Below are 65,240 nucleotides of genomic sequence, written 5' to 3' on the forward strand. Positions count from 1 at the left end.
TATGTCACCATTTTCTGATACTGTTCTATTTGTGGCCTTTATGTGACACACTGATCAGTGCATATGTGACTGTAAAAGATAAATGCTCCCATCTGTGGAAACACTGAGTGATACAATAAAAGGCATTCAAAATATCATGAGGAGGCCTCTCAGACCCTTTGTATCTGTCAAATGTTTAAAATTTAATAGCCAGTGAATCAACCTGATCATGTTTTTGGACGGTCCAGGTGTGTGTGTGGAAAACACACTGCTGCGTAAAACCAACACTGAAATCTAACAGGAACTTTATATGTAAATCATTCATTAATTCTCACTTGCAAAGCCACATATACCAGCATGCCATCAACACACACACACACACACACACACACACACACACATTCACACACACACACATAGTCAGAGATGCCACAATTACACTTAAGGCTTCATTACTGTGATGGAGACTTCATTAACAAAATGGAGGGGATTTATCCAGGAGGAGAGGAGGTGCATTGAAGATTAAAATTCAACAAATCCTTGGAATTTTTTGGAACTGCAGGAACTACATGTTACACATGCAGCAGGAGAAAAACAGGCAGAAAAAGATTAATAAAATGCAGACTGGTGCTACACAGGGAACGTCTGGTGAGAACGCTGAGAAGTGGGCCAAGGTCAATCAACATATTAATCATCAGTGTGACAGATATTTACTGCTTTAGTACAAAAAAGATTTTCAAATACAGAAAATTCACTAATGGAACAGATATTTTTTATGAAGCCATGTCCTGGCAGCATGTAGCTTTAAATGAAGATTTTAGATACAGCCCAAAAAATCTCTGCAATTTATAACACTGAGCAAACTATGCTGCATCAGTTCAATGACATTTTCTTGTATTTTCACATATGGCTTAGAAGCTGTTTGATTCTACTGAGAGTAGAGCTAGTGTAAAACTGTTACACAGTCAGGGCAGGGATGGACTTCAGCTCTGAACACTGCAGCAGCATTGTTAGCTTCATACAGTGAAAAGGTTTTAACTTCAGCAACAGTATCTCCCCATCTCATACTGGTACCCAGTTTTATCATAACTATAGCTCAAGACAGCACAAGTGAATAAGAATGGAGAAGCTTTATCTAATAAAAGTATTTGATGTGGTTTATTTAAAAGGACAGAGCACAGTCAAGGTTATATTATATATTATAATCTGTACCATTTCCTCATTCAAATGTCTAAAACAACTAGACCTATGTTGTATATGTTGTTGAGTTGTGTTCTTACATTTTCCCAAATGTTTCCATCAATTCTCAAACCAGAGAAATCTGTGATTTTAATCATGGTAACGCTCCGTTTCATTGGTCACCTGTCAATGACATCATATCCTCTATGATCATGTGTCAGTGTGTTTGTCTGACTGAAGCTCAACACTGACTTTTATCTAGTTTTAAGCCACATACACTTTTTCCACCTTGGTGGTTTTCAGCTCTATATTTGAAGCAGATGAAGGATTTTAGTCGTCGGACGTCTGGATCTGAAGTTATCAGAGAAACAAGCTGAGGAAATGTTAGACAGCTCAGCTCCCAGCTGCTGGAGACGTCCTGTCCTGTGTCACTGAAGAGAGGAGGACACCTCTGTGGATCATTCAGCTGCTGGTAAAAACCTGCTGAACGTCTGCTTCATAAGTTATCAGAGAAACAATCAGAACAAAGGTTAGCATCAATCTCAGCTCCAGCTCTTCCCTGAGTCTCTGTCCTCCGTACAGCGTCGCTCAAACACTGACTTTAAATGTCAAACTGCTTCATTCAGTGTTTTTAATGGTTAGAATCACCAGGTCTGTTTGATTTCCTGAACCACGACACTGAAGGAATCCACCAGGAGGAGCTTACGGTAGTGTTGTTGAAGACAACAATTCCCATGATCCCATGCTATTTCATGACACCACCCAACGCTGTCTTTTCTTATTGTTTTTATTGAGAGACCCCTAGAGACAGAAGTTACATATACTGTGTGTTTAAGGAAAGCTAAGCAAAAAAATGGCAAATGCGAAAATCCATATGCAGGCTTGGTTTGGCAACAGGTGAGCAGGGACAGTGGCAAACAGATCAAGGGACGCAGCAAAACACAAAATCCAAAAAAACATCTGGATGTGGACTGACAGGAGAGTGACTAAAGAGGGAAATCAGGCAAATCCCAGTGAAGGCCTTGGATAATAACTGAGAGGCGCACCTCCAGATAATTACAACATCACGACGTTGTCATGTTCAAAATTATAATAGAGGATTCTTAATTCTTAATTACTGATTCTTGTGTATTCAATGCTAGGACTTCCACCTAACTTCACTGAAAATGCATCAATACTGAATACTGAATATTTCCCAGTGCCTAGTATATTTTACTGCTCCGAGTCACAGAGCTCTATTGTGGTCCACAAACTATCAAACACATCAATGAGCCACTGATGACATGTTCCTTCTCACCATGAACACACACACTGTTGTTTATTTTGACTGAATATATTTTGACTTTATTTTGACAGCAACTGTTACTGAGCTAGTTTTATAAATGAAAGTATATATTTATGAGGTGTTTTAACAATGTACAACTCCAGTAGGAACCAATCAACTTGGAGCTGAGAACTCAGACAGTATGGAGAGACAGACTAACACATTGTTTGGTTCTACACATGGAATTTATTGATAGTAATAAAAGTATAGAACAACACCAGCCTTTTTCTTTTTGTTGAAAGGTGTTGTACATATAAGCTGCCTGACCTAACTTTGCACCAGTTGGCCACCATACCATCTAGATTACAAAATAAATCCAAAGAAAATTAAATAAAAAAATACAAAACAAAAAATAAATAAATAAACAACTTGAACTCTTAAAGAATAAAAACAAAAACATGTCATCGAACAGGTTTTGATACAAAATGAGCATCATTTTGACAGTTGAAGTGGCAGTTAATGTGTCCATTTTGAGTTGCAGCTGAAGAGGAGCTCTGATAAGAGGCTTTACTGATGTGAGAGCCATGTGAAGAGAGGGCAGTCACCCAATAGGTACTGGTACTCACAGGCTCCCTTGGCAGCATTAGAGGCTTTGTCTGCTCACTGGTTGTATGGAGGCTAAACAATAAACAACTGTAGAGAGCATGGAGCAGTCCAATACCACTGTTGTGCTGACTGTGGCTAACCTTAACTGGCTAAAGAGAGGGAGGGAGGTCCAGTAAGAGGCTTTCACTGAATACAAGACCTCAGTACAATAGACATCTAGATGCAGAGAGGTGATGAAGACGTCCAGCCCACCCTGGATACTTAAAAGACTGACCCCCAACAAAAGGTTGCGCCAGGGCCTGAGCTGATCAAGTGTCTCAATAAAGCCCCCTCACACAGGACCACTATAACCTGAGGACCTTGTGTGATTGGTGATAATTACTGGGGTTGTGCCTGGTCTCAACACCCCTGGGAGGAAAATGTAGCAAGGTTGGCTCACACAAACTACAAAAACACACATTTTTCTATTCATCCAATTGGTTTTGGTTTCATTTGTCAAGGTTGGAGATATTTATTTTGAGATTTCTCTTGTGGAAAATGTTTTAACTTTTAATAAGTGCACATTGTATGGCCATCTGGGGTCTAAGAACAGAAACAGACTGACCAGGATCACAAACACAATCTGTGAACTTATAGTTATACAGACTGCAGGTGAAACAGAAAGCTCCACAAACTGTGTCTGATCCTGTTCATCACCTTTTTAAAGAATTGACTAAACTGCCCTCAGGAAGAGCAACAGCAACCAAGAACATTTACAGAAAGTCCTTTATACCAAATGATATTACTTTGTTGAATTCATTGCGTCATTCACACTGGAATCATATCTGTTATTGTTTTTGCATGTTGTGCTAATTTATTATTGTATTTATTGTTTGGGAATCATAATGATGAGTTTTAACCAGCAGAAAGCAAATTTCCACATTTGTGGGCAATAAAGATTATTATTATTATTTCTGCCTCCACTGCAGTACTATGGGGATGTATGGAGTTTAGTTTGTCCTGCTGAACTTAACTGAAAAATTACATTTACAGCCGATGAAAGTATTATTAGCAGCAAAATGTACTTTAAAGTAAATCAAAGTAAATGTAATAATTATGCAGACAGAGATGCTCCTTTCACAGAGGTATATTATATTTTAAATTATTGGATTTTTTTAATCCATTCAAACATTTAAATGTAATAGCTGGTTGAGGTGTAACTGATTTTAATTATTTTTTTGATCTCTGACCCTTGTTTTTTTCATAAAATAATTATATGTTTTGTAAAATATTAATCTGTAAAGTATCCACAAGCTGCAGCCGTCAACTTTACTTTATTCTTATTGTTTATTTTTGCAGTGACAGCGGACAATTAAAAGTACTTGCACCAGAGGTAGCATATAGCTAATTTGCTAATCTGTTGTCCCTGGATAGGTCAACAATAAAATGACCACACAATAGAAAATACATAAAGCAGCACATACATACAAGTCCATCAGTGTCATTGTTGCTGTCAGTTTGGCTGCAGCATGTTCTTTAAATCTTGCATAATATATAGAGATCATAATATATATAGTAAATAAAATCTAAATCTGTTTGATGGGACCCTATTTATTTACCCCTTGTTTCCCGACATAAAGGCTTACACAGTATTGATATGTCTTTTTCTAGAAAAAAAAACGTGTGTCAATAGTTACATAAATCAAAGAGCTTCACCACACATCTGTGTACTTTCATCTTATAACCAGATGACTGTTCTGTATCATTGTGAAACTGACCTCAGATCAGTTCTGTTGTCTCATCAAATCACTTTAAATTTTACAGAACTTTTAGAAATTGGCTTCTCAAGGGAAACACTGATAACTAATGGGCAGGACTGGCAAGAATCCAGCTGCTGAAATCTGTAAGGTACACACACACACACACACACACACACAGAGTCTCTCAGACAGTGTTTGTCATCATTTAGCTGGCAAGTACAGTTGTTTTCCTGTGGGCCCCTGGGGACCAAACTGACACACAAAGCGAACCCAAGACACTGTTTGAGCCTGCCAAACACACACACACACACACACACACACACACACACACACACACACACCGAAACACACTGGAAAACAAATCTGTGTATATGTGTGTATATTCCCCTGGGGGAGTAGAAATGGTTCCTGACAGACACACCCACCCTTGGGTTTCTATAGCAACGGGCATGTCATAACAGTTCCCTCCGGTGGTGTCACCAAGCTACACACACACACACACACACACACACAAACACGATCACCATTATCATTATCTTGTCAATGGTAATAGCCTGACTATATCTTACTGAAGAGGCAAAAAAAAGATCTTGAGTTTTTTTCACAAGGACATTTGCAGCACACATACACATGCACTCACACACACACATACACACACAGTTCACTAAGATTCCCTTCTCTTCAGTTCTTCTTCTTTTAAAGAGAGTTGACCTGTGGCCTGATTTCCCTCTGATTGTTCTTCAGATATTTTAAAAAGCTTGAAGCAGTTTCTTCAGGTTCAGACACTTTTCACTTCACTGAGGAACGAGTGGAAAACGGCTCATACATGACCTGATAGTCAATGAATCATCAATAAGTAGATCCTGAATAACGAATGAATCAAGGACTACAAAGGCAATAATATCAATCAATCAATCAATCAATCAATCAATCAATCCACACATTAATCAATTAGTCAATCAGTCACTCAATCAGACTTTTTTGTACAGAACGTTTCGTACAAAGTAAAACAAAGTATTTTATAGAATACATGCAATAAGACACTGTCTATTAATGAATCAACAAACTGACCACTTTCTTCATTATTAGTTCCTTATTAACTGAATCAGCCACTGAGTAAAGACTTATTATTATTAATGATTTATACATTACTTGCTCTTATTGTGCCGTGCCGTCACACAAAACTAAAAGAAGCTACTGAGTTTTTACTGAGGAATGAATTCCTCAAAAGCAAACCAGAGAGACGAGGATTCACTGTTACACTAGAAGCTAAGCTTGCTCATCAGAATAAGGTGCTCCTTGTCACTGATTCTTCAAGTCTGACTCTACTGGAGGATGATCTCCACTCTTCAGTTGACATGTGGTGACTGTGAAGTCATAGCAGATGTTATGCTAATGCCATTAGCATTAGCTCATCTGATGATGCAGGTGAAATGAGTTCTCCATGCTCACTCACCTCTAACCTGAGGTGAGCTCTGAGCAGGGGTGGACAGTAACAAAATCCATCTAATTGAGTGCTGAACTTCAGTACATTTTCAGTATCTTTACTCTACCTGAGTGTTATATTTTTTGTAAACTTCTGACTTTTACTCCACTACACTTAAAGGTGTCATGTGTAAGATCGTGCTACTTGCTCCACCTCCAAAGGGGGCAGCATTTCACCTCTTCGCCCCTGTCCAGTTAATCATGTTGTTTTTTTCCCCATGTTCCTTATAATTTATTATTCATATGTGCATTTATTGTTGATAGCTAAAATTGTAGAGAGCACTGAAACAAATTATGAAAACTTGTTATAAAAACAGTATGTTTTTATTTACCTATAAAAATATGAAGGCAAGGGGATACTGCATGACACATGGGTGTCAGGCTACAGCAGCATGAGGAAGGGATGATGACATCATCACAAAGGCAGAATCAGAAATAACAATAAGAAGGTAAAATACTGCAACAGTCAAAATATAAATATACATAGATACACATATTCAAAAAATGAAACAATGAAAAAAACTATGTACAAAAGTGTTGACAAAACTCCTGCTGAGCAGGACGTGCAAAAGATGACAGTACAGACAATATGTGTTCTGTGCAGGGATAATACTCTGAGGTGTTACTGTAATGTGGTTGTTGATGGTTGATGAGGCCAGATGCAGAAGAAAAGGCAGGTGCTGGTCCATCGCTGAGGAGGACTGCACTGGAATTCTGGTCCTGATACAGACAAACATGTGAGAGGACAATTAGTTCAGATCATACAAGGTCTTTATATTCAAACATGTTAGGTCTGTTGTGTGTGGATAATTAATAGTGAGGATAGATATGAATATGATAAAATAAATACAGTATTAGGCAGTAGATCCTGAACCAGCTGGTTCTGGATCACAGTCTCTTTGTCTTACTTGAAAAAATAGTTACTGACGCCTCTATCTGGACAACAGCCGCAGGAACAGGCTAAATTCTACTACATCGCTAAAACGTCTGTCGACATCATCAATCATACATTTAAGCCACTTGTTTTGTCAGGTGTTTGTCAGTGCGGTTTGTCATTTGAGCTAATGATACTCTTTGCTACAGGCCAACATTAGATGTTACTCACCAGTCTAAAAGAAAAGTTGCAGCTCAGCATCAGGCCGCAACTCTTTACCCAGAGTCTGATTAAGGACTACATAGATCTACATATCCGCACTTTGATCTGAACAAAATTTAATTTCCTAATTTGCCTACGGTTATGACATTTGTCAGTTTTTACATATACATATATTCATACATTTTTTATTCTTAATATATTTTGTTTCATTCTTATTTCACATCTTATCTGTGTATGTCATAAATAAACCTTTCAATCCTCGAATCCCAAATATTTCATAATTATAATGTAATATGGACCCCAGGAAGAGTAGTTATTGACTTCAAACTTATTCCTTTTTCATGCAGTGTCAATATTATTTTGTGTTGCATTGTCTATTTGAACTCCCAAATAGACANAGACAATATGTGTTCTGTGCAGGGATAATACTCTGAGGTGTTACTGTAATGTGGTTGTTGATGGTTGATGAGGCCAGATGCAGAAGAAAAGGCAGGTGCTGGTCCATCACTGGGAGGACTGCACTGGAATTCTGGTCCTGATACAGACAAACATGTGAGAGGACAATTAGTTCAGATCATACAAGGTCTTTATATTCAAACATGTTAGGTCTGTTGTGTGTGGATAATTAATAGTGAGGATAGATATGAATATGATAAAATAAATACAGTATTAGGCAGTAGATCCTGAACCCGCTGGTTCTGGATCACAGTCTCTTTGTCTTACTTGAAAAAATAGTTACTGACGCCTCTATCTGGACAACAGCCGCAGGAACAGGCTAAATTCTACTACATCGCTAAAACGTCTGTCGACATCATCAATCATACATTTAAGCCACTTGTTTTGTCAGGTGTTTGTCAGTGCGGTTTGTCATTTGAGCTAATGATACTCTTTGCTACAGGCCAACATTAGATGTTACTCACCAGTCTAAAAGAAAAGTTGCAGCTCAGCATCAGGCCGCAACTCTTTACCCAGAGTCTGATTAAGGACTACATAGATCTACATATCCGCACTTTGATCTGAACAAAATTTAATTTCCTAATTTGCCTACGGTTATGACATTTGTCAGTTTTTACATATACATATATTCATACATTTTTTATTCTTAATATATTTTGTTTCATTCTTATTTCACATCTTATCTGTGTATGTCATAAATAAACCTTTCAATCCTCGAATCCCAAATATTTCATAATTATAATGTAATATGGACCCCAGGAAGAGTAGTTATTGACTTCAAACTTATTCCTTTTTCATGCAGTGTCAATATTATTTTGTGTTGCATTGTCTATTTGAACTCCCAAATAGACATTGGCCCAAAGGTTTCCTTGTTCTCTACAATAGACTCACTCGTCTGGTTCTTCTCATTATGTGTGTAGTGGTTTACACAGAGACAGTGCAAACATGTGAAGAGCACAGTGTGCCGTCAACAAAGCCACAGTCTTCACTGACTTCAGTTTGTGTAGTGAATCAGTGTAGACACACACACACACACACACACACACACACACACACACCATAAGGAAGTGTTAAGTGATTATGCTGAGCCACTGAGCAGAGTTAGGAAATAAAGGCAGTGTAAACAGTCAGCACAATAGAGCCACAGCTGAGAGTCTGGTTGTCATTGTACTTTGTAATTTATCCAACAAACGAATACAAGAGACAGAGACATGAGTAGAGGAACTGAAGCAGGGGGAGAAATTACACAATCGTCAGGTATTTAGAAAATTCACACATTTACGCAAACTGTTACCAGACTGAGGCAGAATTAGTTTAATCCATTTTCTCTGCTTCTGTCCCCTCTGAGAAGACACACACAATCACTGGAACAAGTGTTTGAAACTAGAATGGCTCTCAGAGTGCCAAGCTCTGCCAAGGCCAAACAATCCTACGTCTGTCAAATCCAGATTATGATCTCGGGCAAACTGAACAATTCCTGAATGAATTTCTGGATCTGCTCCTATAACCAGATTCATCCCTCTCTGGTCCAGGCCCCTCCCTGCACCAAACTAAGTGCAAATCGGTTCAGTAGTTTTTGCGTAATCCTGCTGACAAACAAATAAACAAACAAACATACCTGGGTGAAAACAAGACCTCCTCAGAGACCCTCTGGGTTATTACATCCCCATCCTCAGAGCTGTCACCTCATCATCAGCACGATGATCCATGGAAAGACATCTTGAGAACTGGTGTCAGATTTGTATGATGATGAAGCTCCTCAGTGCTTAAATTGGAATAAAATAGAACCTGGGTCCTACACCAGCAGCTTGCATAGCATGCAGCATTTGGGAGCAGGAATCCTGTGCAAGAATTATTAAAATTAAGACTAACAATCTTGTATTTGTAATACAAAACCCTAATCACAATACATGCCTGAATTATCTAGTAATTTTCCTTGCTGCCTCCTGGAATAAAACTGTGATAGAACTGACAAAATTATTTAAAGTTTTTGTTTAATGGTCGAGATATATATAAAAAAAACGATATAAAACATTTAATTTCATTGTATTTCACATCATTATTACCCTACTGTATGAGTATAAAGATAAAGATGAACAGTGATGAGGATTAAGAGGTGTCTCCTCTGACAAATGTTTCACTGCTCTTATCATTTGGTCTCTGGTCCTGTAGAGATGGAGCAGCAGCAGCTGACAGGTCTGCTGCCCTCTTGTGCTTCAGCACATGTAGAGGAGCAGCTAATGACAGGATGCCTGCTCTCTGTCATCAGGTCACGTCTGAAGAGCTGCGCCTGTCAAAGCTTTTCTATTGTCTGTATGTCAGAGGAGAATTCTCTCTGCCCTGACTGAAGTCAGGCCTCCAGCTGTCCACACAGCTGCTCCACATGTGATGATGGTCTCATGTCCTTCATCCTGTCTCTGTCCCCATCCTCTTTTAACACTGCACAGCCTTCAGCAGAGACATGTACCGTACATATTGTATAGAAGGACGCCACCGGTGTTTTATTCAGTTTCAGATGTGGACTCTGTAACATGATTTCAGTTAAAGGCTTTTTACCTTTTAACATTGGGCTCAAGTCTGTCAGAGAACACGTGTGACCACACCCAGCTCTGATGTCACAGTGTACTGACACACCTTGCTGTACACTTCAACATCACTGCAACAAATAAAGTCATTAAAAACAAGCAGAATTCAAAATCTGGTTCCTACTGAAGATGTCAACAGAAACAAATAGTTTCACTTTTTAAAATGGTTGCTTTCTGTATTTTATTTTTTTTTATTTTTTTTTTAAACATTTTATTTATAGTGGTTTTGGTTTTGCATTGTTAAGACAGACAGATAAACTCAAATAATATAGACAAATTCTGAAAGCATAATAAGCAAGGAAATAAATACATCTTGGATATGATAATAACAAAACCCCTTGCACCCCCTAAACCCCCCCAAAAAAATTGTTTTGTTTCTTTTCAGGAGTTTCGGACAAGTCCAGAAGTGGTGAGCTAGCGTGCACGCTTTCCTTGTTTTATTTTAGAATTGGACCTATCAGATGTGTTTGAGAAAAGGTTAGGTTTACAAGGAGTCATATGTGGTGTCATATGTCAGAGTCACAGTTCTGTTGTTGTTGTTGGATAATTAGATGCATCCTGCTAACATGTTAAATGTGGCAGAAACAGCCACTGTTTATATGCAGTGCAGACTTGATAGAAGATTAAATGTTAACTCTAAAATAAAAGACGGGGGAAAAATAATTAGTCGATCAATTGTAACAATTATTTCTACAGATGTAGGGGGTCAAAGACCAGATCTGTGCCCAGACCTGATGTGAAGCTTCACACTTGCTATTCATACTATAAACTGATAAATCAGTGAGACCGATAGTTTGACTGTGGTTCTTTGAGTTAAAATGACCTTACATGAAGAACAGAACAGAACATCTTAACAACTTGTGCAGAAGAAAGAATCATTAATTACAGTTATGCTCTACAGACAATGCAGAGTATTGTTGTGAACTAAAGATCAGTACTTTGTTGAGAATTATCGGTTCATTTCTCTAGAAATAAGAATGAAAGTTCTCTGAGCGTGGTGTGTAGCTACTGTGGCTGTCACTGAAAACACACAGACAATAGTGTGGTGGGAGGTGAGGGTAGAGTGGCGGGCAGGGCAGGAGGGCAGGGGGGCAGGTAGTTAGGGGCAGATTAAGCAGAGAGAACAGGGCAGGGAGTGGGGGTCCAGGGCCTATTGGGGGCCTGTGAGCCAACAAAGATTACTCACGCTTAACCTGGACTGAAGCGGCTTAGCACCGGCCAGGACACACTGCTCTCTATTCTATTCTATTCTGCTCTGTTCAGTGCTATATTCAACCCCAGCCCCCCACCCGCACCCCCACCCAACACACACACACACATACACACACACAGACACACACACACACACCCCTCGGGCATTTTCACTATTTTTATTTTCAACTTTAGAAACAAGAGCCAGGGTTGCTGTGTGTGTGTGTGTTTGTGTGTGTGTGTGTGTGTGTGTGTGTGTGTGTGTGTGTGTGTGTGTGTATACAATAGTTGTATTGTTTTGAAGTTGAAGTGTGGGGTATTTGGTCTTGTGATTAACAAGAAAAGGTCTAAACATAAAATCTGTTTGGATCACATATTCTAGTCAATCCAAATCCTTATTTTATTACACCTGGATTTACTGTAACATGATCACTCAGAGAGAGACTTACAGTGGGTCCACCAGAGGTGCAGACTTCACTAAACTTTGTACCAAAGTAGGGGAGGGCGATATGACGATATTAGATCGTGAAGGATTACAACGTGAAGACGATCTTTCAAACTGCAGAGATCGTGGGATCGTCTAGGGCACATTCTATAAATTGCAGCTCTATGCTGATGCACCGACGCACCAGACGTATTGACGTCGTCAACCTGACCGACCAATCATAGCGAATTACGGGCAGTGACGCACTTTCCTACCCGCCTCCTTGTTTGTGTTTGTAGCGGTAGCACATGGAGAGCGATGGCTGAAAGCCAAACAGAGTCGGTCGCTAAAAAAAATTCCACCTCCATTATATGGAATTGGTTTGGATTTTCCGCAACTGATCAAGTGCAAGCCAATGTAATCTGCAAAGTTTGCACAGAAACCGTTCGCACGTCGGGTGGTAACACAACGAACCAGAATGTTGTTGTTGTTTACCTTAAACTTTACGTTGTTTGCACATGCAGGAAAAACTGTGACTATTTGAAATAAAATCTGTTAAGAAAGGTTCTTTGGTCTAAATTGTCTGTTTTTCTTTTTCCAATTTAAGATCGTGATAAAATCGAAATTGTGATTTTATTTTTAAAAAATCGTGATATGATATTTTTGCCATATCGCCCATCCCTATACCAAAGATTCATAACCATTTTGAGGATTGAATCCTCTCACAGACTACCACCCTCACACACTTCATGATGAGCAATCCAGACACATCACAGTGAGTACAACATAATTCTAAGAGGACTCAGTTCACAAAGGATTGCTTTCTTGGATTCAGCCTAATCCGGTGAGTATTGTTTGTATGTGATGCTTCCACTAGTAACATCTTCTTTAAACTCCCCTGCAGACTTTAAATTTCTAACACCTTCAAAGAGGAAGGGGCTTCGCCTGAACAGGGACTTCAACCCTGGACCCTCAGATAAAAAGTCTGATGCTCTACGGTCTGAGCTACCCAGGCTTGAAAAAGTATTCCTAATTGAGGAAATGTGGGCCTGGAGTCCAAATCTCAACTTTATACATGAATATATAATTTTACATAACTGTAAGGACACTGAATTTGAGTTGCAGATTTGTTGACTTGCTTAACACACTATCATGAACACAGTGAGGGAAGGACACTTTCCAAATGCACTTTTCAATGCCTGTGAGGCCAGCAGTAAGCACACTTTCTGCAAACTTATGAGGAGTTCACCAAAGCTGCAGAGTTCACCATACTTTGCAACAAATACTCATATCCATGAAAATGAGTGAGATTGGAGAGTGAGAGTGGCTTGAAGATAACTTAATGCAATCTTACAGAAAATGCAGTCAGGGTGCAGACTTGACCATACTTTGATCCAAAGAATCATATCAATGAAAGTCCGGAGGGCTGATCATGTCACAGACAGACACCATCACACGCTTAGTGATGCTGAGCACACTTTTTGCCATATTCTCAGATGTAATGTAAACCAGTCAACATGTGGATTATAGTTATTTCTACAGGAGGAGGAAAGTGCTTTAACTGAACAGGGATTGAGACCCTGGACCCTCAGATTAAGAGTTCGATGTCCTACTGACGGGCGTCAAAAAGCTTTTCTGATTGAGGAAATATGCGCCTGGATGCACTTTTCAATGCCTGTGAGGCCAGCAGTAAGCACACTTTCTGCAAACCTATAAGGAGTCAACCAAAGGTGCAGAGTTCACCAAACTTTGATCCAAATCGATTAAAATAGAGTGATTTGAATCCTCTCAGAATCAAACATTTGATGGTGAGCAATCTAGACACGTCACAGTGAGTACAACGTAACTCTGCGAGTACTCAATTCACAAGGGAGTGTTTGCTTGGACTCAGACTATTTCGGTGAATATTGTTTGTATGTGATGATTCCTCCCCTGCAGACTTTAAATTTCTAAAACCTTCAAAGAGAAAGGGGCTTCGCCTGAACAGGGATTTGAACCTTTGACCCTCAGATTAAAAAACTGATGTGCTACCGTCTGAGCTAAAGCTGGGGAACAATAGTCTGTATTGGGGGGGGGGTGAAGTGAACTGATAGTCATTAGTGTCTCTGCTGCCCATCACAAGTTATTGGACACAGTTTACGCTCCATTAGTTTGAGAAATATGACCAAACATGACACTTAACTAGAGTATGGCAAGGAAGCTGCAGATCCAAAGGTCGCCGGTTCGGTTCCCGACTGGAACGTGTTGCTACCCAAAATTACCAAGCATTATAAATCTATCAAATATCACTTAATAAGTGATACAAATTGGATAGGGGCTTTTGTGAATGCCATACAGCCAAATAGCAGTTCATTGTGTTGTTTAGTGTTTACATAATGTCAAAATTTTATTATTACTAATGAAATAATAATAAACTTTATATAGCAATGTAAGAAATATTTGTACAAATCACACCTAGACACATACGTTTTGCATTTACTTTTGGCTAGAATATATTTGATATTTATTTTTAAATTTCTGACCAATGAATACAATAAGTATTGAAAGTACTGCAACAATGTAATTCTGACAGATTAGTTTGCATGCTTTCATGCAATGTGGATCTGTTTTAAATACTATTCTGTTCCTTTGTTGTATTTTCATTATATGCTAGTGTTTGAATAAGTGAAAGATATCTCTGTAGAAATATAGCAAATTTATTACAAATTTCACACCTTAATTCTCCCTCTCATACATACATACACACACACACACACACACACACACACACACACCTATAATTATAGCACACATACTAAGAAATAAATTAAGTGTATAAAATAAACTAAATAAAATTTAATAAATGAAGTAAAAATAGAAGATAAATAAGGCTAGGACACTATTAGAATAACAATAAAATATAACAAATTTTTTTTTTTCTTTTAAAACTATTTACATTATGTACACATAGAGACAAAGAATGTCACAAATCTATTTTTTATCTGCCCTTTTCCTCCACATCTCTTCCATCCACTGATCAACTGGCATGTTGGCTTTTTGGAGACAATATATGTGTCCATAATACTGACTGTGACCAGTTTCCTTATTGCGGGGCTGGTGGCACTGACTACATTTATTCTTTTCAACTGTCTGGATGTAAGCCCTGCGGGCAGGTGGTGGGGAGGGAAGCAGGCCAGAAGGAGCGATCTGTTGGGCTCCAAGTACTTGTGGGGTTAGAAATATAAGAGGAGCAATGACAGGGCTGGGGTTGGGGACAAAAGGCAATGTGGCACATGTAGGTGGAGGTGCCAGCTGAGGGAACAACTGCCTCTGAGCTGCAGACTTCCTCTTGACCACTGCCTGTCCTGCTGTACTGTGGGGCAAGTGGTACTGATGCTAGGGGCCAGGGCGTGGGGGTGCAGCTGCAGGGTGCACCTGTACAGGTGGGAGAGGCGCAGGAGCAACTGGAATAGAGGCAGGCAAGTTGACCCCTTGAAGCAGAATACTACTGCCCTGCCTCTTCAGTCTCTTGTTGTTCCATTGAACCAGTGTTGTTTGACTGATCTCAAACAACTGCAGAGTAGTGCTCTGCATTACTGTGGCATTACCCAGGACCAGCTGCTGGATCTTCCTGTCGTTCGTGACGATCAGAGTCCATCTTGTCAGTGCGTAACTGCCCTGTTTTTTGGGGCTCTTGTGAATGTTACACAGCTTGACACAGATGGACTCTAACAGACGACTACAGCCTTGCACTGGGCAGGAGATCCTGAAGATGCTAAGGCGCAACGTGTCGTGCTCTCTCTTGGCAACCTTCCGTGACGTCACCCATTGACTTGTAAGGTGGGTGGTGAAGAAAAGGGACGAGCAGTTGCAGCGGGCGTAGTAGCTGGAAGGCTGGTGGGAGTTGGGAGGACAGGCGCAGAGCAGGTAGGGAGGGCTGATGCTGCGGATGAGGTCATGTGAGGGAGCTGGCAAGCATCCCCCTCACTAAGGTGAAAAACAATACACATTGGCTAATACAGGAATTTCATTTTTGTTATGTTGTCCTTTTATTTTGGGAACCCCTACTAACCAATCTCTCTTTGAGGTCTACTTCCAGGGGGCGTGTTTTCATGGAGTGAAATTGTAAATAGGTATGCTAAATGTATGGTGGTAGTGTTTAGAGTCCCCTCACTATGTAAGGTTTTGGTAGAGACTAGTGGTAGTTATGCCAGGTGGGAAAGCAGGGTAGGGTGTCAGAGAAGGGGGGTCAGGTTGAATGTCACTGTTGCTGCTGCCGCCATCCACTGCGACCTGCTACACCAGCAAGACTGCTTCTGTTGTCAAGCCATTCGGCTACATATATGTAAGAGCTGTTGGACTTTTTTGTTTTGTGTAATTTGCCTATGGTCACCAGTAAACCAAGCTCTGAAATCAGTCCTTGTGTGACTGATTTTGTACTCCATCACGTTTGCACCTCAATCCTGCTGGCCTTCATCCTGGTTGTAAGGGTTCACCACCATTCAAACCTTACAGGTCAGTTGCCATGATGTCCAAGGCAGGACCCTCTTGAGCAGTCAGGACACTGATAAGGATTTGGCCTTTCTCATTGCTCACAGATTTAAGCCACAAGGCCGTCCCCTTGGCAATGCCTGATAGCTTTTTGGTGATCTGTAATGGCACAGAAAAGACAGTGAATGATTAAATAAATTGTTTAATTTATATGTGAGTGCTCGTATAATAGTACTATGTTTCATTTCTAAATTTCATATTTTACATGCATGTATTGCTAATGCTGTATTTTAGACTACTTTTGTTTATAATGTGGTAATTTACAGTGTTAACGGTTAAAAGTATTTACCTTCTTTGTAGAGTCCATTTTTAGGATACTGCCGAAGGTGGACGTTATGCCGGCATTGATGTGGTCCAGCCTGCTGAGAATGTCTCGTCCATAAACAGCCAGCATCCACCTGTGTGAAGGAATATCTACTGGCTCAGGTGGTTCATGGAACTTGACAGGGAGCAGGCTTGGCCGGGCAGCAAAGTCTGAGCGTGCCCCAAGGTACCGGCGGAGGCGCTTAAGCCACTCCTCGCTGTGGTTTTCCCTCAGCTGTCTCACCAAGCGAGTGGGACTGTTACTGAGGGCCCTCTCCCTCAGAAAGTGAATCACCTGCATATCACAAGTGTATCTGTATTAAGCAAAGGGAAAGAGAAAAAGACGGGGACAAATATTAAAACCAGCTGATCTGTAGTGTGTTCAATGACAAACATCTGTGACCTAGGCTAAATCATCTCAGTATACTCACTTTCGAGTCAGGATCAGTCTCAACTCCAGCCTGTGCGCCAAATCCAGCTGGTCCAAGACAGTCTTGCTGGGGGAAAGGTAAGTTGTTTTGCAACCAACTGCACTGCACCAGAGTCTCTGTTATCGTCAGTTAATACCTGTCGACATCCAGAACGTGGCTCCGTAGCTCCGTAGCTTGCAAGCTGTTTTCCACACACAGGACAGGTCAGCCTGACCTTCCATAAGTGGTATGGCATCCACAAGAGAAGGTGGTGTGTGAAAAAGCGCTCTGGATCGGGGGCCTGGTGATAAATGAGGGCTGGCTCTGGTGGATCATACCACAGTTTTAGGTCAGTGTGCAGCCGCTGGTGCTTCCAGAGAGTTGCTGAGATCCATTTCTGATCTTGAGCTGGTATGGTCTTGATCAGTTTTGTGTGCAGCCAGCAAGGCTCTGACCCAGGAGCAGTCTCCACATCTTCAGCCAGTGGCAGAGTATCAGGTGCAGGCTGGGCTGAAGGACCAGCCACAGATGGAGCAGCGGAGGAGACACCAGTAGAGGCAGATGCGTAGGTCACATGGGCAAGAGGAGCAGAGGAGGTACCAGAGGAGATACAGGAGGAGGCGGCAGATGACACTTCCTAATTTATAATTCAAAAAAAGTAAATATATAGACATAATTACAAGCCACTCATGAAAAATGCTTGTTTCAAGTGTAGTTAAATATCAATGTGAAGAAAATAACTTAATTTAGTTTCTTACAGCACTGGCAGTGGCCGGTGGAATGGAGGAAGTTGAGTCGGTTGAAGGCACAGGAGAAGGAGGAAGTGAAAGAGGAGAGACAGTCTGAATTAACATCCTGGGACTACAGGCAGGTGACGGGGTCCTTCTTGCCATCGCACTTGTGACAGTGCTGGATGACTCAGACGTTCCACTGACAGGCTGAGAGAATAAGAGCACAGTTTACAACATTATGATCATCGTCAGACTAGTGCGGACTAGAGAGACCAATACATAAGAACTGATGAAGCCGCTTGGATAAGAGGCGAAACGTCTTCCACAGACAAATACAAGTCCAGTTGCCTTCGATTTAATTTGAGAGAGAGATAACATTATGATAAAAAATAATCTATCATTATTAGGTATTACAGTAAATAGGACCAGATCATTTAACATCTTTGCTGAATGAAAATCCCACTATAGTTACTCAGGCATGAAAAACAACAGTGCGTACATTGCAAAATCAAATCCAAACTGTGTCACTCTCCTTACGTTACCTTAGTTTCATGCTTCCCAGCCAAACTCAGGTTTGGCTTTAAAGCGGCACCATGAAACTGACAAAAAGAAAAGGGTAACCTTAAGTGGAGCCCTGTACATTTTGTATAGTTAAATATTATTAATTGTATGAATATTAGCATAAGTAAATCCTCATCGCTTACCGATGTCAAAGTCAAAATGGGCTTTTGAGGTGTCCGTCCAGGCGTTACGCTGGGTGACAGGGAAGATGTAGATGCAGATGAGGGTCCTGGTTGTGGTGTCCCCAAAGATGACACAGGGACAGAGCTGGAAGGCTCACAGAGGTTCACAGACAAGAAAGTGAAATTTTACAGAATACAGAATACAACACCAGCACTTCATAACTTTATGAGAGACTTCTGGTACCTTGTGTGTATGGAAACCACAGTTACAGGTCTGTGTCCCTCCAAACAGAGACATTTGTCCCCTCAGCTGCATCGAACATTTCTCAATCTGTTACATTGTTTGACAGTGAATCATAAAAATGTGTCTCCTTTTAATATGACATAGCTTTGTGTTTTATGACAGTGCCCACATGACTTTGTCCAAGTTTACCCTCAGATACAGATCATGCCACTTTTCCTGGCGTGGTGTCGGCCTGTTTCCTTCCTCAGAGGGCCAGACCCCCAGGGCAGCAAACCTACGCAGGCAGGGACATCCACTCATCATCACCCGTAGCTCTGTGCCCCTTCTGTTTGGAAGCCATCTGCCATTAATCGAGAAAGAAACATTATGTGTACACCAAACCAGCTTAGGTTTATAATAATTCAGTTAATTACACAATATAACCATATCAATGTGCAGTTTTAACTCACTATTACGAGAACACCTGCATACAAATAGCATTTATAAAGAAGCAAATTCTAACACATTTCATCTCAGTGTATAATAAAGTAGTATGCCATAAGTGCTTGTTACATACAGTCACGCTCATCTCTATAAATTAGTTAACATATTCAAGTGAAGCCTTGTGTCACAACAGTTGCAATACCTGAATACAATACAAATCTCATGCATACTGTATGCCGAAACTGCATAAGAATATACTCTAACATTATACTGATGTTATACTGTACTGTTAGCAAGTGGAGGTACTGTAGTAATGTTATGATTATACATTGTTCTCAGAGGAAAGCCAAATATGCAAACTCATCTTAACTCTGTAAGTGTAAGTGTTTTTCACACAAAAAGAGGATTATGCATGGCAGTATGAGGAAAGCTAAATATAAAGCTAACTTATCTTATGACGAGCATAACGTGATGCAATGCTAGAGGTTGCTATTGATATAAACAGGTAAAAACAATGCTAAACTCTAAAAGTCTAGTTTAAAAACCTATTTAAAAGATAATGTTAATGGCGACGTCTGTGTATTTGTTCCTCTCTGTAATGAAAATACATAATGCCTCAACAGTTCAACACTTTACGTCTACCAAACAATTTGAGTTGCCCCAGAAAAAAAAATGAAAACAGACTTTCTGCAGCTGCCCGAATAATTTTTTGGAGAAGGGCCATCGTGATTGGCTTTTCATCTTAAGGAAACCAGTGACGGCAGGGAACTTTCCAAATACACTATACGTCACGTTTGAGAATGGCACTTAACACACCTTCTGCAAACTTAGAGGGAGTCCACCAACGGTACAGAGTTCACCAATCTTTGAGCAAAAGATTCATATCCATAAAAATGAGTGAGGTTTGAATCCCGTCTAAGAAAACAACCCTTGATGGTGAGCACTCTAGACTTCGCACAGTGAGTATGATGTAACTCTATGAGGACTCAGAGTATCTTCATGGCTTTATGGATTCAGCCTAAGCCAGAGAATATTTGGATTGTACCATTGTTTTTACAAGATTTCCACTAGTAACATCTTTAAATTGCCCTACAGAGTTTATAACCAGGTAGTCAGTTAGTTTATGTGCAGTTGATAATGCAGGGTTTTTGTTCCATTTTGGAGGCACTACCTTCAGAATTGCCTCCCCTCGTGCGTGGAGCACTTCTGGTGTAGCAGTTATTTTTGCATGTATTTTATTTCTATTTGTTTATATATTTGTATCAATTCTGGATTTACAATGTTTCCTTTGATGTTTGTACTCTCTCTCTTGGGGCCTCACTAATCAACATTTAATCTTAAGGCCATCTAACTTTACAACAAAAAGCCTTTTCCTTTACTGCATTATCTTTGATTGCTGATCAGCAGAATCAACTAAAGCAATAAATGATTTTTTATGTGAAATCACAGAGGAGTGAAGGAGGTGTTTCAGCCCTGAGCAGCATCTGCAACCACTGCAGACCCCCCCTCCTCACAGAGATGACAGCAGCAAAAAGTTTGAAAATCACTTGCCTGTAAAGCTTAGATATTATAATAATTGAAGGTGACTTGAAATGATAACCCCTGATTGGGGTAAAGAGATAAAGTTTTATCTCATAGAATAATTAAAATTTTCTGCTGGCCAGGATGTCACTATCAAATCTTGCTGTTCAGTATGTTTAGTTCTTCACGTCCATTAAACCTCATACAATTAACAACTAATTGTCAAAATTGAAGAAGTAGAGACTCAGATATGCTAACTTTGGTCACATGAATGGGTCAAACTCCAATAACAGTGGATCCTACATTTTCCATTATGCAATTTAATCCTTCCTGTCTGATAAATTCACGAATCTTTCAAATTCCACACGCAGGTCATGATACTATTGTGATATCATCAGGGTTATTTTCTCAGACTTGACAAAGCTCCTCCATAAAAGATATTACAGCACTGTTTTCATAGCTGAGTGGGACCATGACAAGTCCAGTCATACTACTGTTCCAGTCTTACATCATGGACCACTCACAGTCACTGACAACAGAAAATAGAGTCTCTGTCTCTCACACTCACACAGAGCCACAGGGTTTAGTAAACCACTGATTGTTTTCATGGTCATTCATCAAGTGAAGGAGTAAAAAAAAAGAAGCTTTTAAGCTATTAACAAGCTAACCACATGCTAATGAGTTGAGGTCTGAGTGTCTCTGAGGCCCTGTCTGCTACAGCCAATTAGTTAGCGCCCAATGGGACATCACCTCTTATGAACAAGGTGGCTGCTGGGTGGAGCAGTGTCCCTCCCACCCCCTCTCATTTAGTTACTCTGATGAAGCTGAAATTAACTGTTACAAAGAACCATCACAGCTATGATTACCGATGTTGCAGTAGTGTGCCATCAGAGTGATTGCAGACATTTTCACTGGTATGTTATTCATTATCATTATAAATTAACACATTTTAATAAAAAAAATTTAGTAGTAGTAGGGATTGGTAAGGTTGGTATGTTCGTGATGCTTTAAAGGGTCGAGGGGCAAAGACAGTTCACTATGGCAAATTATTGAATTCTGCTGATTATTCTGTATGTATAATTTAACTTTTAAAAAAAGTAAAAAATTATTTTAGATTATTTTCAAAAGTCTTCCAAACTTAACTTTTTGTCCTTTCAGTGTAGTTTATTTTCTGTTTCATCCACACATTGAAATTTTATTTTAAAGACACGTCTGTTTACCCTGATTGGAAAATTTTAAACTAGTGTTTACAACCAGTGTGATCAAAAATATTAAACTTAACTTAACTCATTCTGTCAGTGTTACCATTTTTAAGATATTTGTCTCATAAAAACAAATATAATAACTCACAGTATATTCACAGAAACTGTGACATGCTTGAATGAGAGCAGAGTAATCCTCTGGAGATCCTGTCCATGTGTCCATATTTGTCATATTTTATTTTTTTCCCTAAAATGTGATACAGAGATCAATGAGATTTTCAAAACTATATTCTAAACTATATCCATATATACAGTATCAGCTGGTGACAGTATCAGTTTTACCACATTTGTGTGACAAACAAACAAAACAAGGATCCAAGGACTGGAGTAACCTGAAAAAACATTTGTATCTTGCTAGACTGGTTAGCAATTGCTTGTTGTATAGAGTGTTCATTCATTCATTTAAATGAAATTTCTACAAATCAAAGAGAGAAATTCAATTTTCCAAAGAAATAGGTAAAAATTAAATTATGTGCATTTACATTCATGTTAATGCAGTTTTATCAAGACGAAAATAAGAGGAAAATGTCTCTTGATCCACAAACACAACTTATGTTCAATTTCAAAATGACTTGAAAACACATTCAATAATTGCGAATAATTCTTGATGGCCCTCTTTTTAGATAGGAGGTTTTAAGATGACAGTATATTATCAGAGTATATAATCCACATTCACCAAAGCCTTCCAGGCACAGTTATTAAAGGGCAATGCCACCATTTCACAGTTATTATCCTGACAGTTATTAAGCACATCCATCACACCTCCACCCCCCCTCTATCAACCTTACACCACTGTCAGCCCTCCAAACAGAAACACAGACAGAGGATGAGGTGGACTGGCAGAGAGAGAAGGGAGATTAAATAGGTCTATTTGCAGGCGGTCAGAGAGTGAGAAAGGATAAGAGGAAGAAAGAGGGAGAAAAGAGGTAGAGGGTTAGACACAGAAAGTGATCTAAGGGCTCCAATTGCAGGATAGAGAGGGGTGGGGCTTTGAAAGACAAGCACAGGATACACTGTAAAAAACATGAAGTTGTGACCAGGCTGCCTCAACTACGACTGATCATTAGTTCTTTTAATTTAAAACTCCAAACTATCTGAAGCTCACATTACTTCCCCTACCAGTGCTATGCTGATGACACCCACCTATTTTTATTTTATTCTATTATTTCCCTCATCTGAAAGCCTCCATTTGCTTCCAACAAAGTGCTTCTCCACTTATTTCACTCGTATGCAGTGTTAAGCGACAAACCACAGCAACCTCTGTGAGGTTTTGACACATTACTAACCTGAAATACAGGGAAGCTGGGTGAGACAGGGAGACATGGCTTGCTGCTTAATTCTCCACAGGTATGAGGAGAAGACGGTGGAACATATGCCTCTAACTATGATTCCTTGGGTAAACCATGTTCTCACACTGCCACCTGGCAAATTTATTATTTTGGTTTAAAACCAGATTACTCATAATAAAAGTAAAGACAATATTTATAAAAGGTGAAAGAAAACAAAGATATAATCTTTTAATGAAACACAATGAAACCCTGAAAATCACACATTAGTTTGTATGAATCTTATTTTAGGATGACACCATTCAAGGTCATGGTTAGCATTATTGTGTCTTGTCATAGGTAATCACGGACGTTCTGCTCCAGTACTGTAAAGAGCCATATTAATAATTGGTCAATTGTATTTAGTGACTTGATAGTAAAAATGTTGAAATGCTCCTTTGGTTTTGTTGTTAGTGATGTCATAGCCAATAGCTCTCTTGGAGTTAATTAGTCTGTGGAGCAAGACAGTTTTTGAACAGTGTGCCAAGTCGAGCACAAAGAGTGGATCTTGTAACTTTATTTTTGTTCTGAGTAAACACTTTAAATGGAGTTACTGAAGATTCATTTCATGTCAGGCATATTTCCAATACACACACTCAAACAGTAAAGGTGATCTACATTGCTGGTAAGAAAGAAGATTGCTGCTTCAGGTACAATCACAAATGACCAACAGGTGCATGCTGCATGGGTCTAGCTAAAATGCTTATCCTGGCTCCTCTAACAGTGACATGTACATTCACTTATTTTAGCTCAAATTAGATGTGTGAGGCCTTTATGCTGTTTTTGACAGTCACAACTGTGACTGCTGAACAGATATTCAGCTCAAAACACTTTAAATATAAGGAGTGCAGTGGGACTCTAAAGGCTGAGTGGACTATAGGTTAAATTACACAATGAGAATGAAGGAGTAAAGAAGCTGAGCCTCAAGAAATTTGGACCTAAGGGCTTGTGGTGTGTTATTCTGCTAGTGTAAATGTTGATATGCTAGTCTTTTGACTTTTTACCCTGCCTTCCAGAGCAGACATTCAGAACAGGCTGAACCAGTTTGAATTTACACATGATCAAATGACACTGTACAAGTTTGTCTGAAGTGCAATGAGGCTCAATATGTGGAGATACAAACCATGACTTGCCTGGTAGATGTTTTGGAGTGGAGGTTATCCAGGCCTTTATGTCTTTAAGACATATCTGAAGTTTGACTACCCGATTCATCTGGCTTCATAGATGAATACAGCTAGGTGTCATCTGCGTAACAATGGAAAACTAGAATTACTTTCTCATGGTTGACTGCCTCTGCCGCTCAAACTAGCTTCAGATTACATCTCTGTTTATCCAGGCGTATAAAATATGAACCATTTGTGTGAAATTTTGTCATAATTGCTGTGTGAAGTCTTGAGTAATGGCTAAAAAGTGTTTTGTGAGGTCACACTGACCTTGACTTTTGACCACCAACATCTTTTTAGTTTGTCCTTGATTCCAAGTGAATGATTGGGCCAAATGTAAAGGGATCCCCTTGAAGGGTTCTCGAAATATTGCATTCACAAGGCCAAAACCATGTTTTGTGAGGTCACTGTGACCGTAACCCTTGACTTATAGCTACCAAAATGTAATTAGTTTGTCCTTGAGTCCAGGTAAATATCAGATCGTCAATTGCGATTCTACCCAAAAAGATTGTCATATGATCTTTTTGCCTGATCCCCCACCTCTAAATAACATAATATTTATTAAAAAAGCAACCAAGACATTTCTTCTGTTTCAAGCAGTAGAACGGGCTTTCGTACAGGCCATGGTGATGGTGGTGACATCTTGTAGTTGGTGTTGACTGTAGCTTTCTTTCCTTACTTTTACTTATTACCTTAGATTGTTCTCTATTTGGTTCTTGTTTGGAACAGGTGTTTCAGATCATCTGGTTACTGCAGCTCTTTGATTGAACTCTAACAGCTAAAAACACAGTCTTTCACTATGACAGAATTTGACTCAGTCAGTGACTGGCTTTTCAATGAATTTGCAACACTTGCTGCATCCTTTTTTCATGCGAAACACACAAGTGACTATGCTCCTTTCACTTGTAAATCTCTTTGAGTGGTCAATAAGACTAGATAAGTGCAATGAATTGGAAGCCATTAACAATTTACCATAGAATAGATCCCATGAGTAGAAACTTCTGTTTCATGTGTCTTCTTGGAGGAAATCGCAACAGCAACAACTAACAACCTTTTAAGAAAGATAAATCAAATCAGATCTAATATAGATGTATTAATTAATAGGGTCTAAAAGATAAGTTGATGGTTTAAATGAAGTAATTGTTGAAGTGAATTCAGAGAAAGTAGAGCAGCAGGGAAGTAATGAAGTCATTACATCTGACAGTAGAACTATGACTGTCAGCCTGGCTACAGCGCTGTAAGGAAACCTGAGGTTGTTCTTCTTTTCTTCAATGAATGATGAATAATAGGAGGTTCTGGCATTACAGAGGGATTTTGAACATGCTATTAGATTATCTTTAGACTGTCTTGACTACCCTAACTCTCTCTTGGCCAGAGCCCCTGCGTCTGTCACTAGATGTCTGAATTTAGTCCAGAATTCTGATACACCTCTGGTTTTCAACCCTCCAAGGTTTCCCCACAGCACTTGTTTGATCACTACACTGGCTCCAGAAAACTCAAGATAGAGTCATTGCCCATAGAATCATTGCCTATCTTCCACCACAGGCTGAAAACCACCTTTTCACACTACACCTCAACACCCCTGGTAGCACTTCTCATGTCTTAGTTGAAGCTTGAAGTCATTGTTGAGCTTAGATACAGGATATTGAATCATATTTGGTCATTGAATTGTCAGTGTTAAAATGTCCCTCTTTTCAGATCATTTTAAGGACTTCTCAACCATGTGGGCTTAAAAGTAGAAGTTTTTTCTTGATAAAAATCTGTTTTGTCCTTTTAGTTGCTGTTCTGGAACAACACTCTTTTTTTCTGGAAAAGGGAAACTTAAAACTTTTCAAAACATCTAATGCTTGTTGTTGTGGTGGTTGCACATATTGTAAGTTGCTACAGATAAAGGTACCTGACAAATAAATTCATTTAATTACAGCAGATCAAAGTTCATACTTGACAACAGTTGTGGAAACGATCTCACCACAAAGTTGACTTACACCAATGAACCAAAACATTATGACTGGGCAACTTTGAAGAGTCACATGGTTATGGACAGACTACTGGGTCAGAGCATCTGGTACCACTTTATATTAACTCCCCTTACAAAGCATTTATGAATCGTTTATAACTAGTTTATTAATTACCTTATTAACACTTTACAAATAATTTATAGGCTGTTATAACACATTAGATAAAAAGTGCAACAGTGACCTGTCAGAGTGCACATTATAGTCACAGTGTTTTGTCTCATCAGTTGAAGTAGCTGCTCTGGAGCTGCCTGCCTTCATCAACAGATGGATGGATCAGCAGATTCCATTTTTTCTGAATATGCAAAGCACCGTAGAACAGCAGCCATGAAAACAATCAAACTACAAGGCCCCACATCATATGATACAACTCATTTGATGAAGATCAAGTAATATAAGTGAAAGCTCCAGGCACCCAAATAACTTTGTCTAAGCTGGACAGTTTCCAACATGTCCGTCTAATTCTTGTTTTGCTTGATCTGTCAGACTTCTGTGATGTTCCCAAATCCCAGCAATAAACCTATTAACCTATTATTACTGGAAGATAAAATGGCCAAACCTACAAAAATAACATCCAAGTTGTAACAAATTAGAATGATCCTTTTATTAATTACTGGTGAAAGAAGAGTTGATTTAATTAGATAGAAGAGAGGATTTTACAGTGTGTGAACAGGGTAGGGGTGGAGTCTTGGGGGGTTGGGGTTGGCTATTGAGGGGTGGTTGGTAGAAAGTGATCTAAAGCGCTGTAATTGTAGGTGGTGTGTTGGTGAAAGTGATTTTATATCCCAGCACATCCCAGCATGTCTGTGTGGCTGTCACATCAATATTCTACCAACCCCTCATTTAAGCATCAGCTGTCACCTCATCCAATCCCTCTACCCCCACCCCTCTCTCAGTGTGTCAATAGAAACTCTCCTACACTGCTGACCACTGTTGCCGATTTTGATAATGCTGTGGAGAGAAAATAATTAGTGGAGATTCAGGCAATACATTAACCCCCACCCCAACCCCCCCATCCCCCTGTCACACCCTAACTTTCAATTCCTGCCACCCTGGATGGGTGGATGGATGGATGGATGGATGGATAGGGGGGGATAATAGATGAGAGACGATCATCTCTCGGAGCTTCTGTCAGCTGTGACCTTTGCAGGCTGAGTGACCAGAGAGAGAGCAGAGTCATTATCAGCCTTTATCCCTTTGTGTGTCTGTCACAGCCCCGCTGAGAGGAGAATGGCGCTGTCATTTAGGACACCGGTTCTAAACCTGGGGTCACAGGACAAATTTTCAACATATGGTTTTACTATACTATACTATACAAATGATTTGCTTTTTTCCCTCAGTTTTTGCTTTTTCCCAGATTTCGGATCATTGTTTGGACCGTGAGGAAAATGTTCAAGATTTGGTGAAATGATGAGTCAGATGAATGTTGATTTACCTCTGGAGTCTGGGTTGATGCGTCATCATTCTTGGTATTACAATGCTGTATCTGCACTTTGTGAGGATGCTTTAAGGATGTACAGTACCTTGACACAAATCACAGTTCTGAGTGAAGAGAAGGCAGACATTTTTTGTAATTAAAAAAGGGCCAGTCTACTTTAAAAGTCTGTCTCTCTGATGTCCAATATTCAAATGATAAAAAAAAAAAAAAAAAACTACAATTACCGCCTTGTGGTTGTCTGCCTCCATCTCTCAGACTAGTTTCAGGTTACATCCAGTAATCCTGTTTATCCAGAATTATATAAAATATTAAACACTTGTGTGAAATTGTGTCATATTGGCTTTGCGAAGTCTTGAGTAATGGCTAAAAAGTGTTTTGTGAGGTAAGACTGACCTTGATCTTTGGCCTTTGGCCTCAGTTTGTCCAAGAAGTGGACATGTGTGCCAAATTTGAAGAAATTCCCTTGAGGAGTTCTCGAGATAGATAGATATAGATAGATAGATACTTTATGTATCCCATAGGGGAAATTCATTTGAGATATTGTGTTCACAACGTCAGAATCATATTTTTTCAAAGACACATAGCACTTTATAGGGGAAGACACAGAGGGTAAAATAATAAAAAAAAAAAAAGGAAAAATTAAGATGTTAAAGTAATCCATTAAGGCCAATCGCCTCACCCCACCACCAGACAGGAGCCATTATGAAGGTACAGAAACATAGGTACAAGATGAGTGAAAAAAAATAAATAAATAATATACTGTATATATATTAAATTAATTAATTAATTAATTATTAATTAAACCACATGGAAACAGGCAAAGGGTCTTTTCCATTGCATTTGTTACCGGCATTCATGGCCAGTTTTATAAATGCAGTACGACAAATTACTGCTTAATTTTATTGAATGTTAATCTCATTATTCATAGAAAAAGACAACAACAGAAATCCCTCTGAAAATAAATCCTCGTTCAACAGAGTTGTACAAGAAATGTAGGAATAAATGAGTACAATATGAACACGTTATCCATGTACCCAAATCAGCTTTAACTGTTGACTGGTTTTGAACATACAGGTTGTGTGTGTGTGTGTGTGTGTGTGTGTGTGTGTGTGTGTGTGATGTGGTTGATGAGCATCAGGCATGCTAAGTAGCATCATGCAGGCAGGTTTAGACATGTAGTGAGGACCCCAGAGTCTACAGACGCCCCTCACTCTGCCTCAGTAAAACCTCAAAGGTAGACTCTCAGGATACATCATCACCCTCCACTGCTTCAGCATCACATGGCCTCACAACAGTCCCCATGATGGTGTCTCTGGTGCTCCACAATTTTTAAATTCTCTATGGTATGAGCAAAATATGTAAATTAAACTTTAAGTATCTGACCAGTGAAAACACACGTGTATGTTTAATTATGACATTTTGTTATTTACATTGTGACAGCCCGCTGGCTATACCATGGCCTGTAGGGTTGTGTCTTGTATCCCTTCAGGTCCTGGTAGGCGGAGTTTACATTTGTGCAACTGGGTGCACCTGGCCACTCCATACAGAATGCATTCAGGATCATCCATCCCAATCTTCCCCCTCTCACTCCATCGCTGGATATCCCCCTTACACCACATGGGTTCTTTTGTTTGGTTTGGTTTAGTTTAGTTGGACTTGTCTTAATTGTATACCAAGGGTATTCATTTAAAATTCAAGGTGGTCCAGCTGGGCTAAATGTCCCCAAGCTTTCTCACTCAAGTTGCAATGATTGGCTGAGTAGAAACATGTGACGAGTACCGTAGATGCAAGAAAAGCTACACCACTTAAAATAGAAACACTTGTCACACATCTGTCATAATTGAATAATTCCCAATAATTTATAGGTTACACATTCAGGTAGAGCACTGTCAACACAACATGATCACTGACAGAGAAAGTTAGAGGAGACACAATATCTTTATTTTTTTAAAGTTATTTTTCAGGCTTTTGCCTCTATTAGTCAGAGTGAGTGAGTGAGTGAGTGAGTGAGTGAGTGAGTGAGTGAGTGAGTGAGTGAGTGAGTGAGAGGATGACACGCAGCAAAGAGCCACAGGCTGGACTGGAGCCTGGACTGCCACAGCAAAGACTAAGCCTAGATGGCAGGCGCGCACCCCCAGGTGAACCACCAGGGCCTGAGACAGTCTGTCTTTCTTATTGAGTCTCTCACACAGAGAACAGCCTCCGACTGGATACGCAATGGTTTAGTCTTTATGTTCTTCACTCCAGAACATGACAGACTTTTATTAGAGGCAGGTCTTTATGTGTAACTCCCTCTGTTTGATATGAAGAGTTGGTCATAGTCATTAGTACGAAACCTTGTTACAGATGACTTCTCTCTCTCCCTCCCTCTCTCCTGCTCTCTCTGCTTGGAGTGCCTTATGTTTAGTTATTCCTCTAGTAATGAGTAATAAAAAGCAAGTCACCTCCAACATTCAAACTACCTCATACACACAGTTTGTTCTCAGTGAGCCACTTTATTGGTGCGTTGGTGCCTTGCTTTGTGGGCCCCTAAATAAAAGTGATGGACATGTTGAACATGAAATCTGAGATGTTGACATGTATCTTAGCAAAACTCATAACTACTGACCTCCATCAACCCACAGAGCACTGTGGTGATTTGGTGGGAAATGAACAAATGTTTGCTCAACAGTATGAAAAGTGAAAGGTATCCAATCGAGTGTTATTAGACATTTTAACATTGGAGTCTGTTGATGTCATGACCATGTGACATACACACTGAGGGAACATGTATCACAGCAGACAACCACTCCTTTGTGCTGTCCTTCCACTGTTTCCTCCTCTTCATCATCATGTTGCCTCCTCTGTGTCTCCTCCTCCTCCACCTCCTCCTCTGAGATGCTGAATCCTCCTCCACAGCGACAACAGTACGAATACACACCTTGATCTGAAACAACATAATCACATTTTAGATAGAAAAGTGTGGATTTATCTACCTTCCTCAGACAGTGATCATAAACACATACGGCGAGATTTCTCTATATTCATTTGCTATTTAAAACAATTAGAATACAAACATTTGTATGTGTATATATATCCATCTCTTGTATATACAGTGGGGATCCAAAAGTCTGAGACCACTTTCCCATTCACTTGAAAAAATGAGTATTCAGAAGTATTCAGACACTTTGCTATGACTCTTGAAGTTAAGCTCAGGTTCCTCCGTTTCTCCTGATCATCTCTGTTTCTACACCTTGACTGGAGTCCGCCTGGTAAACTCAGCTGATTGGCCATGATGTGAAAGACACACACCTGTCTATATCAGGTCTCACAGTTGACAATGCAGATCAGAGCAGAAACCATGAGGAGGAAGGAACTGCTGCAGAGCTCAGAGACAGGATTGTGTCGAGGCTCAAAAACATTTCTGCTGCACTGAAGGTTCCTGAGAAGAACAGTGGTCTCCATCATTCTCACATGAAGAAGTCTGGAACAACCAGGACTCTTCTAGAGCTGGACCTGGACTAACTGAGACATCAGGGAGAAGAGATGGTCACTCTGAGCTCCAGAGAAACCTCCAGAAGGACGGCCATCAGCTCTCCACTGATCTGGCCTTTATGTCAGGGAATCCAGACGAAGCTTCTCCTCACTGACAGTTTGTAAAGAAGCAGCTAAAGGACTGTGAGACTGAGAGAAACCAGATTCTCTGGTCTGATGAGACGACGCCTGAACTGTTCGGTCTCAGCTCACAGAGTCATGTCTGGAGGAAACCAGACACCGCTCATCACCTGAACACCATCCCAATGGTGAAGCATGGTGGAGGCAGCATCAGGCTGTGGGGGGACAGGGAGACTCAGGACCTCAGATCGGGCTGAAGGTTCACCTTCCAACAGGACAATGACCCTCAGCACACAGCTGAGACAACACAAGAGTGGCTTAGAGACAACTCTGTCAATATCCTGACCAGAACCCGATCCAACATCTGCAGAGACCTGAAAACATCTGTCCACTGAAGTCCTCAACAACCTGACAGAGCTGAGAGGATCTGCACAGAAGAATGGTGTGAAAAGCTTGTTGGATCAGACCCAAGAAGACATCAACTGAGTCCTGAGTAAAGTGTCTGAATACTTCTGTCAATATGATATTTCAGTTTCTCCTTTTTAATAAAAACAGCATTTCTAAACTTCTGTTTTCACTTGTCATCATGAGGTACTGCATGTAGACTGATGAGGGAGAAATGAATGTAAACAATGTTAGCATGAGACTGCAACATAAACTGTGAAGTGAAGGGTTCTGAAAACTTTCTGAGTGCTCTATATGTATCTACAGTACATTGTATTCCTTCCATTTTATTTAACAAAGTTTATTGTAGGTGTCTTACCAAGTTTATAATAGTTTTGGATTTTTCATTAGTTTTTATTTTTAATTTTAGTTTGAATTAATTTGCTTATTTAGTTTAGTTTTTATTTTTTGAAAACGCTCAGTCTTAGTTTAGTTTTTATTAGTTTCAGTTTTTTTTTATAATACAAGGTGTTTGTCAAAGCCAGATTCAAAAGGTCAGAAAAAGTATTGTATAATAAAAACTCAACAAAACATCAAACCATTTTAAAAATGAAAGGACTGATGAACAACCATCCACTATAAAAGGTCTGTGTTAGTCAGTTTGTTTGTATCATTAACCAGAAAAATAACTGGAGAACAACCACAGCAACAACAGAACATAAAATCTACATCCAGGCAAAAACATGTAAACAGTCACACCAGATGCAAGTGTGTAAATGTGTGTAGTTGTTTTTCTGAGGTGAGATGCATGTCGAGAAGAAAACTTGAAAAAACTCAAAACCCAACAAACTCTTGATGTTTGATTAATTTATATGAACCAACTCAAAATTAACTCACCAGTGAACTGGACTGTCCAGCACCAGCTACAGGAGCTGCAGCTCTCCGGCTCATCACTGCAGTTAATTAACAATAAAATACTTGACTTTATTAATACGGTGAACGTTTTGGACACTTTAAGTGCATATGTACTGGTCGTACACTGAGAGCCAATCATCTGGTAAGATACTGCTCTGTCTGACACAGCTAAAGAAATGAATGTTAGCTGTCATATCCCCCTAAAATACTACAGGCTTATGTACGCAATAAAGAGAAAAACTGACAAAATTTTCTCTATAATTTTAGTTAGTTTTGTAAACATCCAATACAGTTTGAGTTAGTTATCTTTTTTTATTAAACCTTGTTTTTGTTTTTATTTCAGTTAAGTTCATTTTATTTCAGTTTTCACACCTAGTTTTCATTATTTTGTTATTATTTTGTTATTAGTTATTGTCTGTCTCTCCTTTCAGGGTTTCCACCAGTGTATTCCAAACCTGGCGTCCTGCGGGGACCTAAGTTGACCCTGCCCAGACCTGAGTCAGTCCTGGTTTGAAACCTAGATATAAAGGCTGGAAAGCACACTAGCGACGTCAACCCCTAGCCTTGAGTCGTCAAAGCCCATCCTGCCTGTCATTGAGAGCATATTTCGTGCATGCATGTTCTGGGACTGGGCTCTATTCACCAAACTGAGCACCCCCAGCTCTGCATATCCTGGCAGCTTTACTGTCAGAAACCCTGCCTATATTGCCTGAATAATGCACTGACAACTTGAAGTAGACAAATTTAGTGGAGTTGTAGTGTGAGTACAGACGATGCAGCTGAACAAACTGATGAGTTAAGTGTGAAACTACCTTGTTACAATGTAGAAGGAAGTGTTAATTTTACACTCAGAATTTAGCTGCTGGATATCCTGTGGTTAAGGCAAAGATACGTGACTCTGTATGCAAGATAACAAATGTATCATTTATCATCTTCACCATCTACTGCTATTTTGTTTTTGTGTGTCTTAGTGTAAATGGTGTGTCATTACCCTTGTCCCAGGTCATGTCCTCCAGATGGACTGTAGAATCTACTGGCCAATCCTGTTTCAGCTCCTGTGCTGGAGAAGCATTAATGCATCATTATTATGGTGGAAGGAAGACGAGCAGAATTATGTAATATTCACTATGAACACTATGAGGTCTTTACACTATATGTGTGTATTGAGTCTGGACGAGGCAGAATACATGGCTAAAGTGGAAGCACCTCACTGTGAGCGTTTGTGACTGAGTCTGTTTGATACTAGACTGCATACGTCCAACACAATCTCTAACCTGAACGATCACATAGCTTCTTTTCCCTACTCACCCAAAATATCACCCCCACGAGAACAGTCCTACCAGACCTTTATTCTCATGCTTAGGGTTAGGTTGGGGTTAAAACATAACACTCTGAAGAGTGTTATGAGGGGCTCTGGCACAAGGTTATCATAGGGTTAGGGTTAGGTTGGGGTTAAAACAAGGGTTAGCGTTAGGGTTAGGGTTATGTGCACTGGACTTTTGTTACAGTAATAAACAGGGGGTTAAGCGTGTGGAATGGTCATGGTTTGCTTAGGTTTAGGCACAAAACAACTTAGCTATGTTTAGGAAACGGACACACTGTCAAAAAAGACACACTGTCATATAGACACACTGGCCAACAGAAACACTGTCAAACAATGTCAAAAAGACACACTGTCAAACAGACACTGTCAAAAAGACACACTGTCAAACAGACATTGTCAAAAAGACACACTGTCAAACAGAAACACTGTCAAACAGACAATGTCAAAAATATACACTGTAAAAAGGTCGAACTGTCTAATACACACACTGTCTAAAAACACAATGTCAAAAACACACATTGTCAAAAGGACGAACTGTCTAAAAGACAAACTGTCAAACAGACACATTGTCAGATAGAAACACTGTCAAACACAGTCTCAAAAAGACACACTGTCAAACAGACACTGTCAAAGATACACACTGTCAAAAGGACAAACTGTATAAAAGACACGCTGTCAAAAGAACACATTGTCTAAAAGACACATGGACAAAAAGTCACACTGTCAAAAGACACACTGTCAAAAGGACGAACTGTCTAAAAGACACATTGACTAAAAGAAACACTAATAAAAAGACACACTGTCAAATAGACACTGTCAAAAGACACATTGTCAGAAAGAAACACTATCTAACAGTCTCAAAATAACACTGTCAAACTGACACTGTCTAAAAGACACTATCTTAAAGACACACTGTCAAAAGTACAGAACTGTCTAAAAGACACACTGTCTAAAAGACAGATAGATAGATAGATAGATAGATAGATAGATAGATAGATAGATAGATAGATAGATAGATAGATAGATAGATAGATAGATAACAGTTGATAACAAATAAACAACAATATTTGGATTACTCCACTTCCCTTGGCTGAGGTGTTGTATAGCCTGATGGCAGTGGGAACAAAGGATCTCCTGAACCACTCTGTTCTGCACGAAGTGAGATGAGACGTTTGCTGCAGCTGTAGCTGCTTCTCTGTCCTCCCAGAATGTTGTGGAGAGGATGGTTGGTACTGTTCAAGATGGCCTCCATCTTACATTGGATGCATCTCTCCACAACAGTCCTGAGTGAGTCCACACTCTTGCCAAGCACAGACCCAGCCTTTTTGACCAGCTTGTCCAGTCTCCTTGTGTTCATGTCTGACATGCTGCTGCCCCAGCAGACTGCAGCATAAAAGAGTACACTGGCCACCACTGACAGATAAAACATGTGTAGCATTTCACTGCAGACATCAAAGGACCTAAGCCTCCTGAGGAAAAAGAGCCAGCTCTGCCCCTTCCTGTAGATGGCATCCGTGTTCAGAGACCAGTCCAGTTTACTGTCCAGTTGCACACCTAGGTATTTATAAGTGTGCACCACCTCAATGTCCTTCCCTCGAATGCTGACTGGCAGAAGGGTGGGCCTAGACCTCCGACAGTCCATCACCATCTCCTTGGTCTTGGAGGTGTTCAGAAGGACAACATTTCTTGTTGCTCCATTCACTGAAGGCCATCGTCGGATCCCTGTACTCCTCTTCCTGCCCGTTCCTGATATGCACCACAATAGCTGTGTCATCCGAGTATTTCTGGATGTGGCAGGACTCAGAGTTGTATTTAAAGTCGGCTGTATACAGGGTGAACAGGAACAGAGCCAGAACAGATCCCTGTGGAGCCCCAGTGCTGCTCATCACTGTCCCTGAGACACAGTTACCCAGCCTGACGTACTGTGGTAGGCTTGTCAGGTAATCCACAATCCAGGATGTGAAGCAGGGATCCACCCCCATCCCTTCCAGTTTGTCTTAAAGAATGGGGGGTTGGATGGTGCTAAATGAACTTGAGAAATCACAGAACATAATCCTCATGTAACTACCTAACAGAAGTTAATGTAGTCCGTGATACATTCAACCATTCTGTCAAGGTCAGGGTCCTTACTTTTATCATTTCCCTGTGACTCCAACAGTACATTCCAATCTGTGCACTCAAAACAGTCTTTTAGAGACTCACTGGCCTCCGGGGTCCAGTTTCTGAATGAGCAGGTGGTTGCAGCCTGCCTCAGTACACAAGGCTTGTAGGAAAGGCTGAAGAAAAAACAGATTATGATCTGATCTGCCAAGTGGTGGTAGAGCTGAAGCAGTGTAGGCCTCCTTGATATTTGCATGCAACAGATCAAGTGTCTTATTTTCCCTTGTGGGACAGTCAACATACTGAGTGAAGCCAGTCAGGTGATGCAATGAATGCATCAGGGTGCTGGGTCTGTACTCTCGCAACATTCTTGTGAAAGAAGTCACACGCGACTGCAGGCTCTGCTCGTGGTTGAATGTAAACAACAATGGCGACGATGTGTGAGAACTCCCTCGTACATAGTACGGTCTAAGACCAACTGCCAACAGTTTAATATCCCGACAGCAGATCTTCTCGTTCTCTGTGATGTGATTGGGTTGCACCATCTACAGTTCACAAGCAGAACCAGTCCTCCACAGTTACTCTTTCCACTTGCACTGGCGTCTCTGTCCACTCGTACTGCAGTGAAGCCGGGTAAATCCACACAACGGTCGGAGTGTTGTCGTTTAACCAGGTCTCTGTGAAACACATGAGACTACACTCACGATATGCTCGCTGGTTCTTCACAAGTGCCTCCAGTTCATCACACTTGTTAACCACGGAGTTGACATTTCCCATGAGGATCGATGGTAGATAAGGCTTATATCTCCATCTCCTAGCCTTTAGCTTAGTCCCGGCTTTGCATCCACGGTATGGCTTCTTCAGCTCAGCCGGTATGGGATGTTTAACTCCATATCTGGTAAACTTTAAAGCCAGGAGTTCTTCCTTTGTGTACATTAATTTATCCATCGTCAGACGAAACAACGACGTAGAATAAAAAATGGATCAATGGACAAAAAATATACTAATATATACAAATATATTACTGAGGGGTCAGTTATTTCAATTATGTTTATTATTGTTGGTATGTCATATTGTGAATTTAGAGACCCACCTGATTTATTTTTGTGTGTAATTCTGTTAATTTAATGGTTTAATTTGCAATGCATTTAGTTCATTTATGAGTTGAGCGCTATTTGAGTTCCGCCACCAGGTGATGCTGTTGAGGCTACAAGAGACAATTTCTTTAATGCACTAAGAGAAGAAGAAAACGCAGTTCAGAGTTGTTGTCGTTGTAAACAGCATGACAGCTTACATGCTAGTTGCTTTAGCAGCTAAGGACACACAGGTGGACTGTAAAGTTATTGTTTCCTATTTTATATTGTGTAAAATAAATAAAAGACACTGTGAGAGACAAACTACAAGCTATGCGGACTTGCAGCCACTTGTTGCCAGCGCATCATTTGGCAAGACATACTGTCAAAAAGACACACTGTCAAAAATACACACTGTGTAAAAGACATACTGTCAAAAAGACACATTGTCAAAAGGACAAACTGTCTAAAAGACACACTATCAAAAAGACATACTGTCATACAGAAACACTATCAAACAGAAACACTATCAAAAATATACACTGTCAAAAAGACACTGTCAAACACAGTTTCAAAAAGACACATTGTCAGAAAGACACACTGTCAAACAGACACTGTCAAAAGGACAAACGGTCTAAAAGACACACCGTCTAAAAGACACCCCGTCAAAAGAACAAACTGTCTAAAAGACACATTGTCTAAAAGATGCACTGTCAAATAGACACACTGTCAAATAGACACACTGTCAAACAGACACTGTCAAAAGACACAATGTCAGAAAGACACAAACAGTCTCAAAAAGACACACTGTTAAACAATGTCAAAAAAACACATTGTCTAAAAGACATACTGACAAACAGAAACACTTGGAAAGACACTGTCAAAAAAAACACTCAAAAAGAATACAGTGGACAGAATCTCAGTCAACAGATGGAAAGTGAAATCAATGGACTGATGGATAGAGTGATGATGGAGGGATGGATAGACAGGTGAACGGATGGATGTTCACACACATTTTTTACACTTCACTCTTGAGGAAACAGTCATTATCAAGTTGTACAGTTTGACAGTGATAATGACTTTGAACCATGAATAATTAGTGCTAAACTTTGCTTGGCTTTTAATTAGTGTGAGGAATAATTGCTGCTAAACTAGTGATAATTTAAAATAGGATAAATAGTGAGGGAGAGGCAGGAGCTTTCAAGGAAGCATTTACGCACATATACCGACAGAAAAACATCTTATTTCCTACAGTTTCTGAAACAACAGTATGATCGTTTGAGAAGTTTCTAGGTCAGACTTGTAACATTTCTGTAGCACTCTGAACATGAAACAAGTCTGAATTGAATACTGACAGAGTAACATAAAGACTGCAGCAGCAGCACAAAGTGAAACATGCAGAGAGCTACAGAAATGTGCTTCTTGTTTCATCTTCAAATGGCACTGTAGTAAATTATCCACAAAGGAAATAAGATCAGTTTAATCAACTTTGATACTGTGAGACAACTTGAAGTTGTTGAGATTCTTCTCAAATCACATCATCTATGTATATTTTTAATTTTCATTCATGTCAACTTAATATGCAGGACCGCGTGTGGTCAATGTGTGAAACTGACCAACTTCACTCCTCTACTGTCTCCCCACAAGAACAGTGGAATGTGTATAATCTTAAAAACACCTCTGGTAGAACTTTGAGGTAAATTGTGAAGCTGTGTGCAAGAAGGGGCACCAGCATTTATTGTGTCTGAGAAAACTGTGGCATTTCCATATTGACAAGACCGTGATGATCTTATTCTACCGTGCTTTTGTTGAATCGATTTGATCTTGTCTCAAGCATAATGGCTTGAAAATCTGTCTTTAAAGAGCGGGCATTCTCTCAATCAAATTGTTAAATGGTCCAGTCAGCTGATTGGTGCACATCTTAACCTAGCATCCCTGTACACCAGACAGTTACAGCAGATAGCTGACTTGATTTTAAATGACGGCTCACACCCTCTGAACAGTGAATTTCAGCTTCTTCCTTCTGAACGAAGGTTCATAGTCCCAAAGTGCAGAACAAAACAGTATAAAGTGCTTTGTTCTATCAGCCATCACTCATATAAATAAGGGTTACGGTTAGTGCATAGAAGTAATGTCTTAACTGATTTATTTATCTTTCCTTACCCTGTGTATGTGGTGTTGTCTGTGCTGTGTGCTTTTACTGCAAAACAAAATTACCTACGGGTACAAATAACATAGCATACCTACCTACCTATGATTTTCCTGTTTCTGTTGTCATGACAATGGGACAAGTTTCAAACAGTGACTTACACATGGCTGATTAAGATTACATGTTAACAAGCAGTCTTTTTTTTTATTTACCTGCAGAAGGTAAGACTTTTATTAGAGGCAGGTCTTTATGTCTAACTCCCTCTGTTTGATATGTAAAATTAATCATAGCAGTATTTTAGTACGAAGCTTTGTTTTCATTCATCCGTGTTGAAGTTACCGCATTACCTGTTAATACAGAGTTAACACCTTCCGTAACTATTTCAAATTAAAAGAACTCAAGAGTTTCAGTAGACAGAAATCCCTATATTTCTTAACAGGACTGGTAATGCTATGCTGACAAATTCTCAAGCTATTGTAAAAACACTGTTCTGCTGTCAGTACTTGTAAGTACTGCAAATATCATATAGACACTAGAATAATAAATGTAAAATGAGCCACCTAGGCTGTGTGATATTTCACAAAGTCAATGTCATGATTAATTGTTACATTTACCTCTGTAAAAATTAATGCAACGTTATTACATTATAAGTGAAATGTGAGGTCCTACCTCTCCTCTGCAGGTCGTACTGTCTCCTACTGTTCGGGTCGCTGAGGATCCTCCACGCTGCATCAACTTCCAGAAACTTCTCCAGACCAGACTCTGCTTCTGTCGGACACTCGCCTCTAAGACGGTCTGGGTGGTACTACAAACACACACACACACACACACACACACACACACACACACACACACACACACACACACACACACACACACACACACACACACACACACACACACACACACACACACACACACACACACACACACACACGCACAGATACACAGGGAAATTCATACTAAAAAAAGGCACTCTGGAACACACCAACTTGATTTAACAAGCTCAGACTCCTGAAGACTGATAATCCACAGCTGAACTTCAGCATCTGTTTTAACACAGAACAAAGTGTGTAGATTTTGTCCCTACTTTTCTACCATATAGTCCTGTCAAGAAGTGATGACCTTATGACAGCATGAATAGACTGCAGTGAGCCATAACCTCCTCCATATACATGCAGGCGTGTGTGTGTTGTGTTAAGACATGAAAAACAGATTTGAATTGAGCAAACACTGAGTTTGCCTTGAGTACTGGCTATCAATACAGTGGCAAGAAAAAGTAATTGAACCCTTAGGAATGACCTTCATTTATGTATAAATTTGTCCTCAAATATGGTCAGATCTTCATCCAAGTTGCAATTATGAACAAACAGTCAATCTGAACTAATAACACAAAATCATTATAGTGTTCTTGTCCATATTGAAAACATCATCCAAACTATCACAGTGTAACTGGAAAATGTATGTGAACCCCTCAACTAATGACATCAACAAAAGTTCAGGAGTTATCAAACCTGGAGTCCAATCATTGAAACAAGACTGGAGGTTTGGGTTGGAGACACTTTGAAATATAAAAAACACTAAAATATTTAGAGTTTGCTGTTCACAAGAAACATCTGCTGATGTGAACCAGGCCTCACATATCTCAGAGGACTTATGATCAAGAATTGTTGATTAGCATGAAGCTGAAAGGGTCACAGAGTCCTCTCAAAGACTTTAGATCATCATCTTCATCAGTCCACAGTCACACAAACTGCCTATAGAACAACTTCAAACAAAGATAATCCACCTTCTGAAGTGGCCCAGTCAGAGCCCAGACCTGAATCCTGTGGAAATGTTGTGGACTGAGCCAAAGAAAGACATGAAAACCAGATATCCTAAGAATATGTTTGAACTGAAGTAGTTCTTGAAAGAAGGATGGTCCAAACTTCCTCCTGAACATTGAGCAGCTCTGATCAGCAGCTACTGGAAGCTCTTGTTGGAGATTATTGGAGCCAAATGAAGTTCAACCGGTTATTAAACCAAAGGGTTCACTGACTTTTTCCACCAGAACTGTGAATGTTCAATAAAGACACCAAAGATTATAATTGTTTGTGTTATATTTCCTTATAAACCCTCACAGTCCGAGGCAGAAAGAGAGAGGGAGAGAGAGAGAGAAAGAAAGAGAGAGAGAGAGAGACTACACTTGGATTCTGCTATAACTATATAGTGCATGTGCCCTCTACTGTGGAGGCAGACAGACAGACAGACAGACAGACAGACAGACAGACAGACAGACAGACAGACAGACAGACAGACAGACAGACAGACAGACAGACAGACAGACAGACAGACAGACAGACAGTGGGGCATCCTCAGACACTATCTAGTAGTAGCTGTGTGTTACTTCAGGCTGGCACAGAGGGTCGTGTGTTTACCTGTAGGGCCAGCTGCTGGTATCTGTGTCTGAGCTGCTGGACCGAGTGTGAGGGGCTGGCTCCCAGGACAGCATACAGGTCCTTCTTTTCTGCTTCGCACATCCCTGCTCTAACACAACACTAAAATCAGACTGAGACATCAATGACTACTGGTAAAGTTAATGCTCTTCACACTGGCATTTACATATAAGCATCACTGGGCTCATTGCAGCATGTAGTGCACATCTTAAACTACAAAAACATAGTTGAAAGTAGGGCTGGGAGAATTATTTTATTTTATTTTTGATTAAGATTAAAAACAATCCCCTCCAACCACTTCCTGATTACACTTTGATGTATGTTAGCAACGTACGTAGGAGTGCATCATCTCGAGCAGTTTGTCGGTTCAGAGACTTTATATATATAGTTTGGAGAGACTGTTCCCTGTTTGGCTGCTATCCCACTCTCAGATATCTTTAACTTATATCGTGTATAACTGGAAAATCTACATAGACACAATGCTTTTAGTTTTGAAATCTGTTTTTTTTATTTTGTTTTTTATTTTTTTGGTGGTGCTTGATATTAGCTTTACTATCAACTATCAACAAGCTGCTGCCAGGGTTGATGTGTTGTAGTTGATCTTATCTATTTTTATTAAATAATATATTGTATATTTAATTGTATATATTTAGATATTATGAATTGAAAAAACATTTTTTTTATTTATCTCATGTTTTTATGTTTTTCCATTGAATTGTATTTAAAGTTCAAGAGAGTCCACTGATAAAAATACTTTTTTTTTTAAGTTCAATAAATGTGTGGTGTTTCCAAAGTCAATGATTAATGGTGTTAAATAATCATGATCTCAATATTGATCAAAATAATCCTGATTATGATTTTTGCTTGATCAGTAGCGAGTACAAAGCGCAAAGGTAACTAAATACACACTCTTTTAAAACACTGAATTTGTAAAGGTCAGAACTCCAAATGAATTATCAGTAGAGAAGAAGGGGCAAATCTAAACAACACATCAAGAATGACATGGTCATGTTCTGCCTCCTCAGTGTGTCCGGTGGACAGAAAAACTGCTGCTGCTATTAGCTGAACACTACACTCAGTACTCTGAGAGAGGCTGTTGATATCTTGTCCAAACCTCCTCCACACTCCTCACACTAACACTCCTCTCTTTACAGACACTATTCAAAAAACTATGAGGCACTGATTTACTTATTAATTATTCACTGAACAACTGGATTACATGACATACAAAAGAAAACTGTGTCTCACCACTGGAAAAAAAAATATTGGGGCATCTCTAGTGGATTCTCACCAACATAGTATTCAGATAATCAATAAAAGAACCACAGAATTAATCAGCAACTACTTTGCTCATCTATATTCAATACTGAATGTTCTGGAGTTTGGGATTTTTGGTCAGACTGAACAAGACACCTGGAAACATTACCTCATATTTGGCACAATTTTCTGACCAAACAATTAATTGAATTATCAAGAAAATAATCAACAGTGTAATCTATTATCAAAACAATTGTTAATATATGTAATATACCTATTAAAAACTGAAAAACGAATCCAAAAATTATTTTTAAGTGGAGGACAGAGAATCATTGAATGCCAAATACATTTTTAAGAAACATAATGATGAGGTGGCTCATAAACCTTGTTATTAATTAAAGAATTGAACAGATATACAAATATACTTGATAGTTATCCCTACGTTGAATCTGGACTTACTTTAGTTACAGGTTCTTAACAACACTGATTCTTCTCCATCAGAAGTGGATGACAGATGTTTGAGGTGTTTTGGGAAGCTCCACTGACAGTGAGACTGGAGGCACTGTAGCGTTGTTACACAGGCACAGAGTGAACTGACTGGCTACGAAGCTACGACTCCGTCTGGGTCTTAGAGAAAAATCCCACCAACGTTTTCTACACGGTGTTATAGAGCAAAAACATGGCGCTAACTCCACCAAGATGAACTCACATCAAAATACACGCTCGGGCACTGTATGGAACCAACGTTTAACGTTGAAGAAACCGGAAACGTTGTTCTTCCTTTAACGTTAGCTTGTGATGAGTAGAGCGCATTAAACAGACACTTTGGGTTCTGTCCTTTAGTTCTGTTTTTTCTGTTTGTGCTCTAGATGTAAATCACTGAAGATACCTTAAAAATAATGCTGTCACTCGTGAGACGACATTGTGTACAGCAATGTTATGAGTCCCCGTGAAAAACAAGCTGCGTGTATAGTCCGCCAGAATACTGTTCCGCTGACAACTTCCTGTCTTTTTAGACATTTAGAATTAAAGAATAAAAGCGTCATTGCTACATCTCTGCAACTTTGTGAGAAACGGAAAAAGCAACCACATGCAAATACATATATATGTATATATATATATATATATATATATATATATATATATATGTATATGTAACATTATGTACCCATCAATAGAGAGATAATAAATGCTTTATTATTCAAAACATTGTCCTTATTAAAACAATTAAACAATAGCTTCTTAAATAAGATACATAGTTAAATATGAACAATACATACAAATGAAAAAATACAATAAAAGGAAATAAATGCAACATATAAATAAGGATGATGAAAATAATAAACAAAGGTATTTCCAAAGGACAAAAGGACAAAACCAAACAGGGGTACCATGAAAGAAAACAAAGATATTAAAAGGAAAATATTTAGGCCTTTACAGGTTTCTACTGCTTTTACTGCTTTACTGCTCTTTAGTCCATGTAATGAATCAATATAGTGTCCAATTATTATTATATAATGTTGTATGTATGGTTTCTTTTTGGTCCATGGACAGACAGACAGACAGACAGACACACAGACACACAGACACACAGACACACAGATAGACAGACACACTGATAGATAGATAGATAGATAGATAGATAGATAGATAGATAGATAGATAGATAGATAGATAGATAGATAGATAGATAACAGTTGATAATAAATAAACAACAATATTTGGATTACTCCACTTCCCTTGGCTGAGGTGTTGTACAGCCTGATGGCAGTGGGAACAAAGGATCTCCTGAACCACTCTGTTCTGCAGCGCAGTGAGATGAGACGTTTGCTGCAGCTGTAGCTGCTTCTCTGTCCTCCCAGAATGTTGTGGAGAGGATGGTTGGTATTGTCCAAGATGGCCTCCATCTTACATTGGATGCATCTCTCCACAACAGTCCTGAGTGAGTCCAGACTCCTGCCAAGCACAGACCCAGCCTTTTTGACCAGCTTGTCCAGTCTCCTTGTGTTCATGTCTGACATGCTGCTGCCCCAGCAGACTGCAGCATAAAAGAGTACACTGGCCACCACTGACTGATAAAACATGTGCAGCATTTCACTGCAGACGTCAAAAGGACCTGAGCCTCCTGAGGAAAAAGAGCCAGCTTTGCCCCTTCCTGTAGATAGCATCTGTGTTCAGGGACCAGTTCAGTTTACTGTCCAGGTGAACACCTAGGTATTTATAAGTGTGCACCACCTCAATGTCCTTCCCTCGAATGTTGACTGGCTGTAGGGTGGGCCTAGACCTCCGACAGTCCATGACCATCTCCTTGGTCTTGGAGATGTTCAGAAGGAGGCAGTTCTTGTCACTCCATTCACTGAAGGCCATTGTCAGATCCCTGTACTCCTCTTCCTGCCCGTTCCTGATACTCGCCATAATAGCTGTGTCATCCGAATATTTCTGGATGTGGCAGGACTCAGACTTGTATTTAAAGTCGGCTGTATACAGGGTGAACAGGAACAGAGCCAGAACAGATCCCTGTGGAGCCCCAGTGCTGCTCATCACTGTCCCTGAGACACAGTTACCCAGCCTGATGTACTGTGGTCGTCTTGTCAGGTAATCCACAATCCAGGATGTGAAGCAGGGATCCACCCTCATCCCCTCCAGCTTGTCTTTAAGGATGGGGGGTTGGATGGTGTTAAATGCATAACCCTCATGTAACTACCTGGCTCATCCAAGTAAGAATGGGGCGGTGGAGCATGTAAAGGACACCATCATCCACTCCAATATGTTCTTTGTAGGTGAATTGTAGGGGGTCTAGTGAATGTTCAACCTGTGGCCTCAGAAGGTGGAGAAGCAGCCGCTCCAGGGTCTTCATGATGTGTGATGTGAGGGCCACCGGTTTGGTATCATTTATCTCAGCCGGTCGTCCTACTTTAGGGACCAGAACAACACATGATGTTTTCCAAAGGGCCGGGACCCTCCCTGTTTGAAGACTTAAGTTTAAGATCTTCTGGAGAGGTTCAGCCTCATCTGCTCCGCTGTAAAGGACAGGAGACTTGACCCCAGTGTGGAGGGAGTTGCAGCTGCAGTCTCAGGTTGTGGAGGAGATGCCGTAGGAGAAGCTGCAGCTGAAGCAGTGGGAGAGAGAACAGGTGAGGCTGTGTCACACCTGTTGTAGAACAGGTTGAACTCATTGGCCTTGTTACACACACACACCTGAGCTTCTCCCTGTCTCCATCCCTGAAGGCCTCCTTCTTCTGGTTGAAGAGGGTCTTGATGTTACTGGTGATCCAGGGTTTGTTGTTTGGAAAGCAGTGTACAGTCCTTGCTGGTATTACAGTGTCCATACAGAAGTTAATGTAGTCTGTGGTACATTCAACCATTTTATCAAGGTCAGGATCCTTTGCTGTTATCTCTTCCCTGTGACTCCAACAGTACATTCCAATCTGTGCACTCAAAACAGTCTTTTAGAGACTCACTGGCCTCCGGGGTCCAGTTCCTGAATGAGCAGGCTTGTAGGAAGGCTGAAGAAAAACCAGATTATGATCTGATCTGCCAAGTGGTGGTAGAGCTGAAGCAGGGTAGGCCTCCTTGATATTTGCATGCAACAGATCCAGTGTCTTATTTTCCCTTGTGGGACAGTCAACATACTGAGTGAAGCCAGTCAGGTGAGAGGTGAGAGTGACATGGTTAAAATCCCCTGATATTGCAATGAATGCATCAGGGTGCTGGGTCTGTACTCTCGCAACAGTCTCATGAATGACGTCACACGCGACTGCAGGCTCTGCTCGTGGTTGAATGTAAACAACAATGGCGACGATGTGAGAAAACTCCCTCAGTACATAGTACGGTCTAAGACCAACTACCAACAGTTCAATATCCCAACAGCAGATCTTCTCCTTCACTGTGATGTGACCGGGGTTGCACCATCTACTGTTCACAAGCAGAACCAGTCCTCCACCTTTATTCTTCCCACTTGCTCCGGCGTCTCTGTCCGCTTGTACTGCAGTGAAGCCGGGTAAATCCACACAACGGTCGGGAGTGTTGTCTTTAACCAGGTCTCCGTGAAACACATGAGACTACACTCACGATATGCTCGCTGGTTCTTCACAAGTGCCTCCAGTTCATCACACTTGTTAGCCAGGGAGTTGACATTCCCATGAGGATCGATGGTAGAAAAGGCTTATATCTCCATCTCCTAGCCTTTAGCTTAGCCCTGGCTCTGCATCCACGGAGCGGCTTCTCCAGCTCAGCCGGTATGGGATGTTTAACTCCATATCTGGTAAACTTTAAAAACAGGAGTTCTTCCTTTGTATACGTTGTTTTCTCTGTCAGACGAAATGAGGACGTAGAATAAAAAACATCAATTGACAAAAAATATACTAATATATACAATTTCAACTAATATATTGCAAAAAAACTACGAGCTACAAGGACTTGCTGCCACTTGTTGCATTCCTTAACATGCTTATCCTCCTCCAAACTAAAATGGTCCAAAACCAAACAGAAATGTAGCAATCTGACTTGGCAGATAAACAGCAGTTAGACCATGATCCATTGTCGATGGGAAATATAGCCTAGAACGTATCACAGTGTATGTATAACATGTAATTTGAATATATTCTTACTGTAACCAAAGCTTTCATAGTAACTGTTCTCACTATGAAAGCCATGATCATGGTGTTGAATTCAACTGCCAAACCTCAGAAATAGCAGCCAGGAAAGAGCAGCACAGGACCACATGCTGGGAAATCTGTCTCAACAATACAGATCAGGAGTGATCTGTTAATTGAAATGGGAACAGAAGACATGAGGTGACACAATGACACCTTTATGATCTGACTTCCTGTCTGTCACTCACTTATGGCTCTTTAACGAGACCACAGAGAGAGTGGGGAGGGGAGGAAAGACACAGGGTGACTGACATTGTTGTGCAGTTAATTATTTCTTCATTTTGGGCGAATTAAGGCTCAATTAGTCAAGTGACAAAATATTCACTGTCAAATTGCAGGGCTGTAGTTACCACTTTATTAAATACACAGGTTTGTATGGTCTGGTGCAGTTCTACACAGCTGCCCTGAAATAAAACCTATCTTTGTGAAGCTTTTCACTGACACTATGTCAGCAGTGTTGCTCTAACTCTGTGTTCATTTAGAGGCTGTAGTTAGTGGTGAATTCGTACTAATGTGGTATAAAGAGTGATGTTTCTAATGTTTTGTCTAGTATTAGAGTGGCAGTAATCCAAAGTAGTCCAGATGGTCCAAAAGAATCCACGCTCACAACTGCATTGGCATGCAGTTATAGTGTGACCACCATACGTAAAAGTCCTAGTCCTTTTCCTATAGTCTTATAGTGTGAGGTGGCTGACACATGGAGCACTTTCTTGATAGAAATGAAATCCATCTCAAATCATTACTGCAAAAGATAAACATCTTTGATAGAAAATACATTACTTGGTTCTTTGATAGAAGAATTTAAGGTACAAGTCTCTCTAGATAAACAATGACGCAAAGAAGTGAACTACTGGGTTCTGGGTCAATGTTGGTTGAATTAAGTAATGATGGTGCTGTTATTTGTTTTAAATGACACAGGCTTAAATGACCTAAGTCCAAACGTAACGCACTCCACCAGGTGAACCACCAGGGCGCCTCGAGACAGTCTGTCTTTCTTATTGAGTCTCTCACACAGAGCACAGCCTCCGTCTGGATCCACAATAGTTTAGTCTTTATTTACTTCAACTCCAGAACGTCACAGACTTTTATTAGAGGCAGGTTTTTATGTCTAAATCCCTCTGTTTGATATGTAGAGTTGGTCAAAGTCTTTAGTACGAAGCCTCGTTACCGATGACTTCTCTCTCTCTCTCCCTCTCTCCTGCTCTCTCTGCTCAGTATGTCTTATGTTTAGTTATTCCTTTGCCTCCTTTAGTAGTAATGATACATGGAATGAAAGTAATACATTTGCTGTAATGGAGGCAATTGTATTGGATGTGCTCCTCCTCTTCCTTGCAGTTCCTGAGCAGCCGGGAAACCAGAGCAGCTCAGTCAACTGAGGCTCGGTATTCCACTGACCAGTGGTGGAAAAATCATCAGTCAGTCAGTCAGTCAGTCAGCGATGAAAGCTGGTGTAGATGTTGGTGGAACCCATTACAATGGTTAGCTTTTTGACAAATGAGAACGTACTGGCCTCAATTTCATGAACCTGCTGCTCTTTGCGACAAATTGAACTCATAAAGTGATGACTAAGTTATTTGAACTTCAGTAACTCGTTCGGCCTTGTTGAACTTGCTTGTGAATTGTCATTAGGATTTGTCAGTTGATGATAGCTGATAAATTCTCTCAGTCTTCAAACCTTGTGGTAACAATCATGAGCATCTCTGAGCAATTGACTCAGGGGCTAACTCCTTTAAGAAATGTCAGTTAAGGGGAACTGTGGACATGAAGACAAGTTCTGGAAGACCAAGAAAACCTTTGGGTAAAACTGAATGTCTGCTGGACAGAAAGAGACTGCAAAAGAACTCCAGGAACGTTGAGCTGACAAAGGAGTAGTGGTGCTCCGTTCACCGTGCAGCATTGATGTAGTCTGCAGAGCAACATCTGGATAAGCCACAGTGATTTTGGAAACAGCTGCTGTGGACCAATGTAGTTCAAATTCAGCTCTTTAGACACAATCAACAAAAGTTTGTTTGGAAAAAAAGTGCAGCATTTGATGAAAATAACATTTTGACAACTGTTCAGTGTGGGGGTTGAAATATTATTAAATACTTTGTGCTTGTCCTGAGCCAGTGGCACAGGACAGAGGGAAGAATGGATTCTATTAAATATCAGTAAATTCTGGATTCAAATGTCACACAGTCCATCAAGAAAGTGAAAGTGAAAAGAGGCTGGCTTCTACAACAGGAAAATGATCGTAAGCAGACCTTAATATCCACCATGACCACTCCAAGAAACACAAGCAACTGAGCTGAACATCACTGAAACTCTGTGGATGAAAGAACTGAACAACTCTGGCTGGAAGTCTTTGTAAGCTGTCATGTCTGAGGTTTACTTAGTGCTGACATAATAGGGGGCCCAAACTTTCACACAATTACTGCTTCATTGTTTTGTATTTTTTTAGCTGATAAAATGAAAAGTAACATTTGAAGAAGGATCTAATTATTCCTGTCTCTTCTCTACAATACAATATATAATTTGCCAAACTAGTGAAGATGAAGAAAGTAAAGAGAGGGAGGGAAATGTAAGAATAAGAATACAGATGTACGTGTTATGTTGTTGATTCAGTCTTCTATGCATGAGAATATTACTGACAGAAGGGAAGAGGGCCCATAGAGTAGGCCTACATTATTTATGGTATTTTTGAAATGAAAAGGAAAATGGAGGTATAACATTCAAAAACCTAAAAAAGAAATCCAACACAGTTTGTAAATGTGCAGAATATGTTTTGTGTTAAGTAAAAATATTAAAAACTGTAACAGCCCTTTAAGTCCAAAAAGACTCCCACCACTGCCCTATAGCACACAGAGCCTTGTCAAACTTGTGTTGCGCGTCCATTCGTGTTTGTGTGTGCGCTGGCTCGCACCGTCAGGCGTAGAGCAGCTGTTCATTAGAAATGTGTGAGCTGAAGAAACAACACGGACGATAATAACAGCAATCTCTGGCTCATTAAAGACAGAAAAGAACAACCAGGCAGAGATGGCACACACACACACACACACACACACACACACACACACACACACAGACACAGACACAGGCCGCTCTACCTGCTTGTGATCATAAAACTGTTGTTAATTACAAAAGACAATAAAAACAGGATAAACATGCAGAATAATACAAGCAGCTACAGCATGTCAGTCAGACAGAGTCACTGACCCACACATCAGATTCTTTCTCTGCAGCCCATCTAACACCATACAGACACACACACACACACATACACACACACAGAAAATTGAGAACAGCTGCTCATTAGAAAGGTGTTAACTAAAATAATAATCATCAACATTAAAAAAATAACTACATAAAGAGCTCTCTTATTAACTGAATCCTCCACTGCTGTTATTGTCTCTAATAGAGAAACCAACCACACTTAATGCATACATCCAAATAAATAAATAAAAAGCTTTCCTTGCTGCTTCATTTGAAAGTTTAGAGTTGGATGAAAAGGCTCAGAGGCAGTCCCAGTTATTTAAAACCACTGACCAGCCAGACATTTAGGGTTTTTCTACTGTTTCCATGAATGGACATTTTTGTTGTGGTAGATGTCAGTAATTTTAGACAGAATTAAACTTATAAATCACCATGTTACTTCAAAACAAGCTTCAGGTTTTTCCTTGTCTGTTTCCATTCTTCTACGTTCGGATTCATCTTTGTGATAATATTGCATGTTACATGTTAAATGTTTTTAAAGATAATTTTGTTTTAAAAACATACTTTATATTTTTAATTTTATTTATTATATTCTCCAAAATTGTACTGTTTTGCAAATGATTTGTTAGTCCACTTGCAATACTTTTGTGGCCCACCAGTGGGCCCCAGCCCACAGGTTGGGAACCATTGCTCTAGGTAATCCAGTCCCTGGAGCTTGCTTTATCCAGGGGCAGTGATTGATATTTGTTGCATGATATTGTTGGGTGAAAGCAAACACTGTCTAGTCAAAGTCAGAGTCAGAGTTTAGAGATGGAGTCTGAGTTGAGTTGAGTTGGTACCGTGCAGTATAAAAACACTATAAATGTCTTGGAGTGATGTAAAAACATGCCCTATACAACAACATACAGAAGCATGTTCTGATCAGCAGGACGATGACATCATAGAAAATAACTTTAAATCTGTCTGATGTTACAATGCTTATTCTACCTCTACCTCACACACCCCTCCTCACACACCCTTCCTCACACACTCTACCTCACACACCCCTCCTCACACACCCCTCCTCACACACCCCTCCTCACACACTCTACCTCACACACCCCTCCTCACACATTCTACCTCACCCCGCCACCTCACACACGCCATCTCACACACCCCTTCTCACACACCCCTCCTCACACACTCTACCTCACACACCCCTCCTCACACACTCCTCTTCACACACCCCTCCTCACACACTTAACCTCACACTCCTCACACATTCTACCTCACACACCCCTCCTCACACATTCTACCTCACCCCCCCACCTCACACACCCCATCTCACACACAACCTCCTCACACACTCTGCCTCACACACCCCTCCTCACACACCCCACCTCACACACCCCTCCTCACACACCCCACCTCACACACCCCTCCTCACACACCCCACCTCACACACCCCTCCTCACACCCCCTCCCTCCACACCTCTCCTCACACACCCCTCCTCACACACCCTCTCCACACACCCTGTCTCACACAACCCCGCCTTGCAAACACACCCCTCCTCACACACCCTGTCTCACACATCCCACCTCAAACACTCTGCCTCACACACCATGTCTCACTCACCCCGCCTCACACACCCTGTCTCACACTGTAAATGCAGGTGACCGGTGACTGACTACTAGTGCATGGAAACACACTGGAGTGGAAAAGGACCACATCTCATCCTCACAGCAACTCAGTGCCACACACACAGGGGGAAGCAGGTGGTAGGCAGACAGTCTGTGTGTGTGTGTGTGTGTCTGTGTATGTGTGTGTGTGTGTGTGTGTGTGTGTGTGTGTGTGTGTGTGTGTGTGATTGATGATGGGTCACATCTTGCTGTGCTCTGAAACTCTTCACTGATTTAAACTCTGCTGAACCAGCAAGAGGCTGTCTGTCTGTCTGAATCTGAGCCAAAGAAACACAGCTGGTCAACAGAAGTTCCCAGGCAGCTGCTTCCTAAATAAAGCTTTGGTACACTTCAAAACCCAGGAAGCCTGCCAACTATGTTAGCAGGTTTTTACACTTATTCAGCTCATGGTACACATTTCAATCTGTCTCAGCAAACTGCAACAAGCATTGGAAAGAGAATGATATAGTAGTGAAACATTTACAGTGAATGAAACATAAAGGTTTAGGGCTCTATTTTGAGAGAGAATCAGAGAATCTACAGAGAAGAAAAGAAGAAATCATAACATTTTTATGTTATATTAAGTGTAAATCTTCGGTTCATTATGAAACTGTGGACAAATTTAGTTGAGGTGATGAATGAGAAACACTGTGGAGGATTTACCAGGTAGTAAGAAACAACACTTCTCTGCAGAGGCAGATTTATGTCCAGCAGCAAACAGAGATTTGCTCAGACCTGATTGTCTGGAGCCTGAGTGATAACTGTCAAGTGGTTTATGTGAAAATATGAATTTACCAATGTATGGCACAATAGAAGTGAATACATGACTTCCACTGGTTGCTAGACAAACTTGGGAATGAAATTTTGTTTTCGTTGGAATCCACTGTTACAGCTGTGAATCCAAAGTGACTGCAGCTGTTTTGCTCCATGAAGCAACAAACATTCCAGTGCCACCTTTAAGATGACAGGCAGTGGGTGATTCTCAATACAGAGTTTTTTTGGTGGATTATTCCTTAGACCAAAAGTCTGTGAAAAACAATTGAAAATATCTCTGTTTTGCTGCAGTTAAAGATGTTTTTTTTCAATTCACATTCTACAAACTGTTTATCATCTACAGGATTACAGTGCTTCATCTAAGACCGAGGGTATAGTAGCTAGAATATGTCAGACGGAGCTTAATTGTATTCAAAAATAGATTTCTGTAACAGCACCAAACATTACAACTTGATGTCTGCAGTGTTTCTTTTCCTCTGCAAATGAAGCCTTCTTGTATTTTCTCCTCTGTAAGGTCACTGTGAACTAAAGTGTATGTTTAGTGCTTATGTATGTGTTCGTCCTTTCGTGTGTGTGTGTGTGTGTGTGTGCTGGCATGAGTGTGTTCTCTAACAGTAGACTGGGTGTCATGAATGTGTCAGTGTGTGAAGCATAAGTGTGGGGCATGTGTATGTATTCATGCATGCAGTGAATTAATTCCAAGTGTGTGTGTGTTGAAGCATACACTGTATTAATTGTAAGTGTGTGTGAATTCAAGTGGAGCTGATGTTCATACAAACTCAAACAAGAAGGAACGACTCATAGACTCAGCTCCTCATGTCCAGATCGTCTGTTTAATCGGCAGACAAGCATAACATTCACTGTGGATATTCATGGTCCTCAGAGAATGATTTCTAATTTCTTTGTTCACCTCCTGCTCAAAATGCAAACAAGAAATATTAAAGTCTGATCTGATTGCTGTGGAGTTTTCTGTGAGCATCAATTCTATCCAGAGACTGAACCTTTTAGATTTTAATGACCCCATGAAAAACCGCTTTGTCACATGTGCTTACCTGTGTATTGTCCCTTTCCTTACTTAACTTATCCTTTACAACAACAAGATTGGAACAATATCTTCTAGCTACGCTTTCCTTGCACCCTCTTATCTAGAAGACTCTGGGTACCCTAGCTACAGATGATAGCAGCGGCTCCATCTAAACACAAACAGTCATAACAGAAGCTTAACAATGCCTATCAGTGTGAAGGTTGTTATGGCCTTTAGGAAAACAAGAGGAACACTGGAGGAAGGAAAATCTCCTTCGTAGTTGGAAAAGCAATATGAACAGTGACCTGAGGTTAGGGATAGGTGTGGTAGGGTCCTGTGATACTGTAGTGGGTCTGTGTGTCATTATCATCACAGGAGAAAAGTATATTAAGATGTTTTTTTGAGTGAGATGGAGGGTGTCACATGCAAACAGTCCCATCTCATTCAACCTGTGCTGTCACACTCACCACATCCAGTCTACGTGAACATTCCAGAACTACTAAGTAGGGGAGTAATGCACAGACACAGTCTGTATATGTATCTGTATCTGTAGCTGGGTCCTGATCCAGATTCACCAAAATGAGCAGGACATACATCAGTAGTTTATTAGTAGTTTGGAAATGGTCTAGACTGCTTCAAATTCCATTCAATGTTCAGTTGTCACATTATGACACCTGAGCCATTTACTGAAGAAGACAGTGACGTGGCTAAAAGCTCTGAAAACCTAGTAGTGGATCTTTGAGTTTAGATTATTTTGATGCAAATAAAAACAAACTTTATTTTTTAGTTTTTCATGCTTTCAATATAAAGGATCTCATGCTCCAGAAGGCAACAGTTTGTGTGTTTAATGAGCATCCTGTCAACATGGTAAAGTTTTGACATCAAAACAGAACAAGCCTGAAGAACAGTCCTTAGAGCATTAACCTTCACTCCAAATTCATGTTTCTACAAAATATGAATGTTTCAAAAAACATGGAACCAAATCTCCAGTCTTCCGCACAAATGTACAAAAGCAGGTCTGATGTGATTGAAGCTGTCCTAAGAGCCAAGTGTGGCCCTGCATGCAGCTGATAAACAAGCTGAATCTGAAGTTCTCTGCAGGCGTCAGTCTCACCTGTTCACTGTTGTTTTTTCTTCCAACACTGGACTGCTGATACTGTTGCTTCCCCCTCTCCTGGAAACTGTGACTTGTCCTCTGCTGCTATTTTACTGTACATCTCTGTAATGATGGTTTGGTTTACAAAGGGACAAAATAGAAACCTGGACCGGTTTTGTAGATGAGCAAAATACTGTCTTCCAGGTAACCCACAGGACCAGAGAGGAGATCAGAGGAGCATCCAGAATCCTTACTGACTGAAAACCTCCTCCAAATGAATCTGGGTTAACTTTATATAGCATCTCTCTCTCTCTCTCTCCATCTTCCCTTGTAGCACAGGCACACTTGACCAGGCCTGAACATCTCATCATTGCGTGTGTGTGTGTGTGTGTGTGTGTGTGTGTTCACTGAAATTCATATATTCACATTTATCACAGTTGATTTGGAGTTAGTCTAGTTGAAAATATCTGGCACCGTTAGATTTGCTCTTTGTTTTCTTTGTCCTGATTCTGATTACACTGTCATGTACAATCATTGTTTCCATGTGTGCATTTATTATATTACCAGCATCTGTATCCATGTTACTTTTAGCCTGTACCCCTGTTTATTCATGCAATTATACAAACAGCTAATCACGTGGCAGCAGTGCAGTGCATAAACTCCTGCAGATCGAGCCGAGGAGCTTCAGTTAATGTTCACATCAGACATCAGAATGAGGAAATGTGATCTCAGTGACTGTGACTGTGACATGATTATTGGTGTCAGACACTGGTCTGAGTTAGGGTTGCGCGATCTTCACCACAGTCCGATTGTCGGGTTATTATTATTATTATTATTATTATTATTATTATTATTATTATTATCAGTTGGAAAAAAAAAGCAGTAGAGCGTCGTCCCAGTGGCTCCAGCAACTCTACACCTGGGGACAATATGTTACCCTAGAGAAAGAGAAGTGACCATAAAGTGTGTCCTGTATTGCTGCCTCTCTCCCTCATTGACTCCAGAAGTTCTATTTACCACCATAAAAAGAAAACTAGAGAGACACAGAGAACTAAATGACGCATTCAGTCTGTCTGTCGATCTCCTCTGCTCTTAAATCAGAGCTCCTGCACACAACAAGCAGCTTCATTACAATCAGATGATCTGCGTGTGTCTGCTCACATGTTGCAAGCGTCGGTTATATGTGATTATACCAGTGGTGGGCCGTCAGGGCCAGCAAGGCCTTCTCTGCTGGCCTAACATAACCAGAAATCATCATCATCATTATTATGATAAAAGTTAATTCAATTTTTAACTTACCTTCCCTAAATATATAAAAGTATTCTTCATATTCTGTTCATGTCATATTATGCTCCTTCCAGTGTTGTTGTTTTTAGGTTAGAGTTTTTATCCAATCAGAACTTGTGTTGCCACGCTGTATGAAATCTGCCGAGGCCTTCAGAATCAACAATGCGGGCGTCTGTGCACTGTAAGTGAACGGGCACATAGAGTTGATAGATAGTTGCGATAGCCAATCAGATCACGAGTTGTTGACAGTAAGGCCTTCTAGCTGGCCTCACGTTGAACGTGACATGTACGCGTCCTGTGATTGGATACTCACTTGTGAGAGCCGCCAAGACTATGCAGATCAACCGAGTCGCATCAGAGCCACACCCAGGGACCGTTAGCAGAGAAATCTAATATATCTACTTACTTTTTTAACTCACAATGGCCGACGGAGGGCAAAAAGTCGATTTGGTCGCAGATATACTTGCAAGGCCATTTTCAAGACGGACCTTTCAAGAGAAGCTAAATCTCGTGAGACAAGGTCGGCCGACCCCCGAGCTAGCTAACCTGTCCCAGGCGGGGAAAGGGTTTGTCCGCCACTTCCAAGCAAGCAACTACGAGCGGTACCCCTGGTTTACGGCTTCCGATTGCGCTGCAAACTGTTCTGCTGGGAATGCCTTTTGTTTGCAAAGGATCGAGTTGGTGTGTGGAGCTACACTGAATTTGCGAACTTAAATTGTTTAACCAAGGCAGCAACGAGACACCAAAGCACGACTGGACACTTGCAAGCTACGGTGCTTTTAAAAACATTTGGGGACACCCGTGTGGATACACAGTTCAACGAACAGGTGCGCAGGGAAACAGCTGCGCAATGAAATGGTGAAGAAAAACAGAATATTAAACTGCGATTTTGCAATTTAGTTTACTATCTTGTTAAAGCTTGCCTATTCTTTGTGGACTTATTAAAACTTTTTGGACAGATAATTTTAAATACCTTTTTATTTTTAAGTTTTGACAGTACCACATAGATATGTTTTAATTGCTAATGCGGGTTTATTAATTTTTAAATGCGCCGGAAAATAGCCCGTTTTGTACACAATTGAGGTGATGCAATGCCCAGTAGTGCGTAAGTGTGTTTCTGTATACTATTTCTCCAGTCGTGGTGTCATAAATGATGGTATTATGAGAGGTATTTATTGAAGTCGGACTAAGTAGGACATCAGTGAAGGCCTAGGTGTGAAATGCACGGCCCGCCACTGGATTATACAGTATACGTTAAACTGTGCCAGGCAAATTAAATTTAGTATTAATTTAATACTACAAATAATAAGTTACTACATTAAGTTAAATATGGCCTTGACATTTGCAAAGGCCTGAGCAATCGGAGATAGTTCTAATGATTGTCGATAACTGAAATCATCGTCCGTTGGCACAACCCTAGTTTGAGTTTCTCTCAAATTGTTGATCTCCTGGATTTTCACAGTCCCTGAAGATTTTACTCAAAGTGAAGCAACAACAAAAGCATCCTGTGAGCAGCAGCTCTGTGTTGATGAGAGAGGTCAGAGGTCAGAGGAGAATGGACGGACTGGTCAGAGCCATAGACTGTAAATAAAAATGGATGTAGCCTCTGTGACGTCTCCCACAGGTTTCTGAAGCGTGGTTTTAAGGCTAGGCTCACTCAGATAACCACTCTTTACAACTGTTGTGAGCAGAAAAGCATCAGAAGGAGCAACAGCAGAATACCGCGTCAGGCTGAGGCTCATCAGCGCTGGACAGTTGAAAAACAGCGGAAAAAACTGGTCTGATGGTCAAAAGTATGAATCCATGGACCAACCTGTCCGTCAACGTGGACCAGAATGTCAATTAAACTGTCGGTCTAGTAAGAAATCACACAGTTGCGGAGGGTGACTTGCTGGAGCAAACTGTTGTTGGGCCAGGCCAATAACCAGCATCTCAGTTTTATCTTAATTCAGGAGCAGGAAATTGACATTCGACCCTTCACAGCAGAGAAGAAGGCCTCTAACCTGATGATTTGAGAAGGGTCCAGCTGAGTATCATCAGCAGAACAGTGGAACACCGGCTGCTAAGGGGAAAGCGAAGGCCAGGCTAGGCCAGGCCAGGCCAGGCTATTAATACAATCAGCTCCCTCCTGATCCCAGTGCTGGCAGATTCTCTCCTATACAGGACAACTATAATTCATGATGAGTTCATGACTTGGTGCAGCTCTTTTGACATTCACTTCATTTGATTCATCGTTCATATAAAAATACTGACTAATGCAGCTTTAAATTGTCATTACATTAAATTGAGGCCTGCTGCAGTAGATAACTGATCAAATTCATTTTCTCTTCACCTAACAAAACTCACCGCTACATTTACCCCAAATCAAACTACAAATGAACACACATACTAATTATGATTTTTAGGGCCCAGTTCAGCAAGTGCTGAAACCCAGCAGCCCTTCAAAGTGACTGTCGGACTACAAACCAACTAATGAAGTACTTGTCAACCAGCAGATTATTGCATCTTGCTCCTGCAACTGGCAATTTTCTGCTCGGTTGTCTCATCACTGTGCTCACTGAGGTGGCTTCAAAGTGTCTCTCTCTAATTACTAATCTGTCTCTAATAGGAGCTGCAGTAAATAAAAGTTTGTGTCCAACTTTCTAATTATTTATCTGACTTCAATATTGTTACTGTGAGTGAATGACCTGCCTTCACATCATAATAACACAGAGAGCAGAGCCGTGGAAAATGTCGATTTGATGTTTAATCGCTTTGTGCTGTGAAGTGGATCAGAAATCACCCAGGTCCAGTTCATTAGTTCTATTTTAAGTTCTCTTAACATTAAATAATACCCTAATTGCTTCCATTAAAGTCTTTCTTATTAAGGAGTAACACTACAGATTATAAAAGGACAAGTGAGGAAACTCAATAATCTTTGCTGTAACAACACTTACATTTTATTCTGCTGTATTTTACCTATCTTAACTGAATGTTTCCTTATTTCGGACAAATTCACCTGTTACAATCATCATCAATCAATTACACAACAAGCTATCGAGGAAAAAAAAAACATTCAATGCTGCAGTCAATCTGTTTATCTAACATTTTGGTAACTTTATCAAAGTGAAATTTCGACACATGAAGTATGATATTCTAATTGTAAAATGTCCAAAACACACATTTATATATAACTTCATCATCATACATGAAATTCTGTTTTACATGATAAATTGCTGTTTTCACATGATTCATTACAATCACGCAAAATCATGAGTCGTGTGAAATTTTCATAGGCTGATTCACAGACGCTCTTGTCATGCTCTTAGGTCTAAGTAATGCCCCCACTGTCTTCCAGGTGCTTGTCGATCATGTTCTCAGAGACTTAGTTAACTATTTTGTCTTTGTCTACCTAGACATTCTCATCTTCTCACGGAACCTCCGTGAACCCCCCCTCCACATCCATCAAATGCTTCAGAGACTACTGTAACCCTGTTAAAAAAAGGACAATAAATAGTTTAAATATGTTTATGTTTGATAAATTGTGATTAAAAGTATTAAGAATAATATTTCATGAAGTTTGACAAAAAGTGTTTAAAATAGTTTAATAAATAAGTTTAAAAAGTTTAAAAGATACAAATGTGCACTTTAAGATATTTTGTGTTATTTTGAAAAGCCACAGGGTTAAAAAAGAACTACCGATTGTGAAAATTGTAATTCTGGTAATTAATTGGTTAAGATCTGGCTAAACAGGAAGTGTATGTATTTTTGTGTGTGAAAAGAGAAACTTGACAGTTGCGAGAGAGAGAGCGGGATACTCGACGAGGAAAAGAGAGAACTGCTGGCGTTTAATGTGGTAGAGTAAGCAAATATGCAGAACACGGACATTGTTTGTAAAAAAGTATCAGGAGATAAGCGGACAGTGAATCTCGTAGTGACTGATATTCAGCGCAACACCGTGTTCCAGTGAAAGGACGAATACTTTGGCAGAGAGTATTCAATGAGGAGCGCAGCTAACAGCTAATGCAGCTCGCATTAGCTTAGCTACTTCTTCATCCACGTGCAGCTAACCCAGCTACTCGACTAGGGGAAGAAGTTAGCCTGCTGTGTGCCGGACCTGTTGAGACGATCAGCGGTGAGGTTCTACCGGGAGCGTGGGAGTCATCTGCAGCCGTCTTGGCAGCAACACGCTGGTCCAGACAGGAAGAATCGCCACCATCCGCCCATGTATCAGCAACCCGCTGGTACTGCATACGGGACGAGGACGCCATCACTGCAGTGAGTCTCTTAACTTTTTTATTTCAGCGCTTTAGCGTGAAGCAGCCATTTTGTTTCTGGCTACAACGCACACGAGCATCGCTTCGGGCCTGCATCGTTAACATCCTTTTTCAGTTAGTTATAACTGCCGGCTTTAGGTGTGTTATTAATTTTTTTTTTTATAATGAGTGCACTCAAAATAAGGGGTTATTTGAATATTTAGAAATTGATCAGTTAAAGGTACAGAAAGGTTTTGAATTTGAGTGTTTATTTTGTGTGTATTTTCATTGTTGGGAGAACATTTGTGTTTATATTTACATCAGTAAATCTTTAAAATTTACCTTTCTTCTGGTTATTTGTGTTTTAGAAGTAGTACTGTTGTTTACAAAGTGTTAAAAGGGTACTTACAGATGGTAAGGAAAATTTAATTATTTCATTTATCTATAGTTTTTTAAAACCATTAAAAATTAGTTTTAACACATTCAATGAGTAAATAAAAGTGGTTTGTATCACAGTATAAATAGATATTAGTTCACCAATATTATATTACAGTATACTTCTCATTTGGTATTAGTTAATCTTAAATAAAAGAGATTTCTACAACAGTAAGAACTTGGGAAGCGTACCTCATAAACATAGACAGGCCGTCTAGAGGGCGCTACACTACCAAATAACAAGTTATTCATCAAGGCCGAGACATGTGAATTTCACTGCGAGTTTCCTGGGATACTTGAAGGTGAAAAGAGCACAGTGACCAAGACCAGTCTCATTAAAACAAGGGGCAGCACCCCTTACCTAGCTCACCTCCTCTTTTACTCTCTTTACCTGGACCCCTGAGGCTGAGCTGGCATTCACTGAACTCAAGAGACGTTTCACCACAGTTTTAATCCTACTTATCAGACCCTGCCCACCAGTTAATTGTGGAAGTGGATGCCTAAAGACACCTGGGTGGAAGTAATCCTTTCCCAATGCTCCATTCCAGATCAGATCCCCCACCTCCATGCCTTCTTGTCTTGTTGCTTATCCCTTGGGGGAGTAACTATTACCTTGGAAATTATGATTTGCTGCCAGTAAAACTTGCTTTGGAGGAGCGGTGACACTGGCTTGAGGGAGCTGTGCATCCATTTATTGTGTGGACTGACCATAATAAACTTAGCTTACATCCGGTGAGCTAAATGTTTGAACTCCCAACAGGCTCATTCAGTCCTATTTTTTGGTTGGTTAAATTTCACTCTTACCTACCACCCAGGCTCAAAAATGATTAAACCCGAAGTGCTCTCTCACCAGTACGTTTCCAAAGAAACTGTCCAGCCCTGATCTGTCATCTTCCTTTGTCCTGGCAGCTGTTTCTTGGGATTCCTTTGTCAGGGAAGCCCAGCAAACTCAACCTGACCCAGGTACTGGTCGACCTAATCTACTTTTTGTAGCTGACTCTGTTAATTCTAAAGTTCTCCAGTGGGGGCACACTTCCCAGTTCACCTGTCATCCTGGAATAGGCTTCACTCTGTCTCTCCTGAAGCAGCATTTCTTTTGGTCCGCTATGGAAGCAGACACTCAAGCCTATTTGGGCTTTCAGACAGGATACGGCAAGGGCACCACTGCCCTCTGAAACCCTTTATTTCCAATGGCTTGCACTGTGTCGCAACGGTTTGTCGCTGCACCTGCAGCATGCCATTCAATCTAGTTGAATATGACTGCTGCTCGCTGTGCTGAACACTTGCGCAGTTGATAGAAACGAGTCATCCAGCCAGACAAAGAAAGTAAATGGAAAATAGACCTGAAATTGGATGTTGTGAAACGGAGCTCCTTCATAAGCTGCACAAGTTTAGAAATCCTTCTTTCGAGCTTTCGGCACCTCGGTGAGCCTCTCCTCAACTAACGGACAGACAGAACAAGCTAATCAGGACCTGGAAGCTGCATCAATGCCAACAATCCACCTTCCTGGTGCACACAACTTGCCTGGCTGGAATATGCCCACAACTCCTTGACCAGCGCTGAAACTTGTATGTCCCCATTTAATCCCAGTATTTCATCCACTCTTCGCTAAATCATTGCTTCAGCCAGCTTCGAATTGAGAAGCAGACATACTGGACCTTTGTCGTCATGGTAATGTGACAACCCCTCCCACTCTGCTTGTGGCTCCTGGTGTTTCACCTTTCTTTCTTTTCCTTTCTGTTTAGGAGGTCAGGTGTTAGAGGCATGTCAGGAGGGCAGAGCCACACCTCAACACACTTCCTCTGAAGGTGATATAGAAGGCTGGAGAAATCAGTTCTCTCTCTCTCCTCCCAGCAAGCAGGACCCTGTTTGGTTGTGATTTGGTTTTGCTTTGGTTTGGTTTATCTTTATTTTACCATTTTATTGATTACATGTTTTACACTTTGACACATTGATGCACTCACCTCACCACTGATGCAGTCAGTACCTGTTCTATCTGCAGTCTATAACTGGAGTGATGGACCATGTTTATGCACAGCACATGCACTGGTTTCATTTGTACACCAGACTAATGCAAAATATCAGAAACCTCTGCGCTGATATACACATCAAACCTGTTCTGTTGGAGAATTATTGCAGAGTTTCTTCTGCAGTTTAGCAGATATATTGGAGACTGATGTATGTAAAGCAGTTCAATACTCAATTAAGACTTGTCTCTCTGCTAATAACTCCGTCACGACCATCCATTTCTACCAGTCCTCCCCTTATGTCTCCATTCAATACAGAGAGTAGCCACAGCAATGACTCTGTGGGTCCTCTTTTTAATGAGTCCAGCCAGGTACTGCTTGGAGTTCCACATTTTTAATTACAGTACAGGCAGACACATGGCTGTGATTATCATTATGATGTCATAGAGATTGTTTGGGTTTTATTTTATATTGGTGTTCCCAGAAACAAGGGTGTCATATACTCTGCATCATTACTAGGATCAAATTTATGTTCAGAGGCAACAATTTTATTCCCAGATTCCAATTACATTTACATATAAATCAATCAAATCTAACTGATCGGAACTTTAAGAAAATCAGAAATTAAAAGAGAGCACTATGCAAAAACACGACCACATACTTTTATTTTATATGTGGTGCTATGGTGATATTTAACTGCAGATGGTTATTGTCTGGATCATTGTTTTGACAAATCACAGCTTGCAGGAAATGTGCTGACTCCAGGAGAGGTCAGGTTTTCAGGCAGCATGAGACACACATCACGGAGCAGCTCTTCTTTCGCTGATGGATCAAAAACGGGCCGACCTCACAGTTGGTAGTGAGGCAGGTTCTAAGTGGGTCCAGTTTGGCCTTGTGTCACTTTGCTGTTTGGAATTCAGGGCGTTGACTCATTGATGAGTTTGCCTGCTGCCAACCACAGACTTTACCTCATGCCATTCTTCTCTTTTATTTGTTTGCTTTGAGAATTTATTGAAGTGAAGTTGAATTATACACTGCTGCTTTTGAGTCCTGCCTGTTCCTGTGCTGTGACAACCAAACCAATAAGAAACTATGACAGGCAATATTACAACTGTTACCTTTACAGTTAAGCTTTTTCTGGAGCCAAAGGTTGAACTCAGACACGGAGGCAGATGAGTGGTGTAACAAAGGCAGTTTATTGATAGACTTAGGAATGGAGGCTTGAAGGCTGGAGTTCCCAGACACGGTGATGAGCTGAGCGAGGCAGGGCTCTGGTGTTCAGGTAAAGGTGGAGCTGGATACACAGGCTAACGAATTAGGAAGAAGTCCAAAGCAACACGGGCTGGTTTCACAAAGACAGACTGTGGCTTAGCTAGAACAAATAGTCTGACATCACATGGACTGAGTCTCAATTCATCTGTTGCACAAAGCACTTCAGTCCTTGACTATCTTAAGCCAGACTGTGGTACAATGAATTCTGGGTAAATAAAGACTTAAAAAAAAAAAAAAAAATGGCCGACCGAGTCACTGCATTCAACTACTGGGCTCTGTTTACAATAGCAGAAAATGTTTTTTTTCTCTTTTGAAAGAATTCAACAGTTACAATTACATTTTACTTGGGAAATTCAGCAA

At 40.4% G+C, this 65,240-nt stretch overlaps 1 protein-coding gene across 4 annotated transcripts; it reads right to left on the reverse strand.

Annotated features, from left to right (window-relative positions):
* Positions 1-30,046: 30,046 nt before the first annotated feature.
* On the reverse strand, positions 30,047-44,230 carry dnajc24 (DnaJ heat shock protein family (Hsp40) member C24). Of its 4 annotated transcripts, none has more exons than XM_022763020.1 (5): positions 44,173-44,230; positions 42,009-42,117; positions 40,261-40,396; positions 33,937-34,005; positions 30,047-30,978 (listed from the first exon to the last, which is right to left on the reverse strand). In XM_022763020.1, the coding sequence occupies exons 2-5, from the start codon at positions 42,108-42,110 to the stop codon at positions 30,788-30,790; spliced, it is 498 nt and encodes a 165-aa protein (XP_022618741.1). In that variant the 5' UTR covers positions 42,111-42,117; positions 44,173-44,230; the 3' UTR covers positions 30,047-30,787. The 4 variants fall into 4 exon arrangements, with proteins under 4 accessions (XP_022618741.1, XP_022618739.1, XP_022618740.1 ...); XM_022763018.1 differs by having other exon boundaries at positions 43,743-44,218; XM_022763019.1 differs by having other exon boundaries at positions 42,009-42,128; positions 43,743-44,218.
* Positions 44,231-65,240: the final 21,010 nt, after the last annotated feature.

This window comes from Seriola dumerili, unplaced genomic scaffold (assembly GCF_002260705.1).
Source record: "Seriola dumerili isolate Sdu_G_001 unplaced genomic scaffold, Sdu_1.0 BDQW01000465.1, whole genome shotgun sequence".
In the NCBI taxonomy this organism is placed as follows: Eukaryota; Metazoa; Chordata; class Actinopteri; order Carangiformes; family Carangidae; genus Seriola; species Seriola dumerili.

Bases quoted from the DNA above. Each gene is read 5' to 3' on its own strand.
- dnajc24 (XM_022763020.1), bottom strand. From the start codon at position 42,110: ATGTGCGAAGCAGAAAAGAAGGACCTGTATGCTGTCCTGGGAGCCAGC. The intron at 34,006-40,260 runs GTAGGACCTCAC...ATGCTTCTCCAG, and splicing joins GTACGACCTGCAGAGGAGAG to CACAGGAGCTGAAACAGGAT. The intron at 30,979-33,936 runs GTAATGACACAC...ATGTTGTTTCAG, and splicing joins GGACATGACCTGGGACAAGG to ATCAAGGTGTGTATTCGTAC.